Source organism: Dendronephthya gigantea, unplaced genomic scaffold, assembly GCF_004324835.1.
Source record: "Dendronephthya gigantea isolate DGI-Jeju-01 unplaced genomic scaffold, DenGig_1.0 000303F, whole genome shotgun sequence".
Lineage (NCBI taxonomy): Eukaryota > Metazoa > Cnidaria > Anthozoa > Malacalcyonacea > Nephtheidae > Dendronephthya > Dendronephthya gigantea.
The window spans coordinates 36390-108478 of NW_021163313.1; the positions used below are offsets into that span (position 1 = coordinate 36390).

General features: G+C 35.2%; 2 protein-coding genes and 2 long non-coding RNA genes across 4 annotated transcripts; all 4 read left to right on the plus strand.

Moving 5' to 3' along the window:
• The first annotated feature begins 8088 nt into the window (after nt 1-8088).
• On the plus strand, nt 8089-8730 carry LOC114541688. Its single transcript, XR_003689327.1, has 3 exons — nt 8089-8208; nt 8400-8494; nt 8719-8730. It is a non-coding gene; the product is annotated as an uncharacterized LOC114541688 (long non-coding RNA).
• Nucleotides 8731-9472: 742 nt separating this feature from the next.
• On the plus strand, nt 9473-10392 carry LOC114541684. Its single transcript, XR_003689326.1, has 3 exons — nt 9473-9688; nt 9808-9849; nt 10315-10392. It is a non-coding gene; the product is annotated as an uncharacterized LOC114541684 (long non-coding RNA).
• Nucleotides 10393-12197: 1805 nt separating this feature from the next.
• On the plus strand, nt 12198-40357 carry LOC114541679. Its single transcript, XM_028561480.1, has 4 exons — nt 12198-12255; nt 38613-38689; nt 39083-39224; nt 39801-40357. The coding sequence occupies exons 1-4, from the start codon at nt 12198-12200 to the stop codon at nt 40355-40357; spliced, it is 834 nt and encodes a 277-aa protein (XP_028417281.1).
• A 26634-nt stretch (nt 40358-66991) lies between these two features.
• LOC114541680 lies at nt 66992-68018 on the plus strand. The gene is made up of 2 exons (XM_028561481.1): nt 66992-67007; nt 67377-68018. The coding sequence occupies exons 1-2, from the start codon at nt 66992-66994 to the stop codon at nt 67925-67927; spliced, it is 567 nt and encodes a 188-aa protein (XP_028417282.1). The 3' UTR covers nt 67928-68018.
• Nucleotides 68019-72089: the final 4071 nt, after the last annotated feature.

The following is a 72089-nucleotide window of genomic DNA, read 5'->3' on the forward strand; positions in this document are numbered from 1 at the left end:
ATGGCGGATTTTGAGCTTTGCTGACGCCACATGGTTCCTTTTGCTCATGGTAGTTACCACTGACATACCGCGATACAAGGTGAAAAACTGTGTCCATCTCCCTCCTGGTTTTTACGGAAATATTTTCGGCTTTCGGTATATATTTTTGTATTTCATATATAAGAGATAAAAATGTTCCTCTTTTTCACTCTTTAACAAATGGAAAGGCGACGTAACTTCGTGCTCTGCGTCTGACGTTGTGAATGTCTTAATTCACTTATCGGGGGAATGATTTTTCTCATTTTGCTGATATTTTATAGCATCCAGGTAAGCCGGTTTTTCTAACAATTTTGGTTTTTGCCTTTGGACTTTAGTATAAACTGATTACCAAAGGGTCTGAGCCAATAAATCCATTAAAACTTATGGTACAAACAGCAAATATACTAGTTTCGACCTTTGGTACATTACAGGGCAATTTTATATACCCAAACTTTATCATTTTTCTTGACTTGTTGTCTCGGGAAGGAATTAAATTTCTTTCCCCCAGTGAGTTGACTACAAGATCCCATCATCAATTAACATAATCTGACTGAGAAAAGTGCAGAGTGGGTGCTGATAAAAAAGTAATTTTTGCTGCAAACAGTGTAAAATTTCAATCTCTGATAGTGGCTGTTAAAGGCTAGTTAATATATTATCTTGTTTGCCTTGTTAAATCCAAAGTCAATTTATCAATTACCATAGCTTGTAATTGATTTTTAGTTTCTTTCACCTTGTGAATAAATCTTAATTAGATCTCAATTTTTATTTTCCAGGATGATCTATGAAGTTAAGATGCTATGAAATAAAGCCAGAGATGACCTGTCTGTAATGCAAATTGCTGGAACATTGAACTGATATGAATACAGCACATTATACATATTGTTATATGAATGTGCATTATTTTTAATTACCATGATTTTGTTGTTGGCTTGTGTTTTTATAACAATTGTTATATTTATGAAAAAAAAATATAAACATGCATTGACTGCATGAGCAGTGTGTCTTCAATCAGCACCCACTTTTATAATTTTCTGTTTGTAGTATCAACTTCCAAGAGGCTATGTTTATTAGGCTAATCAGGAATAATGAGTCTATAGAGGAATGAATACTATTCATTACTATGGCCAGGGGTGCTATTAGACAATATTGAAATGTTTTATAGCCCATTGAGGTACCAGCTGCCCTTAGCATTAGTCAGCTGCCCAGCATCTTGCCTCAGCTTTGGCCTCAGTTTCTTTGGATTATGCATAGTCAGCATAGATATAAAGTCCTGGAGACATTCAAGAGAGCATCATTAATAATTGCATACTTTTGGTAATATTTCTGCAGTTCAGGGTTCAGAAAAGCCTAATTGATGTCCATAAATATCCAGTTGTCCTCAAAATATCCGACAATAGTGCCAAAAAGTTCAAGAATTTGTTAAATTTCATATAGGAATGCATAAATAACGAAAATATGATAACGAAAATAAAAAATAAACCTGTCAGTTATTGTCAGTATGAAAATCTTTAGTTTTGTCCACATTTTTTTGACGTTTTACTATATATTTTCACTCGCATTGGCAAAAACAGCGTCTACGACTTGCATTCATCTTCAAAAGAAACACTTTATTGCAGGCTAGGCCGAAAAATATATCAAAAAACAAAACAAAAAAAATTTCACGGCAATTTTTCATAAAAACCAGGGGGGAGAACCTGTTGTTTACTAAAATATCCAGGAGGGAGAATACTGCTGTAGTGGGCTCACAATTGAGCCCGGTCAGTGGTAACTATCATGGCCAAAAGGAACCATGTGGCGTCAGCAGAGCTTCTGCGGTTGCGCAGAAGGGCGAAGTCCGCCATGTTTTTGGCGACAAAAAGATGGCGGCGAAGTTACCGAAAAATGACGAGCCGGTCCTCCAGGAATTATTATATAGCTCAGTGCTCCGCTCCGCCCGCGCGGGCGAAGCGCGCTTTGTTTTTCAGACCCGTCATGGTCGCATGGACAGATTTTCAAAAGCCGCTTCGCCTGCGCGGGTGAAGCGGACGTTAATGGAGAATCGGCCTTAAGTACGGCAAGGCACGACGCGTTTGAAACTAACGTCGAACTTTGTCGAGTTTGGTCGAACTTGGTTCGAACTTGGTTCGATATTGAGTTCGGCACATGGAAAGCTCGACGTTTGAAACAGGCCTAACCGAATTTGAGGTCCGTACTAGAAAAATATCAGACCGAGGTGTTGACTATACGGACCAAGCGATAGCAAGGTCCGTACATAAAAGACCGAGGTCTGCTATTTTTCCAGTACGGACCGAACGTATTCAGTTAATAAGGGATTTATTATATGGCATACAGTATTTGGTTTATTTATTTATACAATGCGCTGCATGCAGCATTCTTGCCGGCTCTTTCGCCAGCCTGTCGCCAAGCAAGCACTAAAGTGGCTTCCGAAACATTGTTGGACCGTTACTACAGCAATGGTCTAACACTGGGGGATTCGAAACAGGCAAAGAGCCAATCAGCGCACGCCATTTTAGTCACGAGACCGCGTGCCATATAATAGTAATGCGTAATCTATCTAATTATGAATAAGTAAATACATGGACCTGGCCACATTTATATTAAATGAACAGGAATCGGAAAGTTTGAGTTGGTATGAATAATAATTATGCTTTACTAATATAACATTCTTGAAGTTTTCCATTTGATATTTTTAGCTTTTCATCAAAAGATATACATGTCTCACAAAATTATTCTCCGCGCTTGCCATATTATAAAACAATATAAACAAAAGAGCGCCATAATTAAATGCTGGAGAGGAAGTTGTAAAACCTTTGCGTGTATATTATTGCGAAATAGCTAATAATCGAATAACAAGGGATGATTTGTCGCATTTTTCGACATCGGTGTCGTCTGTAATATACTCCCACAGCTTAGTATATTATGATTAAAATAATATAGTTTAAAATCAATAACTGAATCTATCTTAGCCTCTTGCTAGCATCCACACTACCTCTACACGAGTTGGACTGTCATGTGATGTTCTAATCACGTGGTTAACTACGTTACATCACTCCCTTTCTTATAAGATTTATAATGTCAGGATGAATATGGTACCTACAGTATATATAAACTGTTTGACAAATCTTCGAACCAGTTGCTTAAAACGCCATATTTGCTCGCATGTGCTAAAATAAGCCGAAGTCCCAACGCATCACACATAAATCGGGGGTTATATACACCCTGATGCAGTTCTAATTCTTCTTAATTAAATTATCTCAGTCTTGTCTCAAACACTTGCGACTCCTGTGCAAATACTTGACCGAAATTAATAAAAATTGAACCATTTTTATGAGGAAATTGTCCTCAGCGGATACTTTTTTAGATCGATATGTTGCCAATTCGCTATGATATTCACTTCAAAATGAATGTGATTTTTTTGTTAATAAATATTACACATCAAAGCGGCCTAATCTACAAAATAACGGGGTTACAGTGATTTAGTTCACATTTTCAGGATTATTTTGATATTTTGATATTTTTTTATATAAACATACAAGATGATATGAATTATCGCATCATCGACTATATTATTTCACAATAATAGAAATATCGAAAAAACTTTCAGGCAAGAGAAGCCGAAAAACTGACCCCTTCGTCCAATTTTACGTCAGGAATTGATTTTCAAATGTTAAGGTATTTTAAGAGATATTTTAAGGGTCTGCAGTTAAAAAGAATGCTTCATCTTTGATTGGGTAACATTTTTAAAAACTTTTAGATTATTCTTTCTACATTACTAAGCTAATTAAACTGAGCTAAAAAGAAGTTGTATGAATGTGCAGTCACCATAGTAAAGAAAACACCAGACACACTCAATGATGGAAAATGAATGATTTTTGTAAACAAAATAACTAACCAGGTTTATTTTAACGTTAAAACGATGGAATTCATTTTATTTAATTTTAATATTTTTACTTCGGATCTGAACGTCCAACAAATAAAAATTTTGCAGTATTTTTTGAATGGGTTTTCAGTGTTCTAGGCCACCTTAAGATGGCTCCCTACAGTTTCTCGAAAGTTTTATTGCACATTTTAAGCAGGGATATTATTCAACATCTAAACGTTTGACTAGAAGACTAAAATTTTATATATCTTAATGGCAACATACCGAGAGCCGAAATCTTTTCAGAACTTGGGCCTGGCTGTCGTTGCTATAGCAACAAAGACGTTTCAAATTGCCGCTAAAAAGCATTTAATCGAGTTTATATCGCAAAGGAGTTCGGTGACCCCCAATTTTTTTTTTCATCATAATTTTACACCATGGATGGTTTATCGATAGTAAAGTTTTAAAAAAATTCTGTCTAGTGCGATTTTTTCTATTGCAAAAAACCCTTCAAAAAACCCTTTTAGCCCTTTAAAGAAATCGCACCAGACAAAATATTTTTAAAACTTTACTATAAACCATCTATGGAGTAAAATTGTGATGGAAAAAAAATTGGTGGTCACCAAACTCGATAAAAACTCGATTAAATGCTTTTTAGCGGCTATTAATTTTGAAATGTCTGTTTTGCTATAACAACGACTGCCAGGTACAAGTTTTGAGTAGATTTCGGCTTTAGGTATGATGTCAGAAAGTTACATAAAATTTTAGTCTTCTAATCAAACGTTTAGATGCTGAATATCCCCGTTTGAAATGTGAATCTAAAAATTTCGAGAAACGGTAGGGAGCCACCTTAAGCGAAGAAAAACAAAATACACCACATTCCGGACATTTGTACATTCCATCACTTTTCTAAAAAAAATTGTTTCTTTGTCTGTGTATTTTACAGAAAATAAAAGTTACAACGGAATCTAAACTTGGCCCATGCAATGAAAGAAATTTTGGGGAATTAATTTTGGTCAATGATCGTAAAGGAAAGAACACTTTATTGGTCTGCAGTGAAGTTGAAGGAAAATTTGGATGGAGTACAACAAACGATGGTAAAACGAATTTTAGGAAATTAATATTTTAGGAAAGACAAACACGCGGTTGCAAGATACGCTAGACCAAAGTTACATCAAACACGAAAAGTATGCAAATTTGCTATACCCATACTGTAACTTAGAACGCATATCTCTAGAAAACAAGCTATTTCTATTTTACGGATTTTGCAAAAAACGAATTTTAGGAAAATAATATTTTATGAAGGACAAACACGCGGTTGGGAAGATACGCTAGACCAAAGTTACACCAAACACGAAAAGTATCCAAATTTGCTATACCCATACTGTCGCTTAGAACGCATATCTCTAGAAACTAAGCTACTTCTATATTACGGATTTTGCAAAAAAATTGTTTCGTACTGGGAGGCAATAGTGTGTCATTCGCATTTCGTGTTTCATAATCTAACTACTTACAGCTATTCCTTTAATTTAACTTTACCTTAGATGGTCAGACTGGAGAAATATCTAATCCAGGACACGATTGCATGTCAATATTGGATGTTAATCCTGAAGCCAAAGATGGATTTTACTGGATAACACTGAACAACAGAAAACCAAAGAAGGTATCTCAAATATCCAGTTGTAGTAGCAACAGTACTGTCCATGCAGAAATACAAACCGCTGTTAACCTAAGTCAAACCTCGGTCTGATCGCGGTTGAACCGCGGAGAGACGGAGGTTTAACCTCGGCCTTACTCGGTCTGACAGACATTTCTTAATATTTTTTTAATCTTATAATCCCGCCTGAAATCACAGGATGCAGAAATTTCAATCCAACCGATATGTTATTTATACGATTATAAATATGAATTTATTACAATTATTTTTTCAAATTTTAACAAGTATATAAAACGTTAAAGAAAATTAGGAAAGACTGAAACAGGTTTTCTTATTTTTGTGAAAACGGGCTAACACAGCCTGAATTGGGGAAGTTTGCATTGGTAGGAAACAATAACCTCGGGTGAATAATTCAGATATCTTGCTTAGCCCCATGGAATAGGTCGCGTTTTGGACCTTGATGACCCAGTGATGTATTGTGCACTTATCGAAATCTAAGCCACGTTTTAAAAACAATACGAAGGATGCAAAATATATATGCACAAAACACATTAACACGGTGCAACGTTTGCATTATCGGTTGGTGCAATGTTTACTTTTAAATTCCTATATGAAAGCAACACTTATAAGGATACTCAAATACGTGAGTATGTGTGGAATATCCACTGACATTACAAACAATACGAATCAATGCTATAATACAAGAAGTTTTTTGAAGGCTTTCATCGCAACTAGAACACTGCACTCACAATCGATATAATTATTATACCAGCACTGATACATACAATAGTAATATATGTCACGTTTATAACAAAGTACGGCATTCGTGAATTGTGATAATTATGTAAATAGGCCTACTATTTCTCGACTATTTGGGGTTTATAATAGTTGCGTGATAATTTTTGTCTTGTAAGTTCTGAAAAAGCTTAAAACGATTTTCTTGAAAGTTTATATTGTAAATATTTATTTTCTTGCCACTCAATAGTCAAATTTCATTTTTAAATTTTTGCCATAATAGTATATATCAAAGTGACAATTTGATCTGACATCCTTGGCAAGAAATGCACAAACAGCACTCCTTTCTGCTACTGTATTGGATGCACAACACTAATATTTTGCAATATATAGATGCATTGCACTCCATCCTCAATGTACATACAATTGAATGCATCACTTCAATATTAATTATTTTAGTTAAACTTAAAGTCAGCCACTTAGCTTTTTTATGGAATCTCTTATTCAAATTGCAACGGAATCTAGCTACATTTATCTCTACTGGTAGTCTATTAGTTCATGTATATATAAGACGAACCTCGTTCCACACAATTAGAAATTTTGTAGTACACGCTTATTATTCTCATCATGATGCTGAATTGCACTAATCCAAGAATCTAACAGAATATCAATGTCACAAGAAATGTCTACTAAATACCCTACCAACTGTAAATTACCATGTAGTATCCTCCCAGGCCCAGGGTAACCTCAAAGCCTTAATTTACGCTAAAAGTTTTGAGTAAGTGAGATTGTAAGAATTTCCTACTTCGCAGAGCAAATTATTTTGTTGCTTCTTCAAAAGGCTTGGTGTGACATGAAAACTGATGGTGGAGGATATATTCTTATCGGTAGAACGAATAGTTCCGGCATATGGGCAGTTCCATCTAATGACGATGCAGTTGAACCATTTGGCAAACCCCATTGGTGTAGCGCGCTCGGAAACACTGATGTTATTGATTTCAGAGTTCAGATGGCTTCCGAAGAGGATTTTCAAAAGACGAAGGCGCATTGGTAAGAACTTCGCAACAGCTAGTACTACCGAAGGGTTATCTGATCTTCAATACAATATCGGATTCTTTGGCACTGACCAAACGGTGCGGGAAGAATTCGAAAACGCAAGAATATTTTCTGGGTCACACCGTAAAATAATTTCCGTTTTTCTTTTCACTTAGTATACTCGACAACTACATTTAGAAGGAACTTGACGGGGTCTTAGATTACCGTCCACACGTATCCGACATTTTCGCTCACTGAAAACGGAAGAATCACGCAGACACGCTCTTGTGCAGAGTGAAAGAATTTGAAAAAGACGGCTGAGCGGATACGTGTGGACAGCGTTGCCGGATAAGTTTGAAAATGATACCGTAACGTATCAAATCGTGTTTATTTTAACTTAATGAGGCCTGTTTTAAGTCTCGTTGCTTATACTCAACTTAATATTACTATATTAGCGTCATATGAGTCTTTTTATAGGTTATTATTTTCATGGTTACTAGAGCATTCAGTAATGCTTTTAGCACTTTTCAAAGAAGTATACTTACGCCAGAAACATGACTGTCCAAAGCGTCGGGTTTTTTAATAACACGACATTTCCCATTTTTCTTTTCATTTAGTATATTCAAAAACTACATTTGGAAGGACTTGACGGGGCCTTAGATTAATAGCTTTAACAGTGGAATTCATTATTAATTTTAATTTCTATATTTCCAGGGCTTACAGATTCAAAACTCCGCGCAAGTTAAAGAATCTTATGATAATTAAAGGTGGTTGTTCAAGCTTTTCCCCGGGCATTGGAAATGTGAAATACGTGAAAAACTTAGAAACTGGACATACAGTTACCACTCAATTTCGATGTTCAAAGTTTGGTATTGGTTATCATCCCTATACGAAAATTGGTTGGGTACGTATATGTTCCCAGCCTCGCACATCTTTTAATTTGACAACTAAAAATGCTTTACATGCATTTGGAATGCTTTTCGCTACGTCATTTTTTCTATGATCGGTAAATAATGTGATTTACCGAAAAAACCTGACGTTTTATTTATTTTTACTAATTACTCTCAACAATCGACTGCCATATATAACTTTTAGACAATGATGAATTCATGTCTTGAAAAACCATGTCCGTATGGATTTGCATTTCACCGGAGATATCCCATTCAGCAAGACTATTCAGGATCGTTCAGGTAAATCTATTTGTACTCTTTTCTATTATATCTACTGGGGCAAGTGTACAGTATAAAACTCATTTAACCACGTTTTTCACCAGTCAAAAACAGACGACTTTCATAAGCTATATTGTTATTGTTTGTAAACTGTATATAGCCCTTGGACGTTTCTTGGATAAATTTTATCACCCAATAAAACATATGTAGTAAATTTTACTATATTTATTATTTTCATTTTTTAGTTATAGTGCAACAAAAAACATTTCCGGAATCGAATACGGAGCAACGGCCCAAGTTGGGTGCAGCCGAGGACACGTTAGTATCGTATTGTCTTTCTAGCGTTTGGCACAGACAGAATAAGTAAAGAGAATGCGCATAATTTATGATATTAAATTGTGGTTAAAAGATACATTCGCTGCAGTATCCTCATTCTTTCATGTCTCGAGAATAATTTAAAGTTCTGTAACGTCCAAACACCCCAAAAATGATTATTCTAAACAAATTATCTTCTCCTTCATCTATGCTCTCATACAAATTCTGGGCGTAGACGAAGCTTTTTGCAGTAAACGTGCTTAATTCTGCTATTGTTATGCTTAATTATTCTTAGTTATGATCATTGCAATGGTTTTTTTGTGTTCTGCATGCGATCGCCTTTAATTTCTTCTAAGTACAATTGTATTTTAATACCTACGTTGCCATTGACGTTTTCCCCAGCCTTTCCATTTGCGCATTGTCAATTTTTAGTATTAAACTAAGATATTATTTTATATACTAAGTCCTTTGTGATCAAATTATCTTTATATGTTAACATAACACAAATTCAGATCTCATCAATCAGTTGGGAACTTGGCTTAGAAACGCGTGGTCAGTTTATAAACCCATGCATGCAAATTTAAAAACACTGACTAAGCAAAATTATGATGATCGATTGCTCTCGCACAACTCTATTTGTGAAATATTTATGTACTGTTATAATTTTGTCCCGTATAGTGTTGTGGTTGCCACGGACCTTCAAGAGGTAAACGGAACTATTGTTTTGAAAAATGCAAAGCTCAAAATGGTGGAACTATTGAATCACACATTTACTCTTGGTTTTGGGTGAGGACGTCTTCCCACAAGAAATTTTGGACCAAATGCATTGATTACAAAATGAAGGAAAACGACACTTTTGTGTGGTATAAGTTAATCGGAAACAGTGAATCGCCGATCGAGGTTTGTTGGAAGATCCTCGACAACTAAAGTTAACTCTGACTCCAGAAAGGGCAATGAATGGAAATTTAATATGAAAGCATTCACATACATTCACCAGATATATTAATGATTCTTAACAGGGTCGGTGCGATAGAACAGGAAAAGCACTCTTGTACGGTGGGGTAAGAATTATATTACCTTTTACCACGGCGTTTATTATTTATTATGCGCTTAGGGAATCCGAATATTTTCGTGTTTGCGAATTTGCATGTTACCATCGAAACAATGGCATTACCAAAGCCGTTTATAAAAATACCATATTAATCCCTATAGCTAAAAACAAAGTGTTTTCTTGGACACACTTCAATACTAAGGAAGTTTCTTTTCCAGACAAATTTAACAGAAAGTAATTACTTATCAAAATTTTCTATTGGATTGTTTGACGAGCGGTCCGTAAAACCCATATTCGGACCGTGGTCCATATAATTAATTCCGCATCTAGACCAGTTTCCCGGATGTCTCGTGAGGTTCAGTCATATAATGAACCGATAACCTCAGTTGTTCGATCTGTACTGTGAAATATCAGACCAAGATTTTTTCCATTAACCATTTGAACACATTATTCAATTTTTTATCTTTCGTCTTAGATGCTGGTTATTCCAGATAATACGACGGCAGCAAAAACTCCTTTAATCGATGGTATGATTGTGTACCGTCAGGACACGGAGAAAGTTTATGTAACAAAACATGAGAAACTACACCCTTTAGCAGAAGAAGAAGAGGCAAGTTTCATTATTAGGAAGCTTTGTAATAAATTAGCTTTTCCCACGGGGAATAATAATGGGTAAAAGACATGCCCATATTATATTGATTTATTAAAAATAGAATAGGTAGTAATAGCCTGTTTTACAAGTTCAGTTAAGGATAAACACCGCTTTTTACAATTATGAATTAAACCAATTATGAATAAAATGTAATATTCTCCGAGCTGCGAGCCGACCAGGAACCCGGGAGAACATAGCGGAATCCAAAGTTGTCCAAAATGTCATGGACTTTGCACGTTCAATGGTCATGGTAATTGCACGCATGCGCAAAATTTGAACGAGTAAAAACTGGTAAGACTGGTAATCAGCAAATTTCTGATTGGCTAAGACAAAAAGTTTGTATTACAATGAAAAACGGCAGGGACCGGTTGTTCGAAAGGCGGATAAAGTTATCCACTGGATAGTGATTATTTCAAAGGTTAAAATAATACTCACCACTTGGCATTGCCAAGATTAAACTTCACAATTTTGAATGTTAAGATTAAACTTCAGAATGTTTCGTCAACAAAATATGAAATGTGGAATCAAACAAAATGATACAAACACTGGGAAGAAATTAAAAATTCAATACTTGCGGCAAAAAGCGGAAGGACTCGTAGTCTATAATCCTTGAATTGGTAGGTGACTGTCTATTTTGTTTTTTTCGAATTTCTGTAAGAATGCATTTTGTTCTCATTGAGTTATTTAGGTATGGCTTGGTATGTCGTTTTGCGATAACCTAACCGACTATTTTTAAAAAGCTCTACATCTTCGTTTTAACTTCAAAACGAATTATTCAAAGTGTAGTTCGTAGTTTTTATGTAAACTGAAGATATCATTTTAAAGCTTTTATAGAATCGACAACAATCTCTGCATGAATTCAATAATCGAAAATTCGACGTTTAGTGTTAGGGATTTAAATTATTTGTGCTGTTTTATTGTTTTGAAGGTTTATAGTGAAGTATTAATGTAACTCTCACCTAACATAGCTATATAATGCAACAGGAAAATTGGTGATTTCACTTCACGTTTTATATGACTTTGTTTGTTTCCAAAGAATTTGAAACATCAGCCAGTATCGGCTATATATTAATTTTATATAGTCATTTCATAATATAATTTATTTACGAACAACAGTGCGATCATATAAGATTTCTAAAGCACTCAAAGTTAATGCACTATACGCTCCAACTTCTCCCCAATTAAGGGTTCTCGGTTTATAATTAATTTTATCCTTACTTTTTTTAAAGCCCTTTTTTAAATACCTTATATTTTTACAAATTGTTTGCAGAAATGAGAGTTAAACTGCTGACCCATTGAAATGCAATTTTTTTTTATAATTATAATAATAATTTTTTTACATTATTTGCAAAATAATGTAAGCATTGCTAAACAATATGATAATATTTTGATTTTAATACTAGCCTTGAAATAGAGTATCCTCGCAGGGAAATTCGCGCCTGCTCGATGAATACGAGAACTTATATAATTAAAAATTTGAAAATTAAAAAGTTAAAAAATTAAATGTTTTTAATATTACTTGTAAAACCTTGAATCAGTGCCGCCTATGTAACGTCGTTGGTGCTGCATTTGGCGGGTTTCGTAAAGCCTGCATATGTACCTTGTAATATATCCCTGTATAACCAGCAGTGTATTCTGTATGTATTAATATTGCATTCCATATATAATATAATATGTATTAATATCTTTATGCCCAGGTGCTTGAGATGAAAGAGGAGCTTAACAAATCTCTTGAGAAAAATGAGAAATTACTCAGGAAATTTGGTATGAGTATAATTCATTATAATTCCACATGCAATTGCTTTTTTCTTCATTTTCCCGCGAATTACCCGCACCCGACATTTTATACTTGTGCATGGGCAAAGAGCTCTTGTGCAAAGAAAAAGAATAAAAAAAAGAACATTAAAGATTGTTGTACTGTTCACTGCATGGTTAATAATAAAGCTGGACAAAAAGTACGACATTTTCAATGACGCATACGAGTTGTTGTATAATTATATATAACACAAATAATGGAGTTAGATTGCCAAAATCTCTCCAAGAAAGAGCATGGTGAAACGGCTCTTACTTGCAGTCATGCAAACCAATTAGTGTACATTATTTATTTCATAATTTCAGAAACACTATGGAAAGCGTTAAACAAAAGCATGGTGGGAACAAAGACGCAGTTAGCTGAAGTCAAATCTATATTAAAAGTAAGCTGTATTATGCCGGTGCTGTAAATTCACTGCAAACTCGAAGTACAGTAGATGATTCAAAAACTAAATGCTGAACTACACACAATCGCCCGTGTTGAGTTTTATGAGTTAAAAATATTGGAAAGGTTCGTTACGAATTATTGGGTGAGAAAAGTTTTAATGTAACAATTTGAAAAATTTTATATAAATTTTTAAAAGAAATTTGTAAGATAAAGTCTTTGCCTCTTTCCGAAGTGTTGTAACTTTCTTTAGGACGCAATGATTAAGCAACACCATCCACTTTTGGTAGAATTGGTCACATGAGCTACTCTTCAAAAGTGATAATATTAATAATAATTTTTTCCATTCATCAATTTTCTCCGATTCCGCGTTTCCCGGTTTTAATCTTTAAGGAGAGCCGGTTAATAAAGAAGCCATCCCAGAAAAATCTTAGGAAAACGACACAACACGTAAAACCACAATAACTTATCAAAATATCATCATACGTACCATATACTGTGTAAGACAGTAACATCACCAATATCCTAGATTACCATGAAATTAACACAAAAATAATTTTTCTAATTTCTTTTGCTTTTGATACATTATAAATGTGAAATTCGTTCAAAGGTTGGTGGATACAGCAATCCTGGAAAATCCTGTTTGGACATTCTTCAGCGAGCAAAAACAGTATCTTTGGGAAATGGAGAATACTGGATTAAATTGGACAATAAACCACTAAAAGTATACTGTGACATGAAAGCTGACGGAGGTATCCTGTAACGTTGCAATACAATAATTTGCTCGAGTTACTTTTTTCACATTAGAAAGCGGAAAAATTTGATTTTGGGTGTAACTATTTTTGCAAAACAAAACCGAGGACTTCCGATTGGAAATATTTATAATTTCGACTCCTATAGGTTTTCCTATAGGAATTTGAATGTGAATAATTTTTCCTATAGGATATTTACATTCCTGTAGGAATTCCTATGGGATCCTATCGGGAATTTTCATAAGGGTTAGTGGAATTAGCCTTTCTCACGATGACGTTTTTGGGGTACTTCCAATTTTCTCAAAACATTATTAATATATATATATATATATATATATATATATATATATATATATATATATATATATATATATATATATATATATATATATATATTTATTATATATATATATATATATATATATATATATATATATATATATATATATATATATATATATATATATATATATATATGTTTATCAATGAATGTATGTTTATCAATGAATGTTCTCCGGATTTAAAATTGTTTTTGATTGAGCTTTCGACTCGGTACTTCGAGTCTTCTTCAGAATAGCGTCTTCAGAATAAATTATTTACATGTGTATAGCTTTATATATTTAAGTTTCGCGCTGTTCTTTAAGACTCTGTAATATATAAAGCTATACACATGTAAATAATTTAGATATTCTGAAGAAGACTCGAAGTACCGAGTCGAAAGCTCAATAAAAAACAATTTTAAATCCGGAGAACATTCATTGATAAACAAATATGCTTGGATTACAAACTTTTTAAATATATATATATATATATATATATATATATATATATATATATATATATATATATATATATATATATATATATATATGTATGCCTGTTCAGGGGTAAAAGCTCTATTTGTTTATAGGTGGCTGGACATTGGTTAGTAACCTCGTTCTAAAGAATTCGAATGGAATGGATTGGTCTCTACAGAATGATTATCGTCAAATTAGTGAATACGAAAACCAAAAGCTCGCTCTTTCAACATATGCTCTTCGTGACTTGGGATCGAAAATGTCGTTCAATCAAGTCAGATTTTTTTGTCGAAAAACGACTCCGGGACGAGTCTTTGATATCGCAACAAATAAAACCAACAATCTTGGTCAACAAGTTATTAAGTATTTTGCTGCTCAGTCGAACACCCTTCCCAATAGTTGTGGATCTTATTATCGTTTACCCGATGACAATTCAATTTTGGCCAGTCAGTGTTCCCGATGGGGTTATCAATCAAAGTATTTTGTAGGTAAATGGCATCATGGTGGTTATCCCATCAAAGATCGCTTATTTAATCACGCGGCATTTATTGGAGGCTACGTTCATTGGCTAGTTCAGCCTTCAAATGGCCGTTGGGAATGCGATGATTTTGTATCATCCTCAGGATACACTAAATCGCCAAACGATTTTTGGAAAATTTTCGTTCGTTGATTGTTGGTTTATCGTGCTATTCATAGAACGTCGTAAAACACTATACTTTATGTAGCTTAACAAATAATGTTACTCAAAAATATATAGCGGTAATTTTTTGGTTTTGCATTTATTTTGAAAAGTCTCGTTCTGGTTTGAAAATTTGAAATAACTAAAATCCGACGTATTTGATAAATACTAAGCGCTGTAGTTGAAAAGTTGTGACTGTAGGTGAATTGCTTATATAACCTGCTGCATGATGTATTGTTTTTACACTTCTGCACCCCCTTCCCGGCTCCCATTGGAACTTGTTTTCTAGGTTTTTGATGAATCATTGGCCGACGCGCGTCATCCATGGTAAATCGACACCACCGTATTTCAAGTAATTTTGCCATTGGATCTAAACCCTGGCTTATTACGGCTATTCCCATCCCTAGAGCTATTTTAGTGCGATAATACTTAGCCTTAGCATGTCGTAAAGCATTATCGACTGGATTTTTGGGTGTTTTATACACACACCAATCGGCACTTTGTTTTGGCACCATTTTCATGCTTTACGTTTCTTTATATTCCGGTCAAATATAAGTTTTTTTAATATCTTTCGTTGCCCACGGTACCCTAGTCGACACGGTACCCTAGTTGATTAGTACAATCTGTTCCCAAGGTTAATTGGGTCCAGTGGCGTAGCCAGCCCGACAATTTAGTCAATATTTTAGTGATCATTGACTGTGAAAACAATTTCTAAAGAAATGAATAATAATAATAACATAAAATTTGCATAGCATGACTAAATCGTCAGGCTGGCTACGCCACTGATTGGGTCTTCATTAAAGCCCTCTTCATTAAATCGTTTCATGTTTTTAAATTCCACTTTTTTAGCTTTTTTACGGGTACTACGAAAAACTCAGGGGTTGAGTTCATTGAGTTCAGTTTTGAAAACTTTAGGAGTTGAGCTCGGCGGTCGGTAAAGTTCTGGGAATTTGGCTTGGAAATTTCCAAACAAATTGCTTCGATACCATCAGAGACTAGATCATATCGGATTTTAGACCTATAATTGATAGTACTACCTATAGGTAGATACAAACACCTCCCTCTCTACGTGATCTGTCTTTCCTGACGATATCGTAGCTCTGAATTTTGACTAAACACTCCCAAATTGACGAATTTATTCTAGTTTCATTCAAAGCAGGCAAATCAAAATGAATAAAGGGTTTAGATATTCATAATTCTTCAACTTGAGTCGGAAGACTAATTATGTTAAGTAATATATACCATTTTAAAACCTCCAGCATTAGGACAACTTGGGGTTAAATTATAGGGATTAAATTTGAGTCTACTTCTAGTAAAAATTAAATCTACTTCATCTATCGATGAAGGTTCGTCTAACTCAGAATCAGCACTCACTCTCTCAAAATGTCACTTACTAATGGCGTCCTTAAAATTATTTTGCAACAAGAGGCTGCCGTTAGGATTTAAGTGAAATCCTCTGACATTTAAATGTGTAGACTTAATTTTTAAATTTGGTATAAAGTTCCATTCATTTTAATTTAAGCACACATATACATATAGATTTAATCAATCTATTCTTTTCTCTTACCTTGCTTGAGGCACACGAGTCATCTGATCTTATGATCTCCGAAACATTGATCTCGATATCGTAAAACTGTTCCTGAATAGATTGTGCAAGATTAGTTATACTATCGGCAACAGTCTTGGCGTTATCGTTTCGTAGTTTGTTAGTCCCAAGGGGCAGCATGATTTTTCGGGTTTCTTACGCATAATTGGTTTTATAAAGTCTGCCATATCTTCAACACTGGCACAAGAAAATGACTTGACTGTAACACGGTTAGTCGGACTTGATATATCCCGGCATTTTACCTATTTTATGAGAGTCACCGATAATGACCGTGTTCCTTTTTGTTTTCTCCCCTCATTCTCAACTATTTCTGCGTTTTTCTCTGGTATTTCCACATCCTCTATTTGCAAAGCAGAGTACTTGTTTTGTAGACGTGGGGGCTGACAAGGAGGACTGCATACATTCGCAGATTTTGAGGGAGTTGTGCGCCAAAAATTAGATGCTTGGCCCATTTGGTTGGTTTCTTTTGTGTTCGATGGATTGTTTGCTTTAAGTTGAATAAATGATTGATCTTCGTTTAGCAATCTGATAGCTGTTAATAAACTGGCTTTGTCAATTTCAGCGGCTGTTAGTTTCGTATTCAAATCAGTCACAACGCTTTTATAGCCATCTCGTTCTTCTTTACACTGCGTCCAAGAATTCTATGCGAAATCGTTTTTCCGCCACATTTCATTTGGTTTTTAAAAGAGGATTATGAAATTTGGTATATATTAGGAAAACACTCTAACATGCCCACAACTGAAGCTTTTGGCTGATCTGAGCAGTGGTAAACAAACAGCGGCCATTTATGCTTTAAATAGGGATCTTGGGCGTCCATTTTTATATGCATATTACACTTATACTGCTATTTAGCGAATTGATACAATGGAAAAATTTATACTAGAAATACATGCATGCAGCAACCCGTCACTATTTCAAACCAAGTACACAATTTCCTGAGTTAACCTGACCTAAACTTATATTATGAAATAACACAAAACTCAAATCAGCCTTATTATATTTTACTGAGTATATTATAGCTAATGTTTCCATCATTCAATACAAAAATAATCATAAAGCTAGTGTAAACATTGCCCGTTCAATTTTGCTGCATTATACCATGCCAGCCAATAAGTAAAAGTTTAAAATTGAAGTTTCAAACGATTAAAACAGTACAAAATCTTCACAGAAAAAGAAAAAACTTCAAGTTATTTTATTCTGTAATTGCAGTCGACGCCAGCGGCTAAAAGTTTTATACTTTATAAATATAGTTTGTATTTTTGATACCAAAATTCAAATTACACTTTCAAAAACACTTTTTGAAGTTAAAGCAAAGGTGTAATAGCCTTTCACAGGTTTATGCGTTTGCATAAAAAGCTGAAAATTTAACAAATAAACGGCATACAAAGCTGAAAAGTATACAAATATGGCTCATTCTTATCGCGAAACAAATACGAAATAAACAAAGTAAACACGTACCCTTTGTCTTTGAAAACATTTATAAGTTTGCCGATTATGAATTATTCCTCTTACATGGCTTTGTCTTGACCGTATCCACGTATCCATCTTTGCTAACTGTCATGCTTCATATATCTTGTTTCTTCTCGTTTTACTTTCTTTGCACAAAGTTTATGAAACGCTTTTACAAAAATGTTTGCGAAATGACAGTTAATATAAATTGCTGACGTTCTCATTGAAATACAAACTTTCTGTCTTAGCCAATCAGAACGTTCGTTGATTACCAGATGTTACTTGCACATGCGCATAACTTACAAAACCACCCAACGTCGACCGTCCATGACAAAGAATTTGGACAACTTTGGATCACTGCTTTGGATTCAACTATGTTCTACCGGGTTCCGGGTGTAATTCTTAATCTCCGAGCGGAATTAGTACCCTCGCAGGCGCTCCGCGCCCGCTCGGGGAAAATGAGACAATATCGTCTTTCTAGGTAATTTTAATCAATATATTCTCACACACACTAGTAAAATTATAAATTATATAATTATATAGCAAAAATAGAAGAATAATAATCCCCGAGCGGGCGCGGAGCGCCTGCGAGGGTACTAATTCCGCTCGGAGATTAGGAATTACACACGGAACCCGGTAGAACATAGGCGAATCCAAAGTTGTCCAAATTCTTTGTCATGGACGGTCGACGTTGGGTGGTTTTGTAAGTTATGCGCATGCGCGAGTAACGTCTGGTAATCAACGAACGTTCTGATTGGCTAAGACAGAAAGTTTGTATTTCAATGAGAACGTCAGCAATTTATATCAACTGTCATTTCGTAAACATTTTTGTAAAAGCGTTTCATAAACTTTGTGCAAAGAAAGTAAAACGAGAAGAAACAAGATATATGAAGCATGACAGTTAGCAAAGATGAACGTGGATACGGTCAAGACAAAGCCGTGTAGGAGGAATAATTCATAATCTGCAAACTTATAAATGTTTTCAAAGACAAAGGGTACGTGTTTACTTTGTTTATTTCGTATTTGTTTCGCGATAAGAATGAGCCGTATTTGTATACTTTTCAGCTTTGTATGCCGTTTATTTGTTAAATTTTCAGCTTTTTATGCAAACGCATAAACATGTGAAAGGCTATTACACATTTGCTTTAACTTCAAAAAGTGTTTTTGAAAGTGTAATTTGAATTTTGGTATCAAAAATACACACTATATTTATAAAGTATAAAACTTTTATCCGCCGGCGTCGACTGCAATTACAGAATAAAATAACATTTGAAGTTTTTTCTTTGTCTGTGAAGATTTTGTACTGTTTTAATCGTTTGAAACTTCGATTTTAAACCGTTAGTTAATTGCTGGCATGGTATAATGCAGCAAAATTGAACGGGCAATGTTTACACTAGCTTTATGATTATTTTTGTATTGAATGATGGAAACATTAGCTATAATATACTCGGTAAAATATAATAAGACTGATTTGAGTTTTGTGTCATTTCATAATATAAGTTTAGGTCAGGTTAACTCAGGAAATTGTGTACTTGGTTTGAAATAGCGAGGGGTTGCTGCATGCATGTATTTCTAGTATCATTAATTAATGTTTAATGTATCATCCATGATTTGATTTGACTAAAAGTAGCCTTCGATCCATCAATGCGGTGAGTTTCCTGTTGCATCAGGTGAAATACCTCTAGCAGTAGTTTTAATTGCATTCCACAGATCTTTTGTTGACAAGTACTGTTTTCTACCGGCATATATACTTTTTCTTTTGAGTTGGGTTGAGATCCGGAGAGCATGCTGGCCATTGCATAATTTCACCTTTTTTAACAAGAACTTTACTAAGAAAGCCTGTTGTCAAGTGTTCAGCATGGGAAAGAACGTTGTCCTCCATAAAAACAATATTCCTCCGAAATGACAAATTTTTCTTCTTATACCATGGCAAAAAATGCTCGTTTAGGAAAGATATGTATTTGGGGCGGTCATTTTTAACCCATCCTCGACTCTAAATGGGCGGACAAGCTCATCGTTGATGATCGCAGCCCAGAACATAACTCCACCTTCGCCCTGTTGATGCAGTAAACACTGTGGAGGTAATCTTTTCATATTACACCATCCTCTTCCCCAGCCATCGGGTCCATCAAGGGTTGCTCGGCACTCGTCAGTAAATAACACCAACTCAAAGTTCTGTTTCACATATTTTTTCGCCCACTCGAGTCTCTTTTCCTCGATAAACTTTCTTTAAAAGAGGTCGCAGCAAGGGTGTCTTACATTTTGCATTACGCTTTAGAATGGAATATCGGATGCTTTTAGGAACGTTACACATACCAACTGCTTCGAAAACCTGCTTGGATGTCTGTAGAGGATTACAGTGGACTTCGCGTTTAAAGGCCCTGTTACACGGTGCAATTTTTCTTGCAACTTGCAATGCTATTCTCCTTTTGAGAGATGTGAATTTGCCAACTATCGAAATTTTGTCGTTACTACACTTTATGGCGTTTCTTACACTATCATTTTGAAGCCTCTTCACAAATTTACAACTCTCAAAAGTAGAATTGCATTGCAAGTTGCAAGAGAGATTGCACCGTGTAACATGGGCTTAAGTGAACTGACTCCCCGACGAGACACACCTGACTTTTCCTGAATCTTCCCCTTGTCTGCTCTTCCATTGTAGGATTGTGGATTTGTAGCATATTTTTTGATTGTATGATGGTCGTGTTGAAGCATTTTGGCGATTTGAAGGGTGGGTTGCTTCTGCTGTAGTGCTTGAATAATTTTGGTTTTTTCAACTTGCGTCAATGCCCCCCGCGGCCCATCTTGCATATAAAAATGGACACCCAAGATCCCTATTTAAAGCATAAATGGCCGCTGTTTGTTTAGCACTGCTCAGATCAGCCAAAAGCTTCAGTTGTGGGCATGTTACAGTGTTTTCAGAATATATACGAAATTTCATAATCCTGTTTTAAAAACCAAATGAAATGTAGCGGAAAAGCGATTTTGCATATAATTCTTGGACGCAGTGTAAATAAAAGTACAATAGAACTCATTAACTATATCGGGGAACATTTATGGAAAAAATTGTTTCTTATTTGTCACGTGTCACTTTGAACAAATAAACCAATAGTAAGGTCTGAATTAACATGTTGTTCAAGTAAAGGTTCAGGAGCTAAGCCAAGCCATTGCTTTGGGCAAAAATACAATAGATATGTGACTGATAAGGAACCATTTTTTGCATAAACCTGGACAATAGCATAAATAATGAATTGTATTGTACTTCCATTCAGACTCCAAACCATGTGTATTCTAATAACTGCGGTTTTATAAAACATTGCTTGCATTTTAAATAGGGGGTTGAAAAGATTTCCTTAAAAAAGGGTTTGAAAAGAGTAACCAATATATCTTCAATTTTGTAGGTGGCTGGACTCTGGTTAGCAACCTTATTCTGAATCAGCCTAGAGGAATGGATTGGTCCCTGGCAAATGATTATCAACAAATTAGTGAATACGAAACCCAAAAGCTTGCTCTTTCAACGTATGCTCCTTATGTCTTGAGATCGAAAATGTCGTTCAATCAACTCAGACTTTTTTGTCACAAAAAGAATCCCGGACGAGTCTTTGATATCGCTACTAATAAAACCAACAGCCATGGTCAACAAGTTATTAAGCGTTTTACTGCTTAGACAAACACCCTTCCCAAAAGCTGTGGATCTTATTATCGTTTACCTGATGACAATTCAATTCTGGCCAGTCAGTGTTCTCAGTGGGGTCGTAAATGGAGAAAATTCAAAGTTAATAAATGGCATCATAGTGGATATCATGTCCAAGATCGTTTATTCGATCATACAGCGTTTGTTCCTGCCAAATTTTACTGGTTAATTGAGAAATCAGGTGGTCGCTGGGAATGCGATGATTTCAAATACCCAGCATCGAAAAATGACTTTTGCAAAATTTTTGTTCGCTGAAATGCTTCGATGTCGAATTAAGATATAATATAATATAATGTTATATATGGAGCTGTTTATATGGAGCGAACTATCCCGGCTAGACGAGGTCATTATATGCCGTTTTCACCCTACGTAGCCGGGATAACTCGCTTCATGTGAACAGGCCCTAACAGGATTCATAACGTTGCGTTTTGTTGACGTTATACCCAAGTACGGAAATGACTAAAAATTTTTAAAATAATTATTTGCAAACGGTCTGCCGGGGTTTTGGCGTTTTTTTAGGGGACGCCATAGAGAAATAATTGACGTTTTGTTTGGGCACTTTGTTGTGTTCGATAGTTGTAACGTTTTTCATCTGATACCAGTGTCCTGTCATATAGATATTAACTAACCAATAAGAAGTATTTTATGTTTAACTGTGTAATTCTCGTGTATTTGTATTTAGCACCGTTAACCTTTAATAAACCATAAAACTTAATATTATCTGGAATGACCATGGAATCTAACGACTGGTAAGTAACTAAGAGCTATTATAGTCTATTATAGTCTATAATAAATTGAAATATTAATTAGGCTTAGCCTTAAAGTTTACTATGAATGGTCCGGGCCGGACTTTTCTAGTTTTGTTATTTTATTGAAAGAACGCATTCCTCCTGTATTTACTGGCATAATAAGCGTTAAGGCGAAAGTATTCTATTTCGTCATCACTGCATCCGGGATCCCATGAGATTGCATCGCGCATGCGTTCATCAGTGCTAACGCTTCGCTTCATCAGAGCAGAAAGCTTCTACTGAATAAAACAAAAAATTCGTCTTTTAAGAAATCACTCATCGAGATTTGTTGGAATTTTCGCACTTTATGATCACCGTGATGGCCTGCCAGAGTGAAGAAGATATATATAGGCTTTTATCAGAGGATGTGGTTTTATCGCAAGAATCGGACATTGGTAGTTTGGCGGGAATCTTGCAAGGCATCCAAAGCTCCTTGGCGGACCTAGCTCAGGCTTCGAAAGATCAATCAGCAGCTTTTCAAAACCTTCACGAAGATTTACAAGTCCAGCAAGATTCTGGGTTCGAAATTGAAGATAACAACGACAAAACAAGCACGGTTGACCCAACACTTGTTGTAAATGACTTGCTCGACTCGAGCAGCAATGGCGATGGCGCCGTTGTTAACAGTCAGAATAACTCTGACACAGAAAAACATACTGACTTACTTGAAAGCCTGACACAGGCGTTTCCCTCGGAGAGAAAATCTCCCGCTATTGCAACCAAAATTGCTGATCTTGTAGACAGCATATTGTCAGGTAAACTTTCACCAGAAACCGTGAAAGAACGGGGCGAGAAATATTTCCCGCCCGAAAACTGTCAACGAAGAGATCTGGGATTTACTACCCCGACGAAGCAGAACTGTAGATCTCGCTTTTCAGCGAGTACAAGAAACCTTGACACAGGGTGTTTCATCATTAGCACTTCTAGCTGATAAGTTAGCTAAAGATGTCCAGAATAAGCGAACTCCAGACATGATGGAAATTATGCATCACGTCATGGACAGTCTTGTACTTGTGAGTCACGCAGACTGGAGTTTGAATATGAAAAGACGCGAACTGATCAAGCCTGACTTAAACGCTCCGTTTACTCGTTTATGTAAACCAGAAATAGCTACAACAACCAAACTCTTTGGTGATGACCTCACTAAACATCTGAAGGACATGACAGATGTGAGTAGAGTGGGGAAACAATTGCAAAAGAAAACCCCACAGCACAGCTATAATCAGAGAAATCACTTACATAAACCTTATGACCGGCCTGGCCCAAGCTACAACTATAAAGGTCATAATACCAAGAAGCCTTTTTTATGGCACGGCCGTGCAGCATCCCAGACAGGGGTGTTGCACAAGAAAAACAACAAGAAGGGAAATTAGAAACACAGGTAATATTTGATAAAGATTGTTCTAAAAATGTGTTGAGCAATAATTTGCAATGCCAGACACTGGCTTTTACTGCAGGCCAAGTAAAGAATCATCTATCCAACTGGGAATATATTACACAAGACCCCATAATTCTAAGTGCTATTCAGCACTATAATATTGAGTTTGCGGAGAGCCCTCCTTTACAGGCTAATCCTCCTAAAAATACAATCTTCTCTCCATCTGAAAAAGAGATCATCAATAATGAAATTGCTAAACCCCTTAGCAAAGGAGTCATTGAGCAAGCTGCTTACACACCAGACAGCTATCTCTCAAATGTGTTTGTCAGGCCTAAAAAGGATGGCACTCACAGAATGATTCTCAACCTTAAATCATTAAATGAATTTGTGGCATATCACCATTTTAAAATGGACACTTTTCAAACAGCTGTTAAGCTCATTCGGCCAGGATGTTTCATGGCATCAGTAGACTTAAAGGATGCCTACTATTCTATCCCTGTTGCTGCAGAGGATCGAAAATTCTTAATGTTTAAATGGCAAGATTCATTTTTTCATTTCACTTGCCTGCCTAATGGCTTGTCATGTGCGCCCAGATGATTTACGAAAATACTCAAACCAGTCTATGCCCATCTCAGAACATTGGGGTACACATGCATGGGACATATTGATGATTCTTTACTTGTTGCTTCTAATGAGTGTGAAAATAATATCACTACAACAGTTGAGTTATTTACTAAACTGGGCTTCACTGTACACCCTGATAAGTCAATTTTGAAACTTACTCAAGAAATAGAATTTCTTGGGTTTTTGATAAACAGCCTGACAATGACAGTAAGATTGTCAACAACCAAAGCAATTAAAGTTCAGTCTGTCTGTCAAGACCTCTTGGGAAGCAACAAGCCTATTACTATCCGACATGTGGCTCATGTGATAGGGGTTTTAGTGTCCAGTCTTCCTGCAGTACAATATGGGGCACTCTACTATAGGAAACTAGAGCTTAACAAAACTCAAGCCCTTAGGCACAATTATGGAAATTTTGATGCAATAATGCATGTGTCGGAGGGCTCAAAGGTAGAATTATCATGGTGGATTAACAATATTCTTAATTCACAGAGGTCACTTACTATAAGTAACCCAGTTATCACTTTAACTACAAATGCCTCACATCTAGGATGGGGTGCAGTGTTACACAAAGAACAAACTGGAGGGCATTGGAACCCACAAGAACAGAAATTTCACATAAACTATTTAGAGTTGAAGGCAGTTTTTCTAGGATTGAAATCCTTGTGTAACAACTGTAAAGATATACACATTTACATAGAGTCAGATAATACCACAGCTGTGGCTTATATCAATCACATGGGCGGGGTCAAGTCAGAGGACTGCCATGACATAGCACTCCAAATTTGGGAGTGGTGTATTTCAAAACAAATCTTGTTAAGTGCCCGCCACATTCCTGGGGTCCTAAACGTCCAAGCTGATACAGCTTCAAGGGAATTTAATGACTCTGTTGAATGGTCACTATCAACAGAGGTGTTCCAATCTATTCTCACACAATGGGGATACTTTGATATTGACCTGTTTGCATCAAGGCTTAACAACAAAGTTAATGAATATGCTGCGTGGAAACCTGACCCAGGCGCAAAATTTATTGATGCATTTAGTTTTAGTTGGGAACCTTATTTTTTCTATGCATTTCCACCTTTCAGTGTGATTGCCAAATGCCTGAAGAAAATAGAGGAAGACAAAGCAACGGGAATTCTTCTGGTACCATTCTGGACAACTCAGGCATGGTTCTCAATTCTAATGAACTTATTGGTAGACAATCCCCTGGTTCTCCCTCAGTCAGACAACCTGTTACTATTACCCCACACGGGGGCGCAACACCCACTCAGGAAAAAACTACGATTGATAGCATGCAAACTATCGGGACAAGCCTCTCTCAGAGAGGTGTTTCTGACAAAGCAGCAGAAATTATCATGCAATCCTGGTCAGATTCCTCCATCAAACAGTACAACACCTACCTCCAGCCCTGGCTTAAAGTGTGTAGTGAATGGCATATCAATCCATATGATCCACCTATAACAAAGGTTCTTGATTTTCCTACCTCTCTTTATGGAAGAGGTCTCCGGTATGAAGCAATTAACACTGCTAAGTCAGCAATATCAGCAATTACTGTGACTAGAAACAGCCCTACCATCGGAAACCACCCGCTCATTTTGCGGTTTATGAAGGGAGTTTTTAAGAGCAGAGCTCCTGTCCCTCGATATGACTCGACTTGGGATGTCCAACCGATGTTATCTCATTTATCCTCCTTCGCTGCACCAGATGAATTAGACCTTAAATCCCTTACGCTCAAGCTGGTTGTGTTAGTGGCTCTAGTATCAGCACAGAGGATTCAAAGTATTCATTTACTCAATTTACAATTCATGAAATCAAGTACTGATCAAGTCGAATTTGCTTTACCAGAACACATAAAACAAAGCCGACCCGGTTACAAAGTTCCATCGGTTATCCTTAAGGCATACCCGATAGATTCTGCCTTGTGTGTGGTCACACATTTGAACGAATACCTTGAAAGAACAAAAACATTGAGGAAGGATGAGAACAGACTGTTCATTAGCTTTGTTAAGCCTCACAAGGGCGTGTCGAAAGACACCATAGCCAGATGGATCCGTACAGTCATGGGTGATGCAGGAATTGACGTCACTGTATTTAAACCCCATAGTACACGATCGGCAGCAACATCTAAAGCTAAACAAGCATGTGTTCCTATGCAGGATATACTAAAACAAGCGGGTTGGTCTAATCAGCGAACATTTGACCGGTTTTATAATAAACCAGTTCGACAGGATTCTGTATTTGCAGAGTTGGTCCTAAAGTAATTATACGCAGTAACTTAACGGAACTGAATTAATAAGCTCTCGCTGTTGTATTCATTAGATTGTTATGTTCATTACAATTGTTACGTTTGGCACGTGTTGTCTCTCATGTGAATGCTGGCTTTAAAATCTCATGGGATCCCGGATGCAGTGATGACGAAATAGAATTGAAAATTAAACGAGACTTACCTGGAAGTTGAAGTTTGATTGGAATTCTATGAGTCATAACACTGCATCGAGGGATCACATGCCCAACCACTGCTGGTCCCACCCTTAACGCTGATGTATTTCCAGCAAGATTCGGATGTTTAGCAGGATATATGTATGAATCTATGGGATAACATTCACATTCGAGCTTTAAAAACTGATGAACGCATGCGCGATGCAATCTCATGTGATCCCTCGATGCAGTGTTATGACTCATAGATTTCCAATCAACTTCCAGGTAAGTCTCGTTTAATTTTCAATTTTGGGAGAATGTTCAAAGATAATTTTTGAAATTTACTTCCACTCTTATGTGCACTCCTGTCAGGATTAGGTGACTTATTTGTGCGGCTTAAGTCACTATACTTTCACACACCATAATCAGGGCTTTTCTGTTAACGCCACGTTAATTCGCTTCCTTCCAAGCCAGTTTCATGCCTACTATTTAGGTGTATCAAGTTTCATATGCAATATAATTCTTAAGCTTAAAGACGTGCGGCTAGTGCAAAGTTTTTAATTAATAAACAGTATTCGGATGTTGCGTTACACGACAGCAAACGTGCTCTTATGCATGCATGCTCATAATCAATGTGAAAATGCAAACATAGAAGTATTTAAGTAAATATTACACATTATTATATGGCACGCAGTCTCGTGACTAAAATAACGTGCGCTGATTGGTTCTTTGCCGGTCTGGAATCCCCAAGTATTAGACCGTTGCCGTAGTAACGGTCCAACTCTCGTATTTTTGAACATAAACAAGCTTGGACTTTTATTTTTGACACGAAAAATATCGACGGAGAATGGACGAAGAAGAACATAATTTGGTACATGTGAATATTACATTTATTCATCTTTGATTTTTGTTTATAGTACTGTATCATTCTTATTTAACGAGTTAAAAAAAGTTTTGGAAGCCACTTCAGTGCTTGCTTGACGACTGGCTGGCGAAAGAGCCGGCAAGAATGCTGCAGCGCATTGTATAAATAAATAAACTAAATACTGTATGCCATATAATAAATCCCTTATTAACCGAATACGTTCGATTCGTACTGGAAAAATATCAGACCTCGGTCTTTTATGTACGGACCTCGCTATCGCTCGGTCCGTACTGTCAAGACCTCGGTCTGATATTTTTCTTGTACGGACCTCAAATTCGGTTACAAAATGGTATATATTACACATACGGCACCCAAGTACACTGATCAGGCTTGTTGTGTAAAATTGCGCACGAACTCCACATTTTTATACGGAAAAAATATAGAGAGATCTTCATAATTCAATTGTTTAACCAATATTTTGCAATTTGTTTATAATCATAGAGATTAATGTTTAAAATAAGGTGACGTCATCATCGACGTTTTCCTCTTCATGCATTCTTTCGTTCACAACCTCATGCATGTATTAAGGTGGATTTCCACTTACAGCGAAATCGTTCGCTAGCGAAATATTTGCATATTTTCTTTTGAATTGAGAACAGTCAAGCCGCACTAATTTATTTACGCTTTTAAAATTCAAAAGAAAATATGCAAATATTTTACTGGCGAACGATTTCGCTTTAAGTGGAAATCTGCCTTTAAACAATGATTCAGCAACAGAGTTAGGAATGCACTGCCGTTGAGCTTAAATTGTTTTCTCTTTGGATGTTTAACTTACAGTAAGTTAATCTTTTTCACCGTAATTTAGTTATTATCTATGAGATGTGCGTAGGATGAAGATCAAATTATTGAGGTTACCATCCTTGTGCAATATTTCATTGTTGAGATGATAAAGATAATTATTTCGTTTCTGCAAAGAGCTCATTTTAATACACTTCCTACGTATTTATATTCTGCCAGCATTAAGCAAAACAATAAGTTTGATAGTCAGTATACAAGGGCAAAGAACTGAATGAACATAATTCTAGGTTTAAGAATAACCATGATGTCCATTTCGTGGATATTCGTTGTGATCTTATGCTTTGTTGTCTTGAGAGTGCATGGCCATGGGGTAAGTATATAAGTCCCAATTTTATTCATGCTGCTCAGAAAAAAGACGTTGGTTATTTTAATGATTGTTTTAATCGCATTTTTCACAATATACACATCAATATATCCAGACGTTGTTCTGAAAGCAAGCAAAGGCCACAGATTATACCGCAATTTTTCTTCGTTCACGAGAATTTTTGTCGCAACCAATTTGCTACGATCAACAAGTTCGCGTGTAACTTCCGCTATTGTGCCGTGTGCGTTGAGCTTTAGGTTCACATTACATTGAAATATTAGCTTGACGTTAGAACTAATCTTATCGTATGAGCAATTGTCATAATTCAAACAGCTCTTATGGCAAATTGTTGCATAAATTGTGAACTGAACACACTTATCGCAAATCATTTTTGATTAGCCGATGTCTGTCAAATGTCGTATGTCGAACCAAGTCAACAATCAAAGTTGTAATTAATAATTCACACGAGCTGAAAGGGGTATCTGATGTCTCGTTTTCCCCTATGGCAACGAAAAAATTTTATATACTCTCTTACAGCGAGTTAGATACCACAGAATTGTATTTTTATAAGTGATATTAATTCATTCTTTCAATATATTTATGACTCGTATGCTGTATAGCACCTTTATTTGTACGTAATGCAACCACCTCGTCGGTATTTACAACAGGAGAGATATTCACAAAGGGACTACCGATAACGGTTGAATTGTTTTTGTCTTGCAAATACTAAATGCTTGCATGTTATATTCAAACCCCGTTGATTTTATATAGGCGGACGCTTCGTGTTTGGTAAGTTAATATAGTTACAGACTATAGCTATACCATGACCAACAAATCATGCATTATCCATTTAATGCAGACAAGTAAATCTGGACTTACCCGGCAGCTACTCTATACTTTACTGTACTTTACTATATTTCTGAAACTTCAGGCTATATGTCAGCCTAGTGGTGGCGTTTGGTCTCACGTATTATCCGATTTAGAAGAAGTAAATAAGTAATTTAATATTTAATCACGAAATTCAAAAATGCGTAATCTACATAATTATGAATAAGTAAATATATATGGACCTGGAAACATTTATATTAAAGAAACACAAATCGCAAAGTTTGGATGATCGACATCATAATTGCATTATTGCATATTCTATGAATATGCTTTGCTAATATAACATTCTTGAAATTTTCCATTTGATATCTTTAGCTTTTCATCAACAGATAAACGTGTCTCACAGATTCTTCTCCGCCAATCATTAAGCTCCATTGTAAACAATGTAAACAAAAAAGCGCCATAATTAAATGCTGGAGAGGAAGTTGAAAAACCTTTGCATGTATATTATTGTGAAATAGCTAATAATCGAATAACAAGTGATGATTTGTCATATTTTTCGACATCGGTATCGTCGAAAGCGGAAACCAAATCAAAAGTTTCGTCTTTCAACAAATCTTCGAACCAGTTGCTTGAAACGTCATATTTGCTCGAATGTGCTAAAATAAACGGGGGGCCCAACGCAATTATAATTATACGCCCGGATGCAGTTCTAATTCCCCTTACATCACATTACAATAACTAACCAGGTTTTAGCGTTAGGACAATGCAAATGATTTTATCTAATTTTAATATTTTTCCTTCGGATCTGAACGTCCAACAAACAAAATTTTTGCAGTACTTTTTCAACTGTTTTTCAGTGTTCTTGGCCACCTTAAACGAAGAAAAACAAAATACACCACATTCCGGACATTTGTACATTCCATCACTTTTCTGAGAGAAAATTGTTTCTTTGACTGTATATTTTACAGAAAATAAAAGTTACAACGGAATCTCAACTTGGCCCATGCAATAAAGGAAATTTTGGGGAAATAATTTTGGTCAATGATCGTAAAGGAAAGAACACTTTATTGGTCTGCAGTAAAGATGGGAGAGGGAAATTTGGATGGAGTACGACAAACGATGGTAAAACGAATTTTTTCTTTAATGTTTCAGAAAAGACAAATTCGATCCGTGTATTTTTATTATGGAAGTACGCGGCTGGGAAGATACACAATATAATATAGGGCCAAAGTTACATCAAACACGAAAAGTCTGAAAATCACTGGATTTTTTTGTCAAAATCTAAAGTATGCAAATTTGCTATACCCATACTGTCACTTAGAACGCATATCTCTAGAAACCAAGCTAAATCTATATTACGGATTTTGCGAAAAATCGTTTCGTATTCGCAGGCAATAGTGTGTCATTTCGCGTTTCATAATCTAACTACAACTATTCCTTTAATTTAACTTTACCTTAGATGGTCAGACTGGAGAAATATCTAATCCAGGACACGACTGCATGTCGATATTGCATGCTAATCCTGAAGCCAAAGATGGATTTTACTGGATAACACTACACAACAGAAAACCAAAGAAGGTATTTTAAATATCCCGTTGTGGCTACAGTACTGTCCGGAAATACAAAAACTGCTGTTAACCTAGATCGGTCTGACAGACATTTCTTCATATTTTTTTTATTTGGTTATTGCGCAGTCCTCCTCAGCTGTTCATAACATTTCGTTTGGAAGCGAACGGCCACTGGAAAGGTATTTTTTCCTTGCGGCTGTCTGCGGTTTCGGTCGACCGGAACAGAACAACGACCAAACCGCAACCTCAGTGTCAGGTTATTTCTGGACAGTACTGCATAACATAAGATATCATCCCGCTTAATTAAAATTACAGGGCGCAGAAATTTCAATCCAACACAAATATTATTTATACGATTATAAATATGAATTGATTGTAATTTTTTTCAAATTTTAACAAGTACTATATGAACCGTTAAAGAAAAATAGGAAGGACTGAAACAGGCTAACACAACCGGAATTGGGGAAGTTTGCTTCGGTAGGAAACAATAACCTCGTGTGAATAATTCAGATATCTTATTTAGCCCCATGGAATAGGTCGCGTTGTGGACCTCGATGACCCAGTAATGCATTGCGCACTTGTATCGAAATTTAAGTCGCTTTTCAGAAACAATACGAAAGATGCAAAATATATATGCACAGAACACATCACCACGGTGCAACGTTTGCATTATTGCCTGGTGCAATGCTTACTTTTAAATTCCTACGTGAAAGCAAGATTTATCATCGATGTTTTGGCAGTCTTAGACGCCGTAAAAATGTTTATAAAGCCAAAGGATACTCAAATACCTGAATATGCGCGGAATAACGACTGAAATTACGAACAATACGAATCAATACTATAATACAAGAAGTTTTTTGACGCCGCAAAATTATACCAGCACTGATACATGCAATATAGTAATATATGCCACGCCGTGCGGATTGCGATTGGCTTTATAACAAAGTACGGCATTTGTGAATTGTGATAATATAATGTAAATATAGGCCTACTATTTTCGACTATTTGGGGTTTAAAATAATTGCATGCGTGATAATTTTTGTCTTGTAAGCCCTGAAAAAGCTTTAAAGAGCCTTAAAACGATTTTCTTGAAGTTTTATATTGTAAATATGTATTTGGTTTTCACTCATCTTTAAATTTTTGCATAATTGTACAAATTATATCAAAATGACAATTTAATCTGACAAACTTGGCAAGTAATGAACAAACAGCACTCCTTTACTGTATCGGAAGCACTAATATTTTGCAATGATATTTCTATAGATGCATTGCACTCCATCCTCAATGTTCATACAATTGACATCACTTCAATATTAATTATTTTAGTGAAACTTAAAGTCAGCCACTTAGCTTTTTTATGGAATCTCTTATTCAAATTGTAACGGAACCTAGCTACATTTATCTCTACTGGTAGTCTATTAGTTCATGTATATATAAGACGAACCTCGTTCCACACAATTAGAAATTTTGTAGTACACGTTTATTATTCTCATCATGATGCTGAATTGCACCAATCCAAGAATTTAACTGAATATCGATGTCACAAGAAATGTCTACTGAATTCCGTACCAACTTTAAATTACCATATAGTATCCTCCCAGGCTCCTGAAAGCCTTAATTTATGCTATAGTTTTGGAGCAATTGAAATTGTGAAAATTTCCAACTTCGCAAAGCAAATTATTTCGTTGCTCTTTAAAAGGTTTGGTGTGACATGAAAACTGATGGTGGAGGATATATTCTTATCGGTAGAACGAATAGTTCCGGCATATGGACAGTCCCATCTAATGACGATGCAGTTGAACCATTTGGCAAACCCCACTGGTGTAGCGCGCTGGGAAACACTGATGTTATTGATTTCAGAGTTCAGATGGCTTCCGAAGAGGATTTTCAAAAGACGAAGGCGCATTGGTAAGAACTTCGCAACAGCTAGTACTGAGAGATTATCTGAACTTCAATGCAACATCGGATTCTTAGGCACTGGCCAAACGATGCAGGAATAATTCGAAAACGCAAGGATATATTTACGGTCACATCGTAAAATATTTTCTTAATACGACATTCGACATTTCCCGTTTTTCTTTTCACGTGGTATACTCGACAACTACATTTAGAAGGAACTTGACTGGACTTAGATTACCGTCCACACGTATCCGACATTTTTGCTCACTGAAAACGGAAGAATCTCGCTCTCGTGTGGAGAGTTTCAAGTCTTGTTGCTTATACTGAACTTAATATTGCTATATTAGCCTCAAATGAGTGTTTTATAGGTTATTATTTCCATGGTGCATGAATAGAGCATTCTGTAATCCTTTTAGCACTTTTCAAAGAAGTATTTTACGCCAGAAACATGACTGTCCAAAACGTCGGGGTATTTAATTACACGACATTTACAATTTTTTTTTCACTTAGTATATTCAAAAACTACATTTGAAAGGAGTTGACGTGGCCTTAGATTAATAGCTTTAACAGTGGAATTAATTATTAATTTTATATATTTCCAGGGCTTACAGATTCAAAACTCCGCGCAAGTTAAAGAATCTTATGATAAACAAAAAAGGTTGTTCAAGCCATTCCCCGGGCATTGGAAATGTGAAATACGTGAAAAACTTAGAAACTGGACATACAGTTACCACTCAATTTCGATGTTCAAAATTTAGTATTGGTTATCATCCCTATACAAATATTGGATGGGTACGTATATGCATTTGACCATTTCCTTGGCCAAAAAATATTACTTGGAATCCTTTTTACTACGTCATTTTTGCTATGATCGGTAAATAATGTATATTTTCGGAAAAAACCTGACGTTTTATTTACTTTTACTAATTTCTTTCAACAAGCGACTGCCATATATAACTTTTAGACCATGATGAATTCATGCCTTGAAAAACCATGTCCGTATGGATTTGCTTTTCACCGGGAATATCGCATTCAGCAAGACTATTCAGGATCGTTCAGGTAAATCTATTTGCACTTTTTTCTATTATATTTATAAACTATAGACCCTGGACGTTTCTTGAATAAATTAAAGAAAAAAAGTTATCACGCAATAAAACATATGCACTAAATTATATTATAATTATAATTTTCATTTTTTTAGTTATAGCGCAACAAGGAGCATTTCCGGAATCGAATACGGAGCAACGGCCCAAGTTGGGTGCAGCCGAGGACATGTTAGTATCGTATTGCCTTTCCAGCGTTCCGCACAGACAGAATAAGTAAAAAGAATGCGCAAAATTTATGATATTGATTTGTGGTTGAAGGTATACATTCGCTGCAGTATCCTTCTTCTTTCATGTCTCGGGAATAATTATGAATATTATATCTCAACTTTAAATCATCCAATCAGAAAGCTCGATTTGTACCACGTGATCAGTAAATTAATCATGGAGTTCCATCGAATTTTTTCACATTATGCTATAAAAGTCGAATACCCCGCTCCAGCGGGGTATTCGAGTTTGCGTGTGTCACGCGTTGAATCCTCGCACACGACTCGAGGTTGTCAACAATTTCAAAATGGAGGCAAAAGAAGCCATTTCACCCACACGTTGTTTCGATGTAATATAAAATTTATAGACCTTCCGCTCGGGGAATTCGACGAAATATTACCCCCTCGGGAAGATATATTTCTCGGGCGAAGCCTTCGGGATATATCTTCCCTTGGGGGTAATATTTCGTCGAATTCCCCTCGCTCCAGGTCTATAAATGATAATAATTGCAATGGTTTTGTGTAGTTCTGCATGCGTAAATTTGCTTAATTATGCAATTTTTATGCTTAATTATGCTTAGTTACGATCATTGCAATGGTTTTGTTTACTTCTGCATGCGATTGCCTCTAAATTTCTTCTAAGTACAATTTTATTCAATACCTACGTTGCCCTTAACGTTTTCCCCAGCCTTTCCATTTGCGCATTGTCAATTTTTAGTATTAAACTAAGATATTATATCATTATTATTTCAATATTATTTTAAGTGCTTTGCGATCAAATTATCGATCTCTATGTAGGCATAATTTAAAAATTCAGATCTCATCAATCAGTTGGGTACTTGTCTTAGAAACGTGGTCAGTTTATAAACCCATGCTAATTTAAAAATACCTAAGCAAAATTATGATGATCGATTGCTCTCGCACAACTCTATTTGTGAAATATTTATGTACTGTTAATTTTGTCCCGTATAGTGTTGTGGCTGCCACGGACCTTCAAGAGGTAAACGGAACTATTGTTTTGAAAAATGCAAAGCTAAAAATGGTGGAACTATTGAATCACACATTTACTCTTGGTTTTGGGTGAGGACATCTTCCCACAAGAAATTTTGGACCAAATGCATTGATTACAAAATGAAGGAAAACGACACTTTTGTGTGGTATAAGCTAATCGGAAACAGTGAAGCACCGATCGAGGTTTGTTGGTCTTCGACAATTAAACTTTTACATCAGAAAGGGCAATGAATGAATATTTGTTATAAAATTATTTAGACATTTTCACCAGATATATTAATGATTTTTAACAGGGTCGGTGCGATAGAACAGGAAAAGCACTTTTGTACGATGGGGTAAGAATCATATTACCTTTTACCACGGCGTTTATTATTTATTTTGCACTCAGCGAATCTGCATATTTTCGTGTTGGCGAATTTGCATGTTACCATTGAAACAATGGCATTACCAAAGCCGTTTATAAAAATACCATATTAATCACTACAGCCAGGAACAAAGTGTTTTCATTAACACATTCCAATACTGGGATCGGAGTTTTTATCCTTTTTTTCCATGCAAATTTAACGAAGAATAATTACATACTTTATATTATTATTATTATATGGCTTTTCAAAATCCTCCATTGTTATTGGTTGACGAGCGGTCAGTAAAACCCATATCCAGACCGTGGTCCATACAATTATTTCGTATCTGGACCATTTTTCCGGTTGTCTCGTGAAGTTCAGTCATATAATGAACCGATTATTAACCTCTGTTGTTCGATCTGTACTCTGAAATATCAGGTCAGTTTTTTTTATGGACCGAGTAATGTTTAGTTTCACATTATTCCACGTCTTAGATGCTGGTTGTTCCAGATAATACGACGGCAGAAAAAACTCCTTTAATCGATGGTATGATTTTGTATCGTCAGGACAAGGAGAAAATTTATGTAACAAAGCATGAAAAACTACACCCTTTAGCAGAAGAAGAAGAGGCAAGTTTCTTTAATAGGAAGCTTTGTAATAAATTAGCCTTTCCCAGGAGGAATAATTAAAGAGTAAAAGACATACCCATATATTAGATTATTCACAATTAGAATAGGTATAGTAATACTAATAACAATATTTTCTTTAATAGCCGTTTTACAAGTTACTTCAATTAAGGGTGAACAGCGCTTTTTAAATTATCAATTAAGCCAATTATGAGTAAAATATAATATCCCGCAAGCAGGTGCAGAGCACCGTGCGAGGGTACTAATTCCGGCCGGAGATTAGGAATTACACCCGGGACCGGGGAGAAAATAGCGGATCCAAAGTAGTCCAAAATGTCATGGACCTTGGACGTTCAATGGTCATGGTATTTGTACGCATGCGCAAAATTTGAACGAGTAAAGACTGGTAGCCGGCAAATTTCTGATTAGCTAAGACAAAAAGTTTGTATTATAATGAAAAATGTCAGAGGCCGGTTGGCTTTTTCAACCGTCGTGAAAAAGCTTTGAACAACGATAAGCAACTATAATCGTTAGAAAGAAGTTTAACTTCAAAATTGTGAAGTTTAATCTTGGCCATGCCAAGTTGTGAGGATTATTTTACCCTTTGAAATAATCACTAACCGGTGGATAACTTTATCCACCTTTCTTACAACCGGCCCCAGCAATTTGACTGTCATTTACGGGACTGTTTTTTAAAAAAAGTGTTTCGTAAACAAATATGAAATGTTGAATCAAACAAAATGATACAAACACTGGGAAAAGATTAAAAGTTCAATACATGTAAAAAGCGGAAGGACTCGTAGTTTATAATCTTTGAAAATTGGTAGGTGACTGTCTATGTTGTTTATTTCTAATTCTGTAAGAATTATGCATTTTGCTTTAATTGAGTTAATAATACCCTAACCGACTATTTAAGCCTTTACATCATCGTCTTAACTTCAAAACGAGTTCTTGAAAGTGTAGTTCGTAAATTTGATGTAAAAATCACTTTAAAGCTTTTATAGAATCGACAGCAATCTCCGCATGAATTCAATATTCGAAAAACAACATTCGACGTTTAGTGTTTGTGAATTTAAATTATTTGTGCTGTTTTGATGGTTTAGTGAAGTATTAACGCTCACCTAAACTATGAAAGTGTAGGCTATAAACTGCATTCAACATAGCTAATGCAGCAGGAAAATGTATTATTTCACTTCACCTTTATATGGCTGTGTTTGTTTCCAAAAAATTTGAAACATCAGCTATAATCGGCTTCATATTTATAAAGCCATTTCATAATATGGACGAGAGTGTACCCAATTCACTAGCTGTAATGAAATGAGAAGAAATGTTTAAATTACCACAGTGTGCAATATTCTACCTTGAACTTCGTGTCTTCATGTTTGGTTTCTAGAAAATAATGACATACAAGTTGTTTATAAAAGAGAAAGAACACTCCATCGTCTCTTTTTTCTCAAGATATCGTTTAAATTTATTTACAACAACATTGCGATTATATAAGATTTCTAAAACACTTCAAAGCATCCTCGCAGGGAAATTCGTGCCAGCTCCATGAATACGAGGACTTAAAACATTAAAAAGTTAAGAAATTATTTTTTTAATATTATTTTCCAAATCTTGAATCAGTGCCGTATATACGTATGATTGATGAAGCATTTGGCTGGTCTCTTTACGCCTGTACCTTGTAATATATTCCTATATAACCAACAGTGTATTCTGTATGTATTAATATTGCATTCCATATAATTATAATATGATTATATTATTATTTTTATGCGCAGGTACTTGAGACAAAAGAGAAGCTTAACAAATCTCTTGAGAAAAATGATAAGATACTCGGGAAATTTGGTATGAATAATTCATTATAATTCCACCAAAATGCTTTTTTCCTCTTTTTCTCGCGAATTACCCGCACCCGACATTTTATATCTGTGCATGGGCCAAGAGCTCTTGTGCAAAGAAAAGGAATTGAAAAAGAACATTAAAGATTGTTGTACTGTGTACTGGTTAATAATCAGGCTGGACAAAAAGTACACAATTTTCAATGTCGCATACGAGTTGTTGTATGACACAAATGATGGAGTCATGCACCATTAGTGTACATTATGTATTTCATAATTTCAGAAACACTATGGAAAGCGTTAAACAAAAGCATCGTGGAAACAAAGACGCAGTTAGCTGAAGTCAAATCTATATTAAAAGTAAGCTGTATTATGCCGTGTGTATTATACTGTATGTTTCATTAGGAATTATTGGGTGAGAAAAGTTTAAAATTATAATGTAAGAATTTGAAAAATTTTATATAAATTTTTAAAGAAATTTGCAAGATAAAGCCTTGCCTCTTTTCGAAGTGTTGTAACTTTCTTTCGGACGCAATGATTAAACAACACCATCCAATTTTTGTACAGTTGATCACATGATCTATCTTTTAAAATTGATAATAGTAACAATATTTTTTTTCCATTCCTCAATTTTCTCCGATTCCCCGTTTCTCCGTTTCACCAATATTCTAGAATACCAAGGAATTGACAAAAAAATTTTTTTGTAATTTCTTATGCTTTTTGATACATTTTAAATGTGAAATTCGTTCAAAGGTTGGTGAATACAGCAATCCTGGAAAATCCTGTTTGGACATTCTTCAGCGGACAAAAACAGTTTCTTTGGGAAATGGAGAGTACTGGATTAATTTGGACAATAAACCACTAAAAGTATACTGTGACATGAAAGCTGATGGAGGTATCCTTTGATGTTGCAATTATTACTGAGCAAAATAATAAATTGCTCAAATTACTTTTTTACATTAGAAAGCTGAAAAATTTGATCTTGCAGTACCGATTTTTGCAAAACAATACCTAGGAAATAATTATAACTACGACTCCTATAGGTTTTCCTGTAGGAATTTGAATGTGAATAATAGGATATTTAGCTACATTCCTGTAGGAATTCTTATAGGATCCTATCGGGAAGGGGTAGTCGAATTAGCCTTTCTCACGATGACGTTTTTGGGGTACTCTCAATTTTCTCACACGGATTTAAAACATTATAAAAACATGAAAATAATTTTTTTATAATCTGTTAACAGACCATTTGAGGACTAAATTTAGTCTAAGATTATAGTCAGTCGCCGTTACGAGATCTTGCGCTTACGGTTTTGTAAAAAAGTGCCGGGAGACGGGCTAATTGAAGGTGAAATGTTTGCTGATATATTGATATTATTGATATATATCATCCTAGATCAAACCAGGAGTCACTGATTGCGAATCCTCTCTTAGTCAATGCTTGTGCAGGGGTAAAACCTTCATTCGTTTATAGGTGGCTGGACATTGGTTAGTAACCTCGTTTTAAAGCATTCGAGAGGAATGGATTGGTCTCTACAGAGTGATTATCGTCAAATTAGTGAATACGAAAACCAAAAGGTCGCTCTTTCAACATATGCTCTTCGTGACTTGGGATCGAAAATGTCGTTCAATCAACTCAGATTTTTTTGTCGAAAAAAGATTCCGGGACGAGTCTTTGATATCGCTACTAATAAAACCAACAATCTTGGTCAAGAAGTTATTAAGTATTTTACTGCTCAGACAAACACCTTTCCTAAGAGCTGTGGATCTTATTATCGTTTACCTGATGACAACTCAATTCTGGCCAGTCAGTGTTCCCGATGGGGATATCAATCAAAGTATTTTGTTGGTCTATGGCATCATGGTGGTTATCCCGTCAAAGATCGTTTATTAAATCACGCAGCATTTGTTGGATTTCAAGTTCATTGGCTAGTTCAGCATTCAAATGGCCGTTGGGAATGCGATGATTACGTATCATCCTCAGGATACGCAAAATCGCCTAACGATTTTTGGAAAATTTTCGTACGTTAATTGTTGGTTTATCGTGCTATTGATATAGAATGACGTAAAACACTATACCCTTTGTAGCTTTCCAATTAATGTTACTCAAAAATATATAGCGGTAATATTCTGGTTTTGCATTTATTTTGAAAAGTCTCGTTCTCGTTTTGAATAACTAAATTTGAAATAACTGAAATCCGACGTATATAGTCATTTAGATGATAAATACTAAGCGCAGTAGTTGAAAAGTTGTCACTTGTACTGTAGGTGAATTAATAATCCCCGAGCCGGTGCGAAGCACCGGGCGAGGGTACTAATTCCGCCCGGAGATTTTAATGACGCCCGGGAATGCAAATGCGAAATGAAAGTTGTCCGCCATTATGTCATGGACGTTGGGCGTTTTTGTAAGTTATGCGCATGCGTGAGTTTAAGACGAGTTAAAACTGGTAACTAGCAAACGTTTACAAACGTGCGATTGGCTAAATAAAATTTGGACACGTCAGCATAACTGATATTTTGAATTATAAAGCTTTTTTAAAATAATATTTTTCATTTGGATGGTCTTAAAAACATACGAAAAATTGACTCGTAAAATTGTTAAATACAATGTAAAAGATGCCTTCGGATAGAAAAACTTTCATTCAAATGGATGGTAAAAAAATTTACGATTTTGAAGCATTTTGTGTTTTTAAACAGGTAAATGGGTACTAGATTTTGTATTTTAATTTTTAAAGCATGCAAGTATTTTGTAAGTTTAATACGTGGATTTATCAACAAATGTATGACACCTCTTTGAATTTATTCGTCAATTTCGTTGAAATGATTTTGATTTGGAAAGTATTTATTTTTAAAGGTGAATCTGTTTAAAAAGTAATTGAAATTTCGCTAGAAATTGTAGTATTTAAAACTATTCGTAGCACAATTTATTAATATGGTTATAGTCGAATTTGATAGCTCGAGAGTCGACTTTGTGTACCGAGATATAGGATTTCATTTCAGTGATGAAAATATATGTTTATCACTGATGTTTATTGCTTCAGGTGAGGGGACTTTGCATGCAATGTATTTCTAGTAATAATAATAACCGCTTATAGCCGCTTATGTATAGTTTTGACACTTCTGCACCCGCTTCACGGCTCTTGTTTTCTGGGTCTCGCATGAATCATTGGCTGACGCACGTCCCTCCTGGTAAGTCCTGTGTGGGGCATTTCGCTTTAACATCGCCCACACCACTGCATTTCCATTAAGGAATTTTTTCCTTGGACTTACCCTGGCTTTTATTAATTACGGCTATTCCCATCCTCAGATTTGACGCGCTCGGTTATTATATTGACGGCCTTATGAACATCTCGGAAATGCCATTGAAATATCATTATTTCAACATTATTTCAAATCAGGATCTCCTTGCCACTTAAACTTGTCACTATTTTCAGCGACTTGCGGATTTACTATCTTGGCAGCTATTACAATATTGGTTGCCATAACTTGCAGGAATATGATTCTCAATTAGTTTGATTCGGAGCTCCAAAACACACGTCAGTATCGGTGCTCAGCCTGCGTCTTCCGAGGCACGGCCTACGGCAATTCCTCCACAAGGCACGAATGAACCGTTCTTTTGGTGCTGTTCGATTAAGTTTAGATTTAATTGCAATTGGGGTCAGAATATATTTAACACATGTAGATTCTGCTCCTATTTTAATGATATCGATGCTGCTATTTCGCCGTTTAACAAGATCGATGTGGTCGTTTATGGGTGCGTTGACACGATTGAAGAATACGGTCAAACACATCCTCGTCCCCAATGCCTAGCTCCATCGCTTTGGGACAAAGACCCTGGAATACGCTGTTGATCTCTGTCGGAGTTTCGACAAAGAGGCTTGGTTGCATAGAATAGAATCAGGCTAAAATATTAAGAAAACATAGCAAGCGCAAAGAATGCAAATGCATGTATTGATGAAACCTTGCTTCAAGAAGCTATAAATTTTTCACTAGCCAAGAATAATAATTCTAACATAATATTAAAAAAGAAACAAAAAGGCGTTATTCGTTATTTTATTAATATAAGAGATGTAGTCGCCGTCCTACCTACGGGTTTACCGTTTGGTGACTTTGGTTTGGAAAATCTCTAATAACCAACTTTTGCCTCCTTTATTCGACTTCGTTAAAGCGAAGAGTGTGTCTGCCGTATGACCAGGAACAATCGTATCGTAATTATTTCCCCATTAAACGCTCTTATGCATGGTCGATCAAATCGAGAAGTGCTCTGCATAATCCAAAATTCATATATAATAGAAAAATTTGGCAATCCTTCATGTACCCCAATACACTATCAAAGTCTGGGATGATGGCATTCCCTTCGATGATTATAAGCTAACAGTATACTATACTTGGCGTGCATACTGCTACAGTCCCCACTCAAATCCATTCATGTACATGATTTTTTTTTCATTGATTGCATTATCAAAACAGCGTTTGTGTAAGAGAACCTGTCTAACAAAAAAACTGTGTTGGTTATGGTATTGCCTTTAAATATGGTTAAATAAAGAAAACGACACTAGTGAATGAGCCAAAGTGATATCAGACCTGAAACAGGTCAATTGAAACATGATCAGCCAATAACCAATCTCAATAAAAACCACCAGTAATTAACTTCCACTGATTATTATTTTTATTTTATTTTTTATTTTTGATTTTTACTTTTGATTTTCTATTTCAGGTGTAAGTTTATATAACATGGAGAAATAGCTTTTTTACATACTTTCCTTTAACCAGTACATACTATCCATATTATTACCTGTAATTGTGGCAAAGGATCTTAAAACTCCTATTATTTATTGTAACTAATTAGGTTAATTCATGAAACACAAGTTAATGCCCAGTGGTTGGTATCACAAACAAATTCAAATTGCAGCTGACAAGTTTTACAGGTCTGCAGCAAGGTTGTTCACACAACTTGTCATCCTCATGCAATTCAATAACTTGTTAACATGTTTCCTGAAGCAACTTGACAAATTAAATCTGTTGTCTTTCTGGAAAGTTGCGGTATTAGGGTTTGAATGATGCATTATTTTGACTTGAATTAATGTACGATAGTTATTAGTATAAATAGAACGTGTTCCAAAGAATTTTGAACATTTCCAAACTTTTAATTTTCCGCAGATATTGACGAAATTAATAAAATTCTGCGGATTTTTAATTTTTTTTTTAAAAATAGCTTTTTTGCTCGTACAAGTCCACAGTCCGCAACATAAAAGATTTTTGTCTTAGATTTATAATGATTCCAATTTCGGACACCCTTAAATCTCAATGTGAGAGACATATGTTACGAAATGCGCATATATAATGTTTTTGCATTGTCAGGAAATAGAAGGTCAATATCGACGAGGAATTTACTTGGGGAACATGTCACATAAAATGACGTGTAAAGAAATAATATTATGACCCTTTGGAATCACAAAATTACTTTTCCTATCATGAGGTGACAGCCTATGGGGTTTCCTCCGAAACAATAGTATGTCGTACAAAGTACAAGTGTCACGACTCAAGAACATAAGTTCTAGGCGGATACTAGTTTGTGTCAATAATTTCTTTGTTGCATTTTGCTCGGTTAAGCACTTGAAGCCTTACGTCACTAAAAGCTTAATTCGATGCAATTATTACTAAAATAGTTTAGAAGTTGAGATACGGTTTACAAAGTAATAATTTGATAATTGTACTTTAAGTTAATGATAAATATTTTAAGTTGTGAACAAGTTTTAACAGTGATCGATTAAGTAAAAGACCAACTTGACTAGTGCGTCACCGGCCTTAAGTAAACAAAGTATGAGAGCTGGACCGAGCTTCTAACGTCAACCTACACTTACACCCTACAACGCTGATTGGATAGAGTAAATCACACCATCTTGCACAGGGCGTCTTCTAGATCCCCTCAAATTTTATTATAAAAGGAGGCGCACAGCAACAGAACCCTCAGTGGACTAAAGGCGGAGTAAAAAGCATATATATATGAAACGTTCGAGAAGCTCAACCTTACAAAACCAACGACCAAAAACAGGGGCAGCAACGACGAATATTTGAAGAAGAGAAAAGAAGAACGGAGAAAGAAGAGAACATTAGTGAACTTTAGTCAAACCTTGTAAAGATCTCCTACCTCGCGTAAATAGGAAATAAAGTTACATAACACATATAAGGGTGTCCGAATTTCGGAAACCCCTCTATCTCGATGTGAGAGACATATAGGGGTGTCAGAATATCGGAAATCCTTATATCACAATGTGAGAGACATATACGGATGTCCGAGTTATGCAGTGCAAGGTATCTACAATTATGCGGGTTATATTCACTACTATTGAAATCGTGTTCTGGCGGGGGGTAAGTGAAATGAAATATGTCGTATCGCAAAAAAACATTGTGATTTCCTAAGAAATTAATAAAAAGTATATTAAAATAAGCATGATTTTTCATCATATGGCAAAAATTTTTAGAAAATAGGAAAAAATAAGACTTTGCCAGGTGAATCTGTAATTTTATGCATAATTAGCAGTTGCCCTGGAATGGTAAACATTCATTTTCTTGTAAAATATGAAACTTAGGCTAATTTCACCCTCAGTTACCACCCGTAAAAGCTACCATTCTGAATCATATGAACAATTTAGAATGACTGTATCTTTGATAATTCATGATATAGAGCTATGTCGACTGTGCCGTTCTGGGTGTGGTAATTTTCAGGACTTTCGTCCCGGATTCAGATTTTGGCACATAAGCTATGTCGACCGCTATGGTCATTTTACCATAAAACAATTCAGATAATCTGTCTGAAGTTAAATGAAATGCACACAAACTCCTTTACAGGTCCTAGACTGCTAAGTCTTGTTTTATATAATATGTAGACTAATTTTTAACCAACGGACCAACGGGCTATAGATTCATGAATTTGTTGATTCTTTCTGGCGTTTGCCTTATAGAACAACATTATACTTAATTATTTTACTCTGTTTTATATTTTTGCCGAATTGGTGTCACGCCAAGAACGATATCTCAAAACCTATTGCGCCAAATCATCTAAAATTCTCAGTGAAACTTTGTATGTAATATATCTATATTTGGTACAAGAATGGTAGAGATTGCTCATGTAGATCACAAATTATGGGGGTTTGCATCACTCGGAAATGACCGAAAAATTGATTGATTAAAGTAATTTAGCAAAAATATAGTAAAATTTAAAATTTAACAACCATTCTAGTACCAAACGTAGATCATGTACATTAGTAACTTACTTCACTGTTTTTATGATTCTGTCTTGATTGCTTGTCCTGCAATACTTCTTAGCGTAACTGCTATTTTTCGCTTTTAGTTTTAGGGGTAATTATCTTGATTCTATGGCAACTACCAGACTCAAGTCTGTGCCATTTGTCATCAATTAGTGAGAACAATAGCTCTGGGCTAAAAAATTGTAAGAAAAGCTATTTTTTGAAAAAAAAGTTTTATTTTGTGAAGTACCACCTTAAATTACTATACTCTGGAGGATACGTTAGACACACATTCACACACCATAATCAGTACCCTTCCGCTAACACCTTTTCGCCTCTATTCATAAAATATTATGAGTCTTATAAAATCATTTCCGTAAGTGGAAAACAGCCTTTAGTTCAGAAATCCCCGCAGGTGTCACGGCTTGTTACGTCATTATGCACAAGGTCTGTTGCTGCTCCAAAATATTGCCAATATAAACAATAACATAATTTCATTTATTATTCTTTTTGCAACATACATAGGGAGCAGCCGTAAACAATGTCTGTTAATATATACCGGGTGTCCCAAAAAAAAGTACCTATTTTTAATTCAACATAACTTGTAAGCAAACTGAAGAATTGCAATCAAATAATCCATATTAAGTGGAGTAATGTCTAACTTAAAGTTTGATATATTACATATGAAGTTTGAACGAGTAGTGTCTGAGATATTCGCGTTTAAAGTCGTAGCAACGTTTTGAAACTTGTCAAAAAATCAGGAAAAAAATGGCCTATTAAACTTGTTTCAACAATACCGGTTCGTAACATGGTGTCTTGTAACTTATTTTTTAGTTTTTTTTTAAAAATCGTTTTTTACTTGTTCTTATTCATCTGCAAATTCATTCAACCAGCAGCAACGCACTTTCTTGCCCGTTTCAGCATGCCATCAAAAGACCTTTGAATCATGTGGGCGTCCAAATTGCGACATGACCTAACAATCGCCTCGCGAAGTTCTTCCAAGTTTTGAGGTTGTTGGTCATGAGGAACTTTTCAAATCTGCTGTTTAAATAGCCCCAGAGGAAGAAATCACACACGGTCAGGTCAGGGGAGCGTGGAGGCCATGGCCAATCGCCGCGTTTACTCATGAGTCGACCAGGAAATTGTCCCTGTAGATATCGGATTGTTGCATTTAACAAGCCATTTTTTGCTGATTTTTGACACATTTTAAAACGTTACCGTGTCTTTAAAGGCGAATATCTCGGAAACTACTCGCTCAAACTTCATATGCAATATATCAAACTTTAAGTTAGACATTACTCAACTACACATGGATTATTTGATAGTAATTCTTTAGTTCGTTTATAAGTTATGTTGAATTAAAAATAGGTACTTTTTTTTGGGACACCCGGTAGTCCCTTTCAATCATCAATATTTCTGGCTGTTTTTCATCGACTACATGGTTTAGGTGCAGAGGAGAGGATTCATTCTCTCCTGACAATATCCGGACTTAAAAACTATATAAATCTCCAAGTGAAAAAGACGTCGATTACAGAATAATTATGCTGCTTCAAACTGTGATATGCAAATTTGCGTGAAAACGATGCCCGCTAAGGATGACGGTAGGAGGCTGTATGTTGTCTTCAAACGGAATTGTTGTAGCCATATGAACGGGCGATCTTTTTCAGAGAGAGAAAAAGCAGATATTTGACAACATTCATTTTTTCATTGATCAAGACAATTTTGTAAGAAAAATTACAAAGATAATCAGCAGGTTAGTGGCGAAGAAATTTTGTTGAAAAGACGTCAGTTTGTGAATACGTTTCCTTTACTGAATTCTACGCGAAAACTTCGCAGGGACTAAAAGAGGTGAGTTGGCTTCACCCGCGACGGGCTGCTTTTCCAAAAATATATAAGCTCACTTGGAGAACTTAAGGTTGTGTGAAATATAACGTTAAATTTTGATATTTGTGTAAATAAACTATGTTAGCCAAAATATTGTTCGAATAGCTATTTGGAAGACGTGTAGTCCGGCAAAAATGTTTTCATTTTTTTGGCGCGAATATAGTTGTCTGAATTTAAATGAGTTGAATACAGTAAGAAGAAAATATACGTGTTAATAAGCATCAAAGTAAGAGTACTGATTCCGAGTGATTGAAAATTATATTTACTCAGTCGTTGCTTGCAGCAAGATGAATAATTATTTTCCCAATAAACCGTTCTTATTTAATAAAGTTATCGAAATGAAAAGGTTTTATTACTTAGAGGATAGACTTACTTATTGACGTATTACTTTTCAAATTCGGGACATAATTTCGGGGTATCCCTAAAGCATGCAAAATTCGCTGTATAAAGATATTAATTAAACTTTGCTCAAGTGATCATGCAGCACGCACTAGTTTAACAGTAGACACTTAACAAACTGTTGAAATATGTTATACTACTACAAATTCTGCCGAAAATTTATTCAAAAATAAGTTAGGCACATGTCCAATTATTTGTTTGACGCATGGAACGTTAAAGGTTATTACACGAGTTAAAGCGACAGCCTTTTAATTTGGATCTGTTTTTTTGCACCTGCAAGACTTATTCTCTAAAGCTTTTTTCCCTAATGTTAATAATTGTTATATATGCTTGTTACGGAACAGTCTTAATACAACGATAGGCCGGAACATGCAGTTTTTACATGATTTTAAACTCGGAGTTCGAACTCAAGTTTCCCTTAAATTTGCATTTTGTTGAATTAAATTAGTTAAGTATAAACACTTAAATTAGTTAAAGTCTTTTTGATATGAATTATTAATTTTCTAATAGTAATTTTTAAAAGCAATAGTTGGATGTTTTTATATCCAAAAATAGAATGTTCCCATTTCCCATGGTTTAATCACAAGTAATTTTGCCAGTTTTTTACTAAATACGGCTACATGCATGGTATAGGTGCAGGGGAAATTACATCTTTCCTCACAATATCAGGACCAAACAAACTATAAATCTCCGGAAAAACTGTCGGTTTGATTCAAAATAATTTCTTTTGGAATAAACTTATCGAAATGAAACAAGGTTCGTCAGTTACAGGATATACTAACTTAGAAATTGATAAGTTATATTTTAGTTGATTAGCTGTATTTTTTAAAAAAATGCGTAGATATATTGCTTTTCAAAATCGGTACATTAGTTCATGATGTCTCTAAAATATGCAAAATACGCCATATAAAGATATTTAAAAAGTGACACGACTCACACAGGCTCCTCCGGATCAATGGGTTATGTCGAATCGCACAGTCTTTTCGTTGCAGTAGCACTTTAAGTAATTAATAATAACATGAATATTCACCTTTCCACTTATCGTTCTAGTTACGCTTTTGTACGACACATTGCGGTAACACAAAGTGTCAGCACTAATAGTGCGTTTTAATACGCGTACTCTATTAAATAATTAAAAAGCGAGTTGCGTGCCTTTGTGTTGTAATAATTACAATTGGTGGATGTTGGGATTAGATCAATAATGAAATTCTCTTCACATGTTATTCAAGATGCTGCTTAACAACAAAGAACTCTCTTCGAACGGCGTGACAACAACGTACTCAACAGTATTAAGACGAATTCTTGCCCAAAAACCTTTCAAAAAGATCTAAAATTTTTCAAAATATGACATGACGCGTGATAGAGGAATTTTGAATGATTCAATTAATTTTATAGTTTTCTCCGGCTAAAGCGAGAGTCTCAAATTCGGTCTGTCTTTTTTTCGCGTAGGACAAATCGAAATAAATCGTTGTCGCATGTGACATATTTGCGACCATCGTATTGGCGTTCAATTGCTCATTTAATTCCCTGTTTCTTCGTGCTAACTTGAGGATTGTCACTGACATACGACACGTTAGGTGAAAAAGCGTAATAATTAATAGAGCGTCTAACTATGCGTACTCAAGTATTTGTGAATCTACGCTTTCTAAGCCTACTCGATCGAAGCTAAACGACACTTCACACATATTCTGCATGTGTCCTCGATCAAAAAGATAAACGACACTGCACGCCATATGCTGTGTACTCGATACGAGGCTGAACGACTGCACGCATATTCTTGGCGATCAAAATTAAATGTCTATATACGCATATTCCGTGAACTCGATCAAAACTAAAACACTGCGCGCGTATTTTGTGTACTGATCTGGCTATTAGATTTCAAAATTTAATAATATATTTATTATTTTGCCGGTTGCTAAAAGTAGTATGGCCAATAAATATGGACTGATTGGACTCCCCATTCCACTCTTAAAGATATAACCTTCGTTCAGTTAGGTTAACCTGCGATGTTTTTGCATTGCCTGACAATCTTCTGCTTATTTCTAAACTCTCTCTGCTAAAGCGGCTTCTTTAGCTCGACTAAACGCTTAGCAATACAACAGAAGGCAGTAAAATATTCAAAAATACAAACGTACGTACATTATGGCCTCACACGCTGGCAATCAAATTGCTCGTTATATCACATGCACTTGTATTATAACAATTGTGAATGTACGCTTTCTAAGTGTGCTCGATCGAAGCTAAACGACTGTACGCATATTTTGTGTATACTGGATCAAAACTAAGGGCTGTTTTCCACTGTCGCGTTTTTTGTACGTACGTACACGCACGTAAAAGTTTTAAATCGTTAAAATGATACTTATGAAATCAACGATTAAATAGATGCATAGGGTTGGACTCTGTGATGATTTGGTGTGTTTTTTCTGACATTAACATACAAAATTAATTTTACAACAACTTAGAAGACTTACATATACGCGCAGAAAACGCGACAGTGGAGGGCAGCCCTAAGCGTGAAACGTCTGTGTAAGTACGCTCATGTGTACTGAATCAACACTAATTGCGAACTTAATCTGGTTCACATATTTCAAAAATTAATCCCCGAGCCGGCGCGGGGATTAGGAATTACACCCGGTATGGCGGTCTTGCGGGATAACCAATGAGCGTTTAGCAAATATATCTTGAAAAACATCACGTTTCCTTAGGCGCAGTGACCCCGATTGTAGTAATTGTGGCGTTTCTTCATGTAATTTTAAAGATATTATACATTTACGAAACAAGCGACAAGCGCGTGTGATCAAAGTCTGCATGGGTAGCCTATGATGCAAGTAAACGCATAAATATAGCAAGCGTCTTGTTATCAATCAAACCGGAGTATTTTTTAAGACAGCAGGTATACAGGGTCTCCCAGTAAAAGCAGAACCAAAATCAACAATGTTATGTATTCGCTAAAATCATATTCACACTTACGTCGTTATTTTTTAGATTAGTTTAAAACTTATCAAAGCTATGCCTCTAGGTGTTCACTCAGAGGGGTCTTATATGTTAAGTTTTAAACCAGAAGCGGTGTGGAGCTATATAAACCAAAACAGCGAATTGAAATATATAAACCAGGGTAAGCATGTGTAGCTTTAAACACTAGCTCCGGAAAAGCCAGTAAATCATCGTCATGTCAATGAAATAAATAAAAAAGTAATTTGTCACTTTTTTGTTCAACCTATTTATTGCTTAAGTGCACTAACCATCGCCATGCACTAACCTATAGTGTCGCACACTTTTTTTCATATTCTGCGTGATAGCTAAAATCGTGATATTCTTTTAAAATAGAGGTAATACAAGCATTACTAAAGTTTGGACTAACGTAACCACATGGATTCTACAATTCCCTCTGCGTCTTTTGAGGGTGAATAGCAAATAAATAAATAACTAAATAACTTCATAATGACATGAAACGCGGAAGCCTGATATTTACATATTTTAGCCTCGTTTACACTACACTCAATTTATTGACACAGCACAGCTAAAATTGGCACCCGTACCAAATTTCATTAGTATTCAGGCTACCAAAACAAAGGCCGAGCACAGATGAAATGGGCACGGGTACCTGTTTAGCGTGCCGTGCCAATAAATCGGGTGTAGTGTAAGTTACATTAGCTGGATTATTGCGGAGCAAATCAAATTTCTATTCACGTTTCCACTACGCGATTGACGCAATTATGAGAAATGTTTATTGTTATGCTTAATCAAGAAAGTTTCAGCTTTTTTACTTTCCTTTAAATAGATGAAATCATTGCGAGGGCTATCGCTATTTTTACCCATGCTTTCCACACAAAATCAAGAAGACGTTTTGTTTTACAAAGTCATAAGAGAGTGGAAATCAGTGATGATTAAGCTTACTGTCACAAGCTTGACCTTGTTACTTGTAACTGCAAATATTAACGCCACCAGTTGTTCTCGGAAGAAATACGGCGCAATAATAAAAGGTGAGTTATATTTTGCTTGTTATCGAACTAGAAAATTTTGTCAGGAAAAACAGTAAGTTTCTTTCTTATAACAGATTAGCTAAACCTCCTGACGTTACCTACACGCATTAGCCAAACTCCTACAAACTCTCTTGATGAAGGCCCTCAGGTCGAAACGTCGAGAAGTGTTTTGTCTATTTAGGCAGTTGTTATACCACATTTGATGCTAAGTGGTTTGAAGACGCTGCCACGCTGCTCCCTGGTTATATTGAAACCTAGCTAATCAGCCATTTCACAATCGAGCAGAGTACTGGGTCCAGTCGCGAACCGCAAAGCATTCCATGGACTGTTTGGAGGGACAGGAAATATAAGTCTGAAGTTTTTGTCCTCCCAAACAGTCCATATAGACCGATAGACGCTTTGTTCACAACTAGACACAATAGCCTGCCCGATTGGGAAATGGCTAATTACAAGATTAAATATTTAGGAGGTTCATCATTACCTTCTGATGAAATAATATCAAGACACAACGTAACATCTGAGTTTTCCATGTTTGAATGTTACACACTCTGCGAAGGCGAAGAAAATTGTGTTGGTTTCAACTACAGAACAACACAAAATGTTGAAAATTGTCAACTGACAAACGTCTCAAACAGAAACAACTCAAAGAAGGGAGATTGGATATTGATGCGTGATGATGCAGCGGTAGGCGGAATGTATATATATATATTTATATATATATATAAATATATATATATATATATATATATATATATATATATATATATATATATATATATATATATATATATATATATATATATATGTATATATATATATATATATATATAAATATAAAATATATATATATATATATATATTTATATATATATTCCTGCTACAAATATTTGAGCGTTCTTTGACAAAGCCGTAGGAAGCTAGCTTGTGACCAAAACAGCTGTATTTCTGCAATTAAATTGGCCTTTCTCGCGATGACGAATATCCTACATTTTTGGGGTACTTTCAATTTTCCTAAATGTGTTTACACAATAATAGCAATGTAAGAAGCATTGCTTAATTAAGAGTCCACAGACCATTTGAACAATAAATTAAGCCTAAAAAGACAGCCGCCCTGACAAGGTCCTGCGCTTACATTAAAAGTACCCCCCAAAATGGCGGCACATTCGTCATCGTAAGAAAGGCTAATTTAACAATTCGATACAGCCTGATAAACCTACCTATGGCTATAGAAAGATGGAGTTGTCACGGTGTCATACCATAATTCAGTTGTATAGCCAAGGTGGCTATTAATTCCGGTTTGAACCCAAGTTCATAGAAACAATTTATAAATGAAGCTCAGATAACATTTTTTCACTGACGAAAGCAAAGGTTATGTATATTGATGTTATTTATAATGTGTTTTTAAGGTTGGTGTATACAACAATCCTGGAAAATCGTGCTTAGACATTCTTCTACGGAAAAAAAAAGCATCCTTGGGAAATGGAGAATACTGGATTGAATTGGACAATAAAACATTAAAAGTTTACTGTGATATGGAAAGTGATGGAGGTATCATTATTGCAATCATGCTTATTGTTAAATTTCTCATTTTCATTAGTCTATATCATCACAAATCGCAATATACAGGGTGCCTCAATAAAAAAATGAAACCCTCCTTACTTAAATTAAAGATGGTTAAAGTCGCTTCTACGCATCATTTCAAAATTGCTCAAATTCGTATATCTCTGCATGAACATAAACTCTCCTTCGTATTCATTTAGACGTATAGCGAACAAAAAGCCCGTCAATATTCTAACGTTTTTGATATATTAGGAAATATACGGATTAAGAACTGTACCCCATATTTCAGCAAAATGTGGTTTTCGACCAACAATTTTTAGCGCACGATTATTTTCTTGAATAATTATTAGCTACAGTAACCTATCATAAGACGAAAACGATATTGTTAAAAAGCCAAATAACGCGTCTTTAGCTCAGTTTTTGGGAATGGCACCGCTAAATTTTTGGCCTAATTCTATTAGACCCCGTTCACACGATACCGGTATGGAATTCCATGGGTAGAAAATTATTACGGTTTCAGCTGTTCACACGATACCGGAGGAATATTATTCCGCTTGGCTATTGCGTTCACACGATACTGTTTTCAAACTTTTACGGTTAGCGTTGCAGTTTCATATTTTTTTATACCGACATCGTGGGAACGGAGCCCCTAAACGTAAGAATTTCGTTCCGTTTTCAAACTCTGCCGGTATTGTGTGAACGGGATCTTAGGCTACCTAACTTATCTTAGAAACCTATTTAAAAATCAAATCGTCAGACTCAATAATTATGTGATACATCACAGCTGCATCCTCTCTAGGATCATTTATTGTGACTAAAAAATATTGTACCTTATAGGTGGCTGGACACTGGTTAGTAACGTGGTTCTAAATCAGTCGAAAGGAATAGATTTTTTTCTGACAGATGATTATAAACAAATCAGTGAATACAAAAACCAAAAGCTTGCGATATCAACATTTGCTCTTCGCGACCTCGCATCAAACATGTCGTTCAATCAAATCAGATTTTTCTGTCGTAAAAAAATTCCGGGACGAGTCTTTGACATTGCAACTAAACCAACAATCTTGGTCAACAAGTTATTAAGTATTTTACTGCTCAGACAAACACTTTTCCCAAGAGCTGTGGATCTTATTATCGTTTACCTAATGATAACTCAATTCTGGCCAGGGAGTGTTCCCAGTGGGGTCGTGAATCGAGAAATCTTTATGTTGGTAAATGGCATTACGATGTACTTGCGGTGCTCAAAGATCGTTTGTTCGATCATTCGGCTTTTATTCGCAACAAAGCTCACTGGTTAATTCAGAAATCAGGTGGTCGCTGGGAATGCGATGATTATTCTCTTGGGCGAAATTACAGAATATCGCGATATGATTTTTGGAAAATATTCGTTCGCTGAAATAAATGCTCATCAGGGTGCGGTTGTTCAAAGCTAGGTTAGCGCTAACCCTCGGTTAAATTTTACTCCGCTGTTTTGGTTTATATATGTTTCTTCATCGCTGGTTGTTTCAAGACTTTACAAAATAAGACTTCTATTTATCCACAAAAGATTTATGAAAAAATATTTTCAACTATGTTCTTAACCGAGCGATTAAAAAAATTGACGTAAAAATTTGAGTTAACCTAAAAGGTTAAGCTAACCGGGTTTTGAACAACCGGCCCTGCCGTGTAGACTAATTGCAAAATTTAGTAACCGCGCCTTGCACAACATGGAAACGAGGCTTATTAAAAACAATATTGAGGCATTTGAAGCATTTTTGTTGTGTTTACATTAAACTTTTCGGCTGCTTTGGTTGGGGGAATATTACCGAATATGGAGAAGGCCAACACGAACTCGGGCAAAAATTTACTTTTTTCTAAACATTTCGTTTCGTTTCGTTTCGTTTCTATTTGGGCAAAACAGGACGATATATATTTGGTGCAAAATTTATGTTTAGAGACAAAAATTATGGAAAAGTGACAGTCAGATTATAATTTTCACACCTTAAATGTTAGCTGTAAAATTACAGCTTATTAATCAATAACATTGGTATAAAAAAGTCAAAAGAGAAATGTGAACATAGCGGTTATTCCACTTTTCTATAATTTTTGTCATCAAAACATAAATTTTGTACCAAATATATATCGTCGAATTTTGCGTAAACCGAAGGGAGAAAAGTCAAATACATTTTCAAAGATTGACGTGAAAAAGTTTTAAAAAAAAAAAGAAATATTCCCCGTACGAAAACTTCACAAAATGCCTCAATTGAAAGTCAAAACTCCCTGACCTGATAACTATATGATAACAATGATGAAACCAAGCTTAAAAGAACTGAAAATGAAGTAAAGCAAAAGCGAAAACCGGGATATATCTCGGCAAATAGCTTTGTACAGCAAAAAATATAAATATTGTTTTTTTGTAAAATCGAGTAAGTGAACTTAAAAAAGACTGGAACGCTCGCTCTGTCGGAAGTTTGAAGCCAAGATGGAGGACACTGAAGCCTTTTTTAATTGTAGGTATAAGCCAGACCTCCACGCGGAAATTTCGTAGGTAAAATAGCTGCATTTATTATTTTACCTTTGAAATTTGCGCGCAAGAGGCCTGGATCATACCTACAAGAAAGGCCTCATGATCCGCTATCTTGGCTTCACTCGTTAATGAGGGAAAGTCAGAGAGTGAGCGTTCCAGTCTTATTTCAGTTCACTGCTACGAGTACGAATACGAGAATCGTCATTCTCGCGCGTTTTTTGAAAAGGCCAGGCTACTATGTTTCGCAATTGGTCTATACTCGCACACATTGTAGGCGTACGAACAGCTTTTAAATCTGATTTTCTATATCTTAAAACTTATTAGTCACAGACGTAGTGTGATTATATATATTATTACTATTATCCATTTCTACTCGCTATAGACTAATTCAAGATCTAATAAAGCGTTTTTTTACATTACCGACAGTAACCCATCTTTAAGTTTTGTACATAAGTTTTTGTCATTGTGAATTTACATGTATATGTCATTTGTATGTTAATGTTTCCTGGACACGAAAGTATAGGGATTCAACTAAAATTTCTTAATCTTAAGTACACTCAACATGCTCAATAAACATGTCACCGTAGGAAATGCAGCGAAGCTTAGATCTTCAATGCAGTAATCAATGAACTCAGATTGTACATTAAAAGTGTTAGAGACTTCATGTTCGTGTTTTGTTTACTAATAAACGCGCTTGCTGACCATAGAATGAACTCGAAATGTCAATAGGCCTCGTGCAATATTGAAATTTCTCGTTCATTGTATGGTCAGCAAGTGCGTTTATTTGTGAACAAAACACTCACAACAGTCTCTAACCTTTAATTAATCACGATTTTTATGAGTTATTGCGAATAAATTATGATTCCCATGACCTGTCACCAGGCAACAAGAAACCACGTGATTGATTTTGACCAATTGCGTGAGCAGATTTAAGCCAATGCACGAAGATTGTATACTAATTCGTCGATAAACTTGGTGTAATGGATTAATATTCCTTTTCAAGCTAAATGCTTAAATATTACGCACATTCTTGTTTTCTCAATGTAGACTCGGTATTTACCTACATTTTGGAGTTTTGTTTGCTATGCATGACTTTTGTCTGCCCTTTCTGATTGCATCTAGAAAATTTATAATTTCGCTTAATCCCATAGGTACATACTTTTAGGAAAATTTCACGCCTTGTTTTCACACCATTTTAGTTTGAATCGCTATATTTTCGTGTGTTGAATGCATATTATAGATTACCCCTGAGGTACATATAGGCATAAGTAAATTATATTAAGATGATTTGTATCTTGTATAATCAATTATGTGGTGTTGTCGTAGATTAACAACACGTACTATTGTGTATGGTCTCAGTTATTAGGCATTTGGTAATATGCCCGTGATAGCCACGCCGAGCTCAGAAAATAAGTACATAGGTCAATATTTAGAGACAATGCAGATAATTTATTTAATACATAGCTTAGTTTCTTCACGTCTCACTCGAAGCTAGGGACGAACTGCTTATTCTAGGTGAGGTGGATTGTTATACGCAACTCTTAATTGTGTTTAGTTATATATGTGTCAAAATAGTCGCAAATATAGAAAATATAACCTGACAATGCCGTGATGCCGTAATCTATTTTTGCCATGCACAAGACTGCATGGGTGAACTAAAATTTTTGGCGGAATAATTTCAGATTGGATTCCTGCCGGAGGGCCGATAGTTGACTGATTTTTCTCAACTGTTCCTTGCTTGAGTTGAGTTGTGTATGATTCCACTCGAAATTAAGACCCTTTAAAAAACCTTTACAATTAACTTACAACTTCGCCTTCGGGTTTAATATTTTTCGCCTTCGGCTTTGCCATCATATAAAGGTATATCTTAAAAAACGCTGCAGCTCGCATTGTGGCTACCTTTGTAGTGTAATATTGTGGGAAAAGGAATATTAAATGGCAATTTAAAATAGAGAATGATATTACGTCTTGGTTATGAGTATTTTATTATCCATGTCATGCATGTGTGCCAAGTTGAAGAGTGCATGGTTTTGCTTTTGATTCGGCATGACATCACATGCACTGTAGTCGATATACACAGGGAAAATACACAAAAAACTCCGTTGTATATTTTATCTCTTATAGTTTCTGTCAACAGATTTCTGCTAATTTTTTTGCTGAGAAGCTGTAAAATTACAGCTTATCGATCGATGAAATTGTTATAAAAAACTTTCAATAATTTTTGTCACAAAAACATAGATTTTGCACCAAATATATATCGTCAAATTTTGTACAAATAAGAGAAAGAAAACGAAATAAATTTTCAGAACTTGAGACGAACGAAAACTAAATTCTTACCTCAGTTTGTGTCGGCCTTTCCCATACTCCCCAGACAAAAGCAGCCGAAAAGATTAATGAAAACATCACAAAAACGCCTCAAATGAATGGAAAAACTCCCTCACCTCAAAACTATGATAACAACGATGAAACCAAGCTTAAAGGTATCGAAAAATATGTAAAACAAAGGGGAAAACCAAGATATAAAACTCGGCGAATAGCTTTGTACTGCAAAAAATATAAATATTGTTTTTACACAATATAAGCATCGTTTCGATGTTGCAGGAAGGCGCGGTTGCTAAGTTTCGGAATTGGTCTTAAATCAATTCAAATTAGCCGCGAACGTATATGGCTGGAATTTGACAATTCCCATGACAGACCCATGTGTGCGATCACAGGACTTGGTTAATTAATGTGAAAGTGTTTAAAAAACCAATTGAACTAATTCAACGTGGTGCGTGTGCTAGAAAAACGTCTTTTTTATTGACAGAGCTTAGAATGCATTTTAACTCCCAAAAGGAACAAACTTTATGTTTTAGGGTAATTAATGGGTTCACTTATTTGATATGCTTCCCATACCCATGAGATATTTAGGCAACTTCGGTCACACTAATTTTAATTTCAAAGGTGTCAGTTTTTGTTTGACTCACCCTGTAGTACGTGGTTATATTATAAATTAGAGGAATTTAATTCGTCAAGGTTTCCGACGCAATTGGCCCGGAGGTTCAAAAATATTCAAAAACAATATTTGCTGCAATAAAAATATAATTGTGTACTGGGGCCGGTTGTTCAAAAGCAGGTTAAATTTAACCCTGGGTTAGTGCTAAACCTGGGTTAAAATCCTTAACCCTAGGTTAGCTAAACCTGGGTTAAAACTGTGTTGTTCAAAGCAGGGTTAGCGATAGGGTTAGTTAACCCAGGGTTAAAATATTTAACCTAAGATTAAATGTATTTTAAGGACTAAATTGGGTATAAAAACGTTTTCGATTGGTCAATAAACGAGCGTCCAAACTTTACCCGACGAGGATATATTGTCAGTCGAAAGATTATATGCCGTGAGGGCAAGGTCGCAGGGACGTTGTTTTGAACAGCAATTTCCGTGCATGGAATTTTGGAAAGATTCGAAATGAAAGGCCATTTTGTATGATAAACAATGTCGATGTGAAACAAAATTAAGCAAATTATAAACAATCTATTTTAAAATTTCAGGCATTCTTTTATTATTCAAAATTCAGGAACAAACATAACCTTACCACTTGCTGCCAATCAAAAGCATCGAATTTAAGCATCCGAAACAAATATTTCGATTACGATGTTTCAATTTGTACGGTTGTATTCATTTATCGTGTATTGCATTGAATTGAAGCGAAGATAAATAAATCAATACATCAGCTGAAACCGAACGAAGTCAAACTTAAACAATTATTTGCTGTCGAAATTATTCGTAAAACCTTTCAAAAGTGTTTAATTCATGACGAATTATACGTGTTTACGTGTTTCAGCTCCTTATTCATCCATTTTGAATCGAAGTTAACCCAGGATTAAAAAGTTAACCCATCTAGCTAGCAGGGTTAATTTTTTTTATCAATTTTAACTCAGGGTTAACGCTAACCGAGCTTTGTGCAACGCAAATCAACCAAGGTTTAAAATTTAACCCTGGATTAGGCATTTTTAACCCTGGGTTAGCGTTAACCGGCTTTTGAACAACCGGCCCCTGCAGTATAAAGCATGCATGCAGACAATTAAGACATAGTAATCAAGGTTCCATAACTTTAGGCTCATGCATGCATTTGGAGCTGATAAACAGAAATATTTTTGCAACTCAAGCATTCCGTTATTTCCAACCTTAAGTTGAAACTACTATGTCAGCAGCGTATATTGCACATACAATATTATTAATTTGGAACATTTGGTAAGAGTAAAACCACTTAAGTAACGAATAATAAACATTTCTTGATTGACAAACAAATATTCATTTACCAGACAGTTTTGAATCCCTGTGTTGTAGTCTTGTATAGATGTGTATTATTTTATTACATGTACGTAAGTGAATATCAAATTTTAAAAAGACTTGAGTGCATCACATTCTGAGTGACAATGTCAACTATTTACATTCAACAGAATAGCTGTTTTCTTGGTTGCTTTGTGTTTATGATTATCAAGAAAAGCATCTTTATGGTAGTAATGACAACCTGCTTCTCAAGAGTTGAAATTTATTGACCTAAGAATTTTAAACCTTACAAACCATTATGCAAACCTGGAAAAGTGATTCCCAGCCTGCATTTAATGTGACCAACTGCACTAGTTTAATGACATTCAAACATAAAAACCAATTCACATAATTTATTCAAACACTCATGGCGGAAGCCGGAATTACATAAAGAAATACAGTAGGTATTTACTACAAGTTCATTTAAGGAATTCATTTTAGAATATTGCATGAACTGCAGTTTTGTGTATTCCTTTGTCTGACAGGCTTGACAAAGAATGATTGGGGCAATGGAGCTAATTGTTAAACTAATCACCAAAGCTGGTGTAAACAATCTTTATATGTAGTATCCTGCCTGACCAAATCTTAAAAACAAGGTTCATCTATATTTATACTAAATGTGGTCATACATGCAATCCTAAAGTTTGGATGTCTAATTACTACAATCAATGAGTATAATTAAAATATTCTTCACAGTCAATTACTGGTGCATGCAGGCATTTAGGATTTCCATACTGTTGCAAAAGTTATATATTATCCCAAAATTGAAGAATCTTAAAAACTATAAAGCAGTGCATTCATGTGACTTACAGCAATACATGAGTTTGAACCAAAAATTGTGCAATTTAGACTGGCCTGACATGGGTGATCAGAGCAGCAATATGAGCAAGCATAACCTAGAAATTAATTAAGGTATTTATAATAATACACTGTCAAATTGGTAGTGCAAACTGGACATCATTTATTGCTAATAATTTTTGTGGCTGTTGCTGACTTGCTGTTTAGTATTAACAAGAAAACAACTTAATTTTAATACCTCAAACTGGTAGTATCTTGACATCAGCTACACAAGTTACCTTTTTCTGAAGGCCCTGTTACATGGTGCAATCTCTCTTGCAACTTGCAATGCAATTCTGCTTTTGAGAGATATAAATTTGGCAACTACCGAACTTTTGTCTTTATCTCAATCCATGGTGTCTCTTACACTTACATTTTGAAGACTCTTCACTAATTTACATCCCTCAAAAGTACGATTGCATAATTTGCATTGCAAGTTGCAAAAAAACTGGTACCGTGTAACATGGCCTTCATGCATAGTTTCATATTAGTACGTGTAAATCACAGTTTATAACTGTATACCTTAACGCAATAGCAAGGCAAAAAAATTGACATTTTTGCAAAAACAAACACTGAAACACATATAGTTTGATGATCGTAATACAGTGTCCTTAAATTATTTACACAATGTCAACAAACTGGATTACTGGAGCTATGTGTTGATTGTGTTCTGGCCAGAGCCCAATCAATATTCGAGATTATATCATTATGACTCCAGGGCGCAAGTCTAAATTTACTATTGAAAATTCGAGTACGTTACCATTTGACCTGAAAGTTCATTCCTTTTTCTTTCAGTTTGAATAAGGCCTTTATTTGCTGCTGTTTGCTGTAGCCTGTAACTGTCGCTATGACTTTGGTCATGCGTGGGGTGGGACTGAGAGAACAAATGCATTAATGCAAAGCGAATTAGCGAAAACATGTACGTCACAGTAGCATCCAAACGAGGCCTAAAGCGAAAAGTAGATTTCACGCGGAAAAAGGCTCGCGACCGGTGCACTCCATTCAAAGGAGTGCTAATGTGACGAAACTTTGCTTTGGATTGCATTATGTAATGAAAAGTTATTTCTATCTATTTTTGTCGTGAAATTATTGACCACCACTCCCCAAGCTTGAGTCTCCCAAATACTCGAGACTCTATTCACGTTCAAACATAAGTATAGAAAAGGCGAGGTTAATTGAAAACTTGTCAGTTGTGATAATGTCAAGTTAACCTGGTCGAGAACTGTAATATTTTTTAAACAGATACCTGATATTTAATCACAACAATGTCTTTTAACTTCGCTATAATGCCGCCTGGGTTATTTTTAAATTGAATTTAAATGTTAATTAAGTAATCATTTAAATTAGTTAAATTGTTTTCAACTTCAATTATTAACCCTCTAATATTCACTTTAAAATTAAATATCACGGTTTTGCTTAATTTAAGGTGGTTCCTACAGTTTTATCTAGGCTGCACACGATTGTGCTGGAAAGATAATTTTTGTCATGTCGGCAGGTTTGATCACGAAACTCGGCCACGTAACTGCTACATCATCGCAAGTTAGGAACAATTAACAATTTCATTAATAGTTTATGTTGATATGGTAACAGGGTAATAAACGCCGATTTCCATATTTGATACTTTTATAAATTTTCTCCGTTTAAAAATTTTAAATTCTTTGCACACAGGAATACTGTATTACCTATATTTAGCTTAAATTATCTCATTTAAAAAGATTGTACAAACACTTAGCTAATCCTAAAAAGGTCCTGTTTTAGAGTGCAAAAAATAGCCTCGTTCGATTTCATATGAGACGGGACAGATGTTGATGTTTTCATATGACATTCAGGCGCTCCATATCAATGCAATTTTAGAAATATAGTGAAATAATATGTGAAGCGAAATCCAAGCTCTGCCAAGCTAGCCGGAGGAAATTTAATTCATTCTTTCTTGACAATATCAGGTCTTAAAAAACTGCAAATTTCCGAGTGAAAAGATGTCGATTACAGAATAATTATGCTGCTTCAAACTGTGATATGCAAATTTGCGTGAAAACGATGCCCGCCAAGGATGACGGTAGGAGGCTGTATGTTGTCTTCAAACGGAATTTGTTGTCGCCATATGAACGGGTGATTTTTTTCCAAGAGAGAAAAAGCAGATATTTGACAACATTTGCATCGATAAATACAATTTTGTAAGAAAAATTACAAAGATAATAAGCACGTTAGTGGCGAAGAAATTTTGTTGAAAAGACGTCAGTTTGTGAATAGGTTTCCATTACTGAATTCTATACGCGAAAACTTCGCAGGGACTAAAAGAGGTGAGTTGGCTTCACCCGCGATGGGCTGCTTTTTCAAACGTATAATCTCAATTGGTTTTGGGGTTTTTTTCACTGGAACTTAAGGTTGTTTTAAAAACAACATTAAATTTTGATATTTGTGTAAACGAACTATGTTAGCCAAAATATTGTTTGAATAGCTATTTGAAAGACTTGTAGTCGGGCAAAATTTTTTCGGTTTTTTTTACCGCGAATATATCTGAATTCAAATCAGTTGAATACAGTAAGAAGAAAATATGCGTGCATGTTGTTAAGCATGAAAGTAAAAGTACTGATTCCGAGTGACTGAAAATTTTATTTACTCAGCCGTGGTTTGTAGCAAGATTAATAATTTTTTTTCCCACATGTACCGGTTTTATTCCAATAAACCGTTATTATCGAATAACCTTATCGAAATGAAACAAATTTCATTACTTTCATTACTTAGAGGATAAACTAAATTGTGGAGATATTATTTTTCAAATTCGGGACATAATTTTGGGATGTCCCTAAAGTATGTAAAATCCGCCGTATAAAGATATTAATTAACTTTTCTCAACTGGTGACGAAGCGCGCACTAGTTTAACATTAGACACTTGAATTGTTAAACTGTTGAATTATGCTACACCACCACAAATTCTGCCGAAAATTTATTGAAAAATAAGTTAGGCACATGTCCAATTATTTCTTTAACGCATGGAATGTTTCATCATTATTTTCTTCCATTTTGCATAATTTACACACAATTGTTAATATGGCATTAACTTTGAACACTAATGTATCTGTTAATTTTTTTAAGTTCTAAACTAAGTCTAAATTTACGTCCTACTGGTTTCACTATAGTTAAAAGTTATTACTCGAGTTAAGCCGACAGTCTTTTAATTTGGGTCTGTCTTTTTGCGCAAGCAAGACTTATTCTCTAAAGATTTTTTTCTTTAATGTCGATAATTATTATATATAATTGCGCCACAAAATCCTCACTATAACAATGGGGCCGGGAACATGCAGTTCTTGTATGATTTTAAACTCGGAGTTCGAGTTAAATTAAGCCGTTTTTCAGCGACATTTTTGACACACTCACGTTTCACTTAAATTTGCATTTAGTTAATTAGTAAACATTTAAATTAGTTAAAATGTTTTTAATATGAATTATTAATTTTCTAATATCTATTTTTTAAAGGAGTAGTCAGATGTTTTTATATCCACAGTTTGGGATAATTTAAATAATGTCTGTTAATATATAGGCGCTTTTAATCATAAGAAATTTTAGCGGTTTTTCCGCATTTAATACGTGACTACGTGGTTTAGGTGCAGAGGAAATTTCAACCTTTCCTCGCAATATCAGTTTCATTCAAAGTAATTTCTTTTTGACAAAACTTATCGAAAGAAAACAAGTTTCGCTAGTTAGAGGATAAACCAACTTAGATATGATAATCTACAGTTGTATTTTTAAAAGAAAATTGATGGAGATATTACTTTTCAAAATCAGTATATTATATATTTCTTTAAAATATGCAAAATACACTGTATAAAGATATTAATTAAACTTAGCTCAACTGAACGCACTATTAACAATGACACTGAACAAACTTGGCCGATCGAAATATATCCTGGTCCCATGTGATGACATATTTTTTACCATCTTGTTGGCATTCGACGGCTCATTCAACTTCCTGCTTCTTCAGTTTGTGCTAAACTTCAGTTGCGACTCGCGGATGCCGTGAGGATTGCTTTTCACCCTTCTGGCATACGGTACGTGACGTTAAAAAGTGTCTTTAATAATAGTGCTTTTGCTAAGCGTACTCTACTAAATAATTAATATTCCGTGCCTTCATGGTGTAATAATAACGATAGTCCGGGGGGTTTTGAGATTAGACAAATTGGTATAATAATAACGATGGGGGAGGTGGGGGGTTGTTGAGATTAGATCAATAATGAAATTCTCTTCAAATGTCATCTAAGATTATGCTTAATAGAAGTCTAATATGTAAAGTTTTAAAACAAACAGATGTGCAGACTGAAGTAAGTAAACTTAAGTAAACAACACATGCTTATCTTTAAATACTAAAACACCCCAAGCGGTTGCCCTTTTAGTATTTTTCGGTGTGGATTCATTTATAATTAGATTAATTTCCTCTTCGCTCTCTTCGCTCTCTTCGCTAAGTTCGGCAAATTTTTTGTTTGTTGCCGCCATTTTGATAGTGCAATAAAACCTGTAACGGCACTGCCGTGGCGTTCTTGTTATATAACATTCACTCACGTGGTACAAATCGACCAATCAAAACGTAAGTTTACAAAAATGAATATTAAATCTCGATATCTGATGTTTTTGATTGCCAATATCTTGCAAAGTGAGAAAGATAAACAATTTTTTTGAAAAAATTGCCAATAAGAAGTGTAAATTTTCTTTTCAACAAAATAGAAATAATTTTTATTGCCATCATCTCTTTAACATGTCAATAATGAAGTAAAAAAGCTTTGTTGCTTTTTGTCCCGGCCTTTTATCATTTTAACCGCGTATTTATGTCCAATAACAGCATCCTAGTGTCGCACACCATTTTTCAAAGTTTGCATGTTAGTTAAGATCGCGATTTAAAACTGAGGCAATAATACAAGCAATTATTCCAGTTTGGATTGACGTCATCAAGTTTCAGTTCTCTTACTTTCCTTTAAATAGACAAGCTTCATTGCAAAGGCTAACGCTATATTTAGCCATGCTTTTCTCACCAAGTCAAGAAGCTCTGTATTATCCAGTCAAAAGACAGTGGAATTCAAATGTGATTAAGCTTGTTGCCACCAGCTTGACCTTGCTGCTTGTACGTGCAAATATCAACACCAGTAGTTGTTCTCAGAAGAGATACGACGCCATAATAAAAGGTGGGTTATTTTGCTTGTTGCTTACCTGTAGAAAATAAAATTATTGTCAACAAGTGTCTTTCTTATAGCACATACCTACATTAGGAAATCCATTAGATACTTCCTAATATTCAAAATATCATTCAGCTGATTATAGGATTAAATATTTAGGAGGCTCATCATTACCCTCTGATGAAATAATATCAAGACACAAAGTAACATCTGAGTTTGCAATGTTTGAATGTTACACACTCTGCAATGGTGAAGAAAAATGTGTTGGTTTCAACTACAGAACAACACAAAGTATCGAAAATTGTCAACTAACAAACGTCACCAACAACAGAGGCAACTCAAAGAAAGGAGATTGGATATTGATGCGTCTTGATCATGTAGCGGTAGGCGGAGTATATTGGTTAAAATTTAGGATATTTGAGAATAGTGGTAAAAATGACGTGTTTTAAAAATACGAGTCATGAAAATGAAAGTCTAAATCGCTTTATAGAGAATAATAGATAAGAGTTCGGTGAAAGGCGATGGCCACTATTACCAGTTCGAACTTAAGTTCATAAAAACGTTTTAACATAAAAATATAGCTAAGATAACATTGTTTCCTTGACAAAAGCAGAGGTTATATTGATGCAATTTATAACGCCATTTAAAGGTTGGTGAGAGAAGCAATCCTGGAAGATCGTGTTTAGACATTCTTGAACGAAAAAAAACAACATATTTGGGAAATGGTGAATACTGGATTAAATTGGACAATAAAAGATTAAAAGTTTACTGTGACATGGAAAGTGACGGAGGTATCATTATTGCAATCATGCTTATTATTATTTTTTCCCTTTTATAATAGTCTAGTATTACAAAATAATAAAAATTATTGAAATCAAAACGAAAAAATTTAGATTGAGTACGAGCTTTGATATGCTTGAATGCGCCAATGAGATTGTCAATTCATTTTCTATTTCATTTTCCATTTCATTCTATCCATTCATTCACTTCACGTTTTAACGGTTGAGGAGGCAGCACCTCTTTGATAACAACGCGCGAGACCCCAGCTAGGTTGCCAGCTAGTATACGCTTATCCAATTTCATATACTTTTTCCGCGGAAGCGACTTAGTATGAGATACACCACAGCTGCATCTAGTCTACAAAACGTTTTACCTTGTAGGTGGCTGGACGCTGGTCAGCAACCTGGTTCTAAATCAGTCGAAAAGTATGGATTTGTTTCTGACAAATGATTATAAACAAATAAGTGAATATAAAAACCAAAAGCTCGCTCTTTCAACATTTGCTCTCCGCGACCTCGCATCAAACATGCCGTTCAATCAACTCAGATTTTTCTGTCGCAAAAAGATCCCGGGACGAATATTTCATATCGCCACTAATAAATCCAACAGTCTTGGTCAAGAAGTTGTTAAGTATTTTACTGCTCAGACAAACACCCCTCCCAAGAGCTGTGGATCTTATTATCGTTTACCTGATGACAATTCAACGATGGCCAGTCAGTGTTCTCGGTGGGGTGTTGAATCGGGAATATTCGAGGTTGGTAAATGGAATCACGATGGCGTTCCGGTGAAAGAGCGTTTAATTGATCTTTCGGTGTTTATTGTCCACAAGGCTCATTGGTTCAATAAGCAATTAAGTGACCGCGATTGGGAATGCGATGATTTACGTGAGCCAATATCGCAAAATGATTTTTGGAAGATATTCGTTCGCTGAAATGCTCGTCTGCTGAACATAGGTGCAATTTGTCTGCGCATGCGCATGTGTTCATGGAATATGCGATGTTTAATGTGTGATGGAATATGCTATACTTTGTGGAATACGCTATGTTGAAGTCTTAATTTCTGTGCTAACAATACTTGTGATGCGTTAATGAGGCTTTCTTAATCAATTCATTATATTATTGGGGTGTAATATTAGAACAATTTCAAAATCTTAGCATCAAATGTGGTATAACAACTGCCTAAAATAGACAAGAGACTTCTAGACGTTTCGACCTAAGGGCCTTCGTCAAGAGATTAATTATGAAAATAAATAGGGGACAATACATGTTTTGTATATAGGGGCAAAACACGTGATAAAAATGGGCTAATAGAAAACAAAAAATCAAAACACTTGCTTCAAGTTGCACTAAAACAAGTTTTTAAGACTTTGAATACTTTTATTAAGCATTTTGTCCAGAATTGTAGGCTTCTGTGTTATGTGTTTAAAAGTTGATTTTCTAAAAACTGGTCCTGGATGTTACAATGTGTGCACTGTACATGATTACCATTATCTCATTAGCTATTGTTTTTTTGAGGAACAAGAGATTGGCAAAGGCTAATGTTTAGATGACAAAGCAATTTTCTTGGCCATAGCACAGTTTAAAATTAGGGATGAAAATGCCTGGCTATGCGAGTGTTTTATACGAATACCAGAAGGAAACATACTTTGACAATTAATTAAGAAAGCATTCAAGCTTTAAGGTATAGTTAGCCAAAGAAAATTTAGGACACATTACTGAACATGGCATAAGTTCACAGTGAGACACATAAGGTTAGTTTAAGGGGCATTTTGAAAGCTTCTCAATTGACGTGATAAAATTTTACGCAGCACTAATAAAGGTTAGGTAAGCAATTGGGACCAGAATTATCAATAATCGATCAAAACATGCGCATGCGCAGACAAATTGCACCAATATTCACCTGCCGTACTCTATATCGTCTCTCCTTGTGTACTCTCGCACGCGTTATAGGCATACGTTATAGGTGTAAAGCTAGGTTTTGTAGAATCTTAAAACACATTATTCAAAGAAGTAGCCATGCTTTTAGGAAAAGGGGGGCCAAATACTTATACAGGTAAGCCCAGGCCGCGAGTATGACACGACAAACAAAATAAACGGTATTAATAATAGACCTGGTGCGTTATAGAGTAATTCAAGATATAAACAATAAGGAAAGGTAATAAAATACCCCAGCTAGAAGGAGCATGCCAAAATTAGTGCAATCGCGAAATTTTGTAAGATATGCGGAAAGTAGTCATGCGCATTTGGCAAATTTTGTATGCTTTTGTTAATTTAGATTTGTGCTACATGCGAAAACAAAAGTAGTAACACATTCACAGAAACGCTTGGCAATTTCACTAATTTACTATTATTTTTTCTGGAAGTTACCTTTTATCGCCAATGACAAGAAATTAATCTTGAGCGCCAGGTTAATTTTTTGCTAATTGGGGATAAAAGGTAACTCGAGGTAAATTAGAGGTTTTTAACAAACCTGGACAGTTTTTATAATAAGCTTTTGTATAATACGCTTTTTGTCATTATGAATTTACATGTACATGTCAGTTGTATATGTTAATGTTTCGTTATATTAAACACGAAAATATAGCGATTTAACTAAAATTCCTTAGGTATACACTGCGTGTTGATTAAACGTGTCGCCACAGGATAGCGAATGCATGTTGACAGTTGTGTCAGTATATAAGTTTCATTCTGACGCTTTTAGTCGTTAATACTTTGTTGATAATATAATACTATTTCTACAGAATAATACCATTTCTAAAATACTATTCTACAATACAATTTTACAGTCAAGGGTTTCCCAAATTTGCTGTAATGGATTATTATTCCTTTTCAAATATTTACGCACGTTCTAGTTTTCTCAATGAAGACTCGGTATTTATTGCCGATGAAAACATACATTTTAGAGTTTGGTTTGCTGTATGCATGAAGTTTAAAAAATATGATTAGTTATGAGTGCTCGTGCTTAATTAAGAAATTTATAATTTCCCTTTCATTTGTACATACACTTTCGGGAAAACAAGAAATTTCACACCTTTCCCCCACTAACTTTGGTTTAAATCGCTATATTCTCGCTTGTTGAAGGTATATAGCATTATTATAGATTACCCCTGAGGTACATATAGGCAGAAGTGAATTATATTTAGATCAGTCGTATCTTGTATAATCACTTATGTAGTGTTGTCGTAGATTAACAACACGTACTATGTGTATGGTTTCAGTTATTAGGCATTTGGTAATATGCCCGTGATAGCCACGCCGAGCTCAGAAAATAAATACATAGGTTAATGTTTAGAGAGATTGCAGATAATTTATGTAATACTTAGCTTAATACGTTCTTCACCTAGCTCTCACATGAAACTGGGAACTTCTTATTCTAGGTGAGGTGGATTGTTACACAACTCTTAATTGTGTTTAGTCATGTGTATGTTAAGATAGAAAAAAATAGAAAATTCTATCTGGCAATGACGTAGACAAGGAATTGATTTTTGCCAAAAGACGGCATGGCCATGGGTAAACTATAATTTTCAGCTTAGCATCAAATGTGGTACAACAACTGCCTAAAATAGACAAATTTAGAATTGTTTTTTCTATTTAAGGCAATTGTTTTACCACATTTGATGCTAAGTTGTTTGAAGACTCTGCCACGCTGCTCCCTGGTTATATTGCAAAGTATGTATAAATTTCAGCCATTTACAATTAATTTATACCTTTTCTTTCGTGCATAAAATTTCGTAGAATTTATTAAACTAGTACAGGTGAAATAAACCATTAAATATACCCCGTATATACCCCGCCGAGGGAAAACAAAGAGAACATGCCAAAACATTTAAATTTATATATACTCGTGATAAAAGAGCTAGTCGGAAGGCGGAGATGGGAAGGTCCCCGGTGGTATAAATTGGTAAACAATTCTTTCCTCCTTGGCGCTAATTGAATCTTTAGTAACGGTAATTAACCATCGTATACTTATTGAGCAGTTCGTTGTTCTGGACTTACCAAATTGTATAGTGAATTGGATAATATATTTCTTATCAAACCGGCTGACGATTTTTTTTCCGAATGGGGTTCAGTTCCTTCAGGGATCCCACAGGGAACAAGGACTGGGACCCAGGTTGTTTTTATTGCTCATAAATTACTTGGTTCTTAATAATCTACCAATTCATATTCAATGATCTATTTTTTTATTTCAGTAGTCGTATTTATTCCTATCTTGTTAGAACCTTTGTAATTTAACCTTTAAGGTTACAAAGAAGTGTTAGAGATTATAAATTCTGATAAGGTTATTCAAAGAATTTCTTCTCTAATCTCAATATTATAAGTTGCGCTAGTAATAAATACTTTAAAAATGGGCCGGGATCATGCAGTTTTAAAATTATTTTGAACTTGGAGTTTGAGCAAATTAAATTGTTCGTGTGTGACATACACACATTTAAGTTCATTTGCACTTTTCATTTGCACTATATAAATTACTTAAGTTGTTTAAATTAGTTAATTAGGTAATCATTTAAATGAGTAAATTGTTTTTAACATGAATTATTATTAACCTTCTAATATTCTCTTTGCACACAATTGTACTGAAAGGATCATTATTTTATGATGTTGCCAGGTTGCGTGTATATCACCACGTTTTGGCGCAAAAATATATTTGTTGCAACATGGGTTGGAATTGCCACTCCAAAATATTTTTAATATAAAGAAGAACATAATTAGTGTTTTTGGAAAATAAACCTATAAGGAGCGACCTTCAACAATGTTTGTTAGTATATAGGCGCTTTAATCATAAATAATTTTGGCAGTTTTTCATTAAAATTAACACGGTTACATTGTTTGATGCAGAGGAAATTTAAATAATTCTTCCCTGACAATATCAGGACTTAAAAAACTATAAACTCGGAGTGAAAATGACGTCGATTACAAATCATTATGCTGCTTCAAACTGTGATATGCAAATTTGCGTAAAAGCGATGACCGCTAAGGATGACGGTAGGAGGCTGTATGTTTGTCTTCAAACGGAATTGTTGTCGCCATATGAGCAAGCAATATTTTTTCGAAAGCCAAAAAGCAACATTTTGCATCGACAAATACAATTTAATA

Excerpts from the sequence above, each read along its gene's own strand:
- LOC114541679 (XM_028561480.1), top strand. The coding sequence starts at position 12,198 with ATGAAAGAGGAGCTTAACAAATCTCTTGAGAAAAATGAGAAATTACTC. Across the intron at positions 38,690-39,082 it reads AAGTCAAATCTATATTAAAA|GTTGGTGAATACAGCAATCC; the intron begins GTAAGCTGTATT and ends ATTCGTTCAAAG. Across the intron at positions 39,225-39,800 it reads TGACATGAAAGCTGATGGAG|GTGGCTGGACATTGGTTAGT; the intron begins GTATCCTTTGAT and ends ATTCGTTTATAG.